Source organism: Bidens hawaiensis, unplaced genomic scaffold, assembly GCF_021521415.1.
Source record: "Bidens hawaiensis isolate Kalapana, Puna unplaced genomic scaffold, B.hawaiensis_p1.1 tig00015206_1, whole genome shotgun sequence".
NCBI lineage: Eukaryota > Viridiplantae > Streptophyta > Magnoliopsida > Asterales > Asteraceae > Bidens > Bidens hawaiensis.
In genome coordinates this window covers 101,557-173,049 of record NW_027492352.1, presented here as the reverse complement: position 1 = coordinate 173,049, position 71,493 = coordinate 101,557, and the positions used below count along the sequence as shown (strand labels likewise).

Sequence of the window (71,493 nt, the reverse complement as noted above, 5' to 3'; positions counted from 1 at the left end):
TTTTTATGATGGGATTCTAACTACCTACGTTTAATGTTAAGCATTTCATGGTTGTTTGTGTGACGGGTAGTTGGAAAACCATTTAATCAAGAGTGTAAGGGATGACAAACACCGAAAGAAAGTGTAGCATAGGTGTAATATATCCTCAACTACCCCACCATCTTCCACAAGACATGCTTAATGTGTTCTCGTAGCACAACTTGAAAAAATTGATCTCAAATGTGTGCTACACGAATGCACATATTGCTTGATTTGAATTCGGATTTGACGGATGTGCTAGCGTGGTCTATGGTTGTGGTTTGTAACATTCCCAAAATTTTGATCCAAATTTGACAACTTATAAAAGTTGAGGGATCAAAAATAATATCAAGACAAAACATGAGAAAATATTAAATAAGGAATTATAAGAAAATAAAAATATTTCCTAAGTTAAGTATTACTTACATGAAAGAAACTTCATCCCACATTGGAAGATGTAAGAAAGTGGAAGCATTCCACTAAGGTATAAATAAGAAAGATGGAATTCATCCCACATGAAAAGTGGTAAAGAAATGGAAGCTATTTATAAGGAAGAGATTTTCCATAGTAATATTCTTTCATGGATATCATGCACCAAGTAGCTCCTAGCGGAGGGTGCGTAGCACCCGACGCGCACGCGCTCGGGCGAGGACGATGGCGAAGGCGATGGGCACTTCGCACGCTCGCATCGCCGCTTTATTATTTTTGGACAACGAGAATTAGACCTGAAACGACAAGCTACAAAAGATGAAGGACTGAAAACGAAAAATAATATTCATGGTCGCCGTGATGAGTCATCAACACGTGTCGCACTCCGGCGACACGTGGCAACACACCATGACACGTGGTATAACGTGTCAGACCACGTGACAGACGTGTCAGGCCACGTGGCAACAAGTGGCATAACCTAAGAAAGCTAGGCATCTCGATACGCGATGAAGGAAGAAAGGAGCCCATCGCGTATCGCGATGGGATCCAAAATTGGCTATAAATAGGGCAGGCCACGGCTCATTTGCACACACAAATTTACTCTCTCTCTCTAGAATTTACACACTCACTCTACCTCGGTTTGCGTGCGGAACATCGTTTTGCGTGCCATCGACCCGACAATCATCACCTCGTAATCCATGCCAAATATCTGGTGTTTTCCTTGAAGTGCGTGCCATCCAAAAATAACCCGACGTTCCGCCTCAAAGTACATGCACAACCCGACGACCGAACATTGCCTCGATTTGCGTGCCAAGGAAGGTGGATCAAGAACGCCTCGATAAATGTGCGTATAGAGTAGAAGTGCTGCCCGTATAAACTTAGGAATATCTAAACTCCGAATACCGTGCGAGGTAAGGAGTTCTGCCTAAGTTATTATTTAATTATTATAAATGGCTTAGACCATAGTCGAGGGTATTGCCCGAACCTTGATTACGATTAAGAATAAAATAACTTTTCTTAAGCAAATGTTATAATTAAAATATAGTTTCTTCTTGATTAAGAAACGTAAGCAAGTTTATTCAATGGATATAATTGAATAGTATTTCTTTATTGTTAAGAAATATAATATTATAAAGTAATGTTTCTTCTTGAAGAAGAAACGTCATGTGTAAATGATAAACAAACAAAGGGACTAAAGGTTCAAATGTTTTGAATAAACAAATGCTTTTATGAAGGTTAAAGCTATACAAAACATACTAAAAGTCTAAAGCTAGATCAATGATCTAGTTATTTATACAAATGCTATTCTCATACTATAGGTCCAAGGTAACAAAATAAGAAGAAGAGAACAGAAACTAGGAATCAGTATCAGAAACTGATTATAAACAGACAAGGTGAATACGCCCCAAACCTTTTATAATGAGTCAGATTGTTTGCATAGGATTTACGAATCCTTAAAAACTTTGTGTACAATAATAAGAAACGGACTCTCTGATTAAGAGTATACATGTGTCTAGATCCAAATATACATGGTGACTCGACATTTACCCGAGGCCATGCATATCATCAACATGCCTCTGAAGGTCTACGGGACTGTTTAGAGAAATGTTATTGTGTATATAATTAATTGTACATGGTACTTAGGGTAATTTGATCCCAATATAGTTGAGTGCCTAATGAGTAGTCACAAAGGTATTATTGTTGGTTTCACAAAGGTATTAAAAAAGAGATTTTAGAGTCAGCGTTATTCACCAGCTTTATGCTGACATATTTTCCCACCCATGTTACAGGGAAACAAGAAAGGTTGGAGTTATAGTCATTAGATGCTATCTGGTGGCTCAGATATTTTATTTCAAAATATTATAAAAGAAATATGTTTTCGAAAGAAATGTATTTGAAACATTGAACGGGTATTTAAATCCGAGAGTTTAATAACTTTTCAACGTAATAATATTTTATTAAAGACTTCCGCTGAAATAAAACTCGCAACTCTGATTTATTTACAAAACAGATACCAACTTATGGTCACACGCCTAGGCCCTAAAGTGGGGTATGACATGGTTTGATAGAGGGGGACAACGAAGGATGGAGCTGGAGTTGTCGGAAGTGAAATACTTAGAAGAGAGGTAAAACGAGAGGTTACCAAGTACAAAAGGTGACTAGATAGGGTTAAGTTGTGCAAAGACAAAAAAAAACCGAAGAAAATGGATTGATATTTAGTATTTTTTTAATAAGGGCATGTTCATTTCACATTAATTTAAGTATTTAACGTAAACGTTTGCTATTTAGAACGGTCAAGCGTGTCATGACTCATGATGTCAAATAGAGGATCAACCCGGTAATTACTTAAAAAAACACTTAAATATATCATGTCTTTATTGACCTTTCATGCACTTTATTATATAATTTAGACGTTGAATGGTTGCACTAATGGACGACTAGTCGCACTTAATCGCTTTTTGGCAAACCATGCGGATAAGTCGTTTCCTTTCGTGTCAACATTGAGAAACTGCTTAAAGAAAACGCACTTCCGCTGGACACCAGAAGCGGAAGCAGCTTTTCAGGAGATTCGGTCACGCTTGATCGAACTCCCAACACTTACAGCACCACAAGCGGGAGAGGAGTTAATCCTATACCTTTCCGCAACAGATAGAGCAACCGGGGCAGTACTGCTAACAGAACGAAAAGGCATCCAGATGCCAATCTATTATGTTAGCCGTGTACTAACAGACGTAGAAACCCGGTACTCTACCCTCGAAAAATTAGTCTTAGCACTTATACACGCTTCACGCAGGTTAAGACGATATTTCCAGGGCCACCCAATCACCATTCTCACCAACTTCAAACTCTCAAACGTTCTAGGCAAACCCGAATTATCGGGACGTCTAGCCAAATGGGCAATTGAATTGGGAGAATATGCAATTAAGTACAAGCCAAGACCAGCCATAAAAGGCCAGGTCCTGGCCGATTTTATTGCAGAAGTCCCCGCTACGCGGGAGAAAGAGTGCCAGGAGGAGGCTCAACCCTCCCCATCACAGGACATCAACGATATCTGGCGACTCTATACTGATGGAGCAGCCAACAACGAGGGTTCAGGCGCAGGGTTAAAATTAACCAACCCAGCGGGCCAAGAATATACTTACGCTATTCGGTTGGATTTCCCAAGTACGAATAACGAAGCCGAATACGAAGCATTCTTGGCCGGATTGAGAATTGCGCGTAAAATGGGAGTGAAAAACTTGGAAGCCCACGTGGATTCCATGCTGGTGGCCAACCAAATAAATGGGACGTACACGGCTGTGAACGACACAATGGCCCTGTACCTCGCCCAGGCAAAAACCCTTATGCGTGATTTTAATGATTGTAAAGTCATACACGTTAAGCGCAGCGAAAACAAATCTGCGGATGCGTTAAGCAAGCTTGCATCACTAGCCTTCACCCACTTGGGAAAGGACATCCGCATTGAACTCCTCGAAGCACCATCAGTCCCGCACAAGGAAATTTGTGTCATCCAAACCGGTACAGAAACGTGGATGACACCAATAATAAATTACCTTGCAGCAGGAACACTACCAGAATCAAAAACACAGGCAAGAAAACTACGCTGTAAAGCACTAAATTATCAACTCATCAATGACAACCTTTACAGACGTAACTTTCTTGGCCCACTTTTAAGATGCGTGGACAACCAAGATGCTGACTACCTCTTAAGGGAAGTACACGAGGGCATCTGTGGAGTTCACGCAGGTCCCCGCGCTGTTGTGGCTAAGCTGAACAATGCGGGATACTTTTGGCCGGGGATGCATATGGATGCACTGGCATACACTAGAAAATGCAGGTCTTGCCAGCTTTACGCACCCAACACGCATCGCCCGAAGAACGAACTTGTTCCAGTCACTTCTTCGTGGCCATTTCAGAAGTGGGCCATCGATGTGACAGGCCCATTTCCCACAGCAGCAGGAAATGTTCAGTTCCTAGTGGTAGCCATCGATTACTTCACCAAGTGGATAGAAGCAAAACCTTTAGCCCAAACAACCGCAAAACATATCAAAAAATTTATTTGGGAATTTATTATTTGTCGTTTTGGACTTCCACAGAATCTGGTGAGCGATAACGGCACCAACTTTGCTGACAAGAAGCTACAGCAGTGGCTGAAAGAACTTCAAATCACCCACACCTTTACCTCAGTGGCACACCCGCAAGGTAATGGTGAGGTGGAAAGAGCAAACAAGAGCATCGTCGATGGCATAAAGAAAAGACTCTTGAAACACAGATCCGGCTGGGTGGACGAGCTCCCGCACGTCCTTTGGGCAAACAGAACGCTGAAAAAGGCCAGTACGGGGGAAACCCCGTTCAGTCTCACTTATGGCACTGAAGCCATGGTCCCAGTCGAAATTGGTTTACCCTCACCAAGGGTCTTGATCCAGCCAGAAGACAATGATGCGGAAAGACGGTTAGACCTTATGCTAACCGAGGAACGCAGAGACTTAGCCGCAGTGCATGAAGAAAATTACAAACGACAAATGCAAAAGTACTACAACACGCGGGTAAAACTCTGCAACTTCAATGAAGGAGACTACATACTGCGTAACAACGAGGCTTCAAACCAAGAGCGCCCAGGAAAGCTGGCCCCGGTCTGAGAGGGGCCATACATTATCAAAGAAGTCCTGGGAAAAGGCGCATACCGGCTTGAAAGGCTCGATGGCACTCCTATCCCAAGAACATGGAATGGAGCTCAATTACGCAAATGTTATATGTAGATCAATTCCAAACTTGTAAAGAAAAGGCCTAGAGCCACTTCTAATGGAAATGATTCTCCTTACACAATGTGTTGATAACCTTACCTTTAACTTATGAACTTCCCATGTGCCGGTATTCACCGCACCAATGCGTGAAGAAGTAAGTAGTTGCGTGTGGAAGGCGGCAAAACCCGCATAAACACAACGCTAAAAATGTTAAAAAGTTCTAAGGAAAACCTACACGCAGGTCAGTGGTAAGTAAAGTTTAGCCATCCTTGTAAGTGCAAGTGACGGTCTTACCCGCACAATCACAAACAAGGAAGCAAAACTTCAACCTATCATCTACCACGTTCAAAGGTTAACTTATTCTGAACACTTAGAAAATTTCAAGGAAAAGATGAGGAAAACTTCCACGCAGGATAAATGTAAGTTTAGCCATCCTACTAAGTGCAAGTGACGGTCCTACCCGCACAATCATGAAAGAGGAAGCAAAAATAAACTTATAATTTACCACGTCAAAAAGTTAACTTATCTAAGTACTAAAGAAATTGCTAAGTGTAAACATGCGTAAAATAAACAAAGAAAAGGACAAACACATTCTTTATTTCATAAACTTGAATATTACAAACATTGCTGGGTATATACCCGCATACAAAAGAAGTACAAGAGCAAATATCTACGCTAGTGGTGGAAAGGGATCTTTTGGATCATGCTTCAGGACCACTCCCACTTGGACCCGCACCATCGGCAGAGTGTGACGGTTCAAGGAAAGCTCTAAGGACAGCAAGCCCATCATCAGCAGCAGCAATTTCATTCACCTTCTCCACCACCGGATGCGGGAAGGCAGCATACTGGTTCACTGCTTGGTCATAAATAGTCTCGGTATCCGCATTATACAAAGGGAAGTTGGAAGGCGGGACGCCTTTCTCAGCAAACCCTAGACCAAGCAGGAAGCCGGTCCGTTCCCCATCCTCATGAGAAGCGTTGAGGGCTGCGCTCATAGCATCGTCGTAAGATGTCTCTGAAAAGACCCGATGCACAACCTACAAAAAATGTACAAGTATAAGAACTTCTATTCTACAAAGGAAAGCGTGACGACATAAAGCTAAAATACCTGAGGCAACGCTTCTCGAAGAAGCCATTCCTTGACAACCAGAGCTTGGGTGCAGGCGCGTTCAGCTTCGTTCTTATTAAGATTGGCGAGAAGCACATCCTTTGCAGCGGCCTCTTCAACGCCCTTAAGCTTCCGCTCGGTGTGCGCAAGCACACCCCTCTGGTCCAGGATCTCTTGAAGCTTCTTCGCATCCTCCATAGCCAAGGCATCATGAGCCTGTTGAAGAGCCTCTAACTTAGCTTTAAGTTCTTCATTCTCCAGGCGGAGAGGCTCAGCAACAGCTTCAGCCTTGGTGGCCCTCTCGGTTGCGTTCCTCGCAGTCTCCTTAGCTAGCCGAAGCTGTTCGTTAACAGCTTGGGCAGCCTTGGAGCGGGCCTCGAGTCGCGCTTGAACCTCAACCTCGAGGGCCTTGAAGGCCTTCTCCTTCTCCGCAGATGCTGCGGTTAGTTTTTGGTTCTCCTCCCGGAGAGCACGCGCCTGAGATACTTCTTTAACGCGAGCTGCTTTCAACTTGTCGTTTTCACGACAAAGCAGCTCGACGCGTGGCTGCATCCGGGCCAGGAGAACCCGAAGCTCGTTGGTTAGCCTACCCTCCTGGTAGCTAACCATGGCTTCCCCTAACGCACAATGGGGAGCAGCGTGGCGAGCCCAGTCCACACACTCCACAGGTGTGCGAAGGGTTGTTCCTCGGCGAATGTTCCATCTTGGAACATACACTTCATTGGAATCCGACACTGCAAAAGAAACAAAGCAGTTAGGAAAAGATGATAAAAATTGCATAAAGGACAAAAGAACCCTACGCACCTGTAGGGTCGATCACAGGCCGATAGCCACCGAACCCATCACCTGAACCTAAGGGAAATCCATCCAAAAGGTCAGGCAGATGGGAAGGTAACAAAGATCGGCGAGAAGCCCCGCGCGTACCTGAAGGTCCAGCCGTCGAGGCCGATGGCGGAGGCGGCATGGTTTCCGCCGCAGTCGATGGCGGAGGCATGGTGTCCGCCGCGGACGCCGCCGAGGAGTCAGCAGCAACAGTAACCGCCGGCTCGGCGAACGATGCTGTAAAAATTGCACTCACCGCCGGCGGTGACGGCATCTCGGCTGGAACAGTTGGCTCAAAGGATTGAGCAACTGGACCAGCGGAAGCAGGCGAAGGTGCCTGGGTCGACGCCTCAGGTAGGCTGACCGAGCCTACCGTCATTGGCGGAGAGGTACTCCCCTGCGCTCCACCCTGGAATGCGTCAACATCCACGCCTGCAGAAAGAAGACAAGTGTTAATAAATTTATGAAGTATGATAAATCTACAAAAAGAAGAATGTTTATACTTACGGGTTTTCTTGAGCCTGAACGTACGGACGGGCGGGGATGAACCCGATGGAGCCGGTCTCTTGATGCCGGTCACCGTCGTCGTCGGTTCTCCGGAGGTAACAGTCGTAGCCTCCGGAGCAGTGGTCTTCTCACCACCGGGGTTCCCCGCCACCTCTTCATTATCTGACTCGGTGTCAGATAGAAGCACCGGATCAGCTGTGGAGGCCACCTTCTCCTTCCCTTTCCCGCCGGCAGCCTTCTTCTTCCGCACTAGCGGAGGACCATCTGCGGATTCCTCAGAAGAAGACAGGATGTAAGGAATTCCAGCAGCGGGTACAGCATTGAGGGGTTGAGGATAGAATATCGCCTTACCTGGCCGCCGGTGGCTCAGGATCTCTTGGCCCGGCGGATAGACCTCCACAAACCGATCCGCCATTTGTTCCAGGATGGGCAACTCGTTCTCGTCTAGAGCACGAGTACCCATCCGCGCGGGATCGTCAGCTTCCCGCGGGTACAGGAGCGACTCCAAGTTGTTCCCCTCTGAAAGAAAATAAACAGTTAGAAGATAAACTCGTATAAGCAAAGAGAAACGGAGCATACCGTAAGGGATAGAGTTCGAACCGTATTCGAGGACGATTGGAACCTTTTGCGCGTCAGCCTCTTTCCACACTCGGCTCATCCCCAACATCACCATCCCGGACTCCGGAAACCGGAAAACCGGAGATTGGACCCGGGATATCCTCGAGAACCATTCCGCCTCCTGGTAGTTGGTGGCGTGAAGGCTCGGAATTGCTTGGCCATTTTTAAACTTCATGGCGATGGGGATGACGCGGGCAGAAATGTAGAAGAACTCCTGCTTCCACGAACGGAGACTGCGCTCGGTTGCACAAATCTTCAAACCCTTGATACGGGTTGTCAGTGTATACCACCCCTGGATGCACCTCCAAGTGTAGAAGGTCATCAGGCGGTCAACATGGGGCTCGAAGCCCAAAATCCGGCACACCCACTCGAAATGGCGAATCTTGGCGATCGCCATAGGGTGCAACTCGGTCAGATGAACACCGTGCCTCTCAAGGACACGGTAAACAAACTTTGTCAACGGGAACCTAAGATTCCCGTAGACAAAGAATGCTGCATAAACCCCGATCTTGCCTCTGGGGGCATCGTACACGGTCTGATGGGGTTCAGGAAACTCAGGCTCGAAAGGATCGAGCATGAACTTCCTAACAATGTACCGGTACTGATCGCCGGGCAGAGCACACTGGCACTCACCAGCAGTACTCTTGTCATCGGCCGAAGACTCAAGATCACGAGAAGACATTGTGCAGAAAAAAGAAAGCGATTTCGGGAAAATGCTAGCCTGAAAAGGGGAGTATTTGCCGGAAATCGCTAAAGAAGAAGAAGAGAAGGGTGAAAGTGTGGATTGCAAACAGCCCTCTCCCCCTTTATATACTAATCGCAATTAATGCGATGAATTTAATACGGAGGAGAGAGAAATCGAAGGTGCAATGAAACTATGACACGTGGCATAAAGCAGGCTGGCAACAGCTGTTGACAGGACGTGTGCCAGTAAATTCGCGGCCACGCGCCCAAAAAATCGCGCCCACGCGCCTGAAAAAGAGACTGGAATGACCATATAATGTCACGTCACCATAACTTCCTGCACGTCCTGACACAGTCAGAAGAAACCGTCGCACGACGTTTCAGACGTTTGGACTGTTCCTATCTTTCTACCAACTCTTCGAATTTTGAAATTCAAAATTCAAAAAAGATTCAAAAGTAAGCGGGAAAACACCCCTTACCTTGGCAAACAAGTAACCGTAAGACGGATGCAGGTACAGTGTTAAGGCAAAACCCTTCACATACCTAGCACCTGCAGGGAATTGAAACCAAGAAAACCTTGGCAACCAAGTAACCATAAGCCGGATGCGGGTACAGTGTTAAGGCAAAACCCTTCACATACCTAGCACCCGCAGGGAATTGAAGCCAAGAATACCTTGGCAACCAAGTAACTATAAGACAGGTGCGGGTACAGTGTTAAGGCAAAACCCTTCACATACCTAGCACCCGCAGAGAATTGAAACCAAGAAGGATCTTCTAGGCAATGCTTGCGGATAGAGGAATAACATCCCCGCATAACGGGAACGTCGAGAATTATATTGTTTGAAACTCCGTAATGGAATTGGTGGTCTTAGCATAATTGATCACTATGTTGAAAACCACCAGAATCTCATGGAGACTATATACAAGTGAGACTCAACGCTCCTGCCTTGCGAGAAGGTTACATACCTACCCGCATCATACCCAAAGATCAAGCAAAAAAATCGGGAATTTTTGCAAGTGACACTAGGAAACCCGCGGGAAGAATCCCCACGGAGAACCTTAAAACTAAAAAGCCTTTTCAAAACCCCTTGCTCAAAGTCCAAAAGTTCACCTCACTTTATTAAACATTCATGAGAAGAACATTGGACTGGGGGGACTTGAAGAGGTAGGTCCCAGCAGAGCCCAGTTGGTCCCGCAAGACTCACCTTGAACAGGGACGTCTGCGCAAAGGCCATCTGCTTCCGCAGGACCCACCATGCTCAGAGAACCTTACGCGCAGTATGCAAGCTGTACACGCAGGGAAAGCCTCCCAATGGTGAAGTACCCCGCCTGTTCCCGCAGTTGCGGATACAAGCCATCAGGGAAGGCTACCCGCAGACAGCAGGGCTACACGCACAAGACAATAGATACTTCAGTAGTCACATGAAGGAATGAGCAAGACGGGAACAATCCCGCCAAAATGAGCCAGTCCGTATGATTCTGAAAGATCTTCTGTACTATACCTACCAAGGTATGGATAGGACAGACAATCTGACCAGAACAGCCCATGAGCCAATCACAGGGTGACAGCTCACCGACAACAGTACGAGGAGGAGCACCCTCTAGTACTGTTTGTCACTATTAGCCGCTGCCTACTCACCAACCCTTACTGCAGGGCGTGCGCAGCCTACAGTTGGTGAAATAGTGTTACTGTTGGCCGTAACCTATTCACCAACCAGCATGGCCTGCGTATAATCCACAGTAGGTAGGACGTGCATAATCTACAGTTGGAGGAATAGTGCAGCCGACATAGTTACTGTTGGCCGTAACCTATCCACCAACCAGTATGGCCTGTGCATAGTCCACTGTTGGTAGAACAGGAATACTATTCAGCCGGCTGTACCTTCTAGGAAACCTACATTCGGCTATAAATACTCCAATATCTTGGAATGGTAAGATCATCTGCTATCCTGTTATCTAGCAATCTCTTAATATACACTTATATTCAGAGCAACCTAGTCTGATTCTCACGCCGGAGGGTGGTCACAAGGAGGAACCCCCCCCTTCTCAGTGACGAGCTTACGGTGTTTGTTTTGCAGGTCCCCTGAAGAACAACCGTCTCTGTTAGACCTCATTCTCGTGGGAAACATTACTTAACCCCCAGATTATCTATAATCTGCACCGGGTCACTTAGTGTTTCTTCAGTCAAAATACTAGTTAACAAAATACTTGAATAAATAACGAACCAAAAGTTAGATGACCGATAAATTAAACACGTAAATTTAATCTCTTTAGAAAGTCAAAATTTTAGTTAACTACTTATAAAATCTAAAATATATACCCATTTGTAATATCATATCTAGATAACAAACACATACAAAAGTATGTAAAATTATATTATTTAATTAATAATAATATTCAATTAAATATTATTGTTTCAAAACGTGTTGTTACGGACACGCAAACCGGCCCACGCCAGACCGTCCCAGGCCCATCACGTGAGAGGTAAATCAGCCTCGCTCAGCGGCAAGGCGATTGACGCTTAGGATCAGTTTCGAACCCACGACCTCTAGGTTAAATATTATGTTATACGGTAAGAAGGTTTTTGATGATGAATACTCCATGACATACATGTATCCTTTATTTAACGATACCCACATGACTCTATCATACACGCCAAAATCTTTAACGCATATTCAGTTAATTATTACATACATATCACCAACAAATAATAACTAACACGAAAACAAAATCTTCATCTAATTCACCCAATAAATCATACTTACTTTGGATAAATCATATAACTTATAGATTACGCAAACCCACACACACAAACTATGTTTTCAATATTACATCGTTAACTATGAAAAACCGCATTACACATATTTACAAATTATATTACACGTAACAAACAAGATGATTTTTATCCACCTACTCCCCTCATTTTCTCTTTCATGTCAAATCTTTCATGTCAAATCGACAAAGCTACTATTTATAAAGATATTATGAGGTTGCTAGTGTTTATCAATAAGACATATCAAGTGAGATTGAGTTGAGTAACCAACCATCTTATAAAAGGATTCCATAATAAGTCAAACCAACATAACCTCAAAAGTCAAAGCAATCACCATACAACAATCAAATCAAAACCCGGCCCAAAACATATGGTCCAGCCCATTAACCCACGAAGACGACGTCGAAGTAGTTTTTACGATCTTAGAGAGAGAAAGCTTTAAGAGAGAGAAACTCGAGCTCGAAGAAGAACAAATAATCAATCAATCGTATAATAATAATAACACACAAATCAATACCAATCAAACAATCAATCGCATGTATATTATTATCATCATACATGCATATCCTCTGGTGTATTAATTAGGGTTCCAATTTCAAAAACCATCCGTTCAATAAAATGTTATCGCGTTTTTATTCTTCTAGGGCTCAAGTCATCCGGTAATTGAAATTATTGCAAATTGGCGCCAAATTCATCAACCGAGGTGTTTGCCGTTCAGGTATTTGTTTCAGAAACCCTAGAATTGGACGAAATGTTGTGTGCAGGGTAAACCCTAGACTTGGTACCAGTTAGGGATTTGTTGTTAGGGTTTATTGTGTGATTGATTGTGTAATTGGAGTGTTGTATTGGTGTAATTTGATTGAATGCATGTGTGGAAGCTGATCAAATGAGAAAGTGAGTGGAACTAGGGTTGTTCTGTTTTTTGTTGTTTTTCAGGTGTGGTGTTTTGATGATGATATATGTTGTTTGAGCTTGTTGTTTAGTGTTAATCTTGTTTATAACGGTAAGTAGCTGTGATCGGGGAGTGTAGGAGTTTGCAGACTCGTTTGGCTTGTGGTTAATCACTGTTTAGTGGTTCTTAGGTTAGCGTTAAGAATGATTAGCCTGCGATTATGGTACTAATAATCACACGATCTTAAAAAAAATCCAAGTTTGTTTGCTTTGTTTATAATGGTGAGTAGCTGTGATCATGCACTTGTAGGAGTTTGCAGATTCATTTTGGCTTCTTGTCTGATATAACTTTCATTGGTTGTGATTAATCATTGTTTATTGTTTCTTTGGTTTGTGTAATGAATGATTAGTATGAGATTATGGTACTACTAATGACACGATCTAAAGAAAATCCAAGTTTGTTTGCTCTGTTTATTAACATTGTTTTATGCTTGAAATGTTTAGACCGTAGAAAGTTTCCAGGCACAAGTTTGTTATTTTTTTTACTTGTGCACTATCATTAGGTGATATATACCTTCTCTTCTTGCCCGTCTATCCCTAACCCGTAATGCATAAGTTGTTGACACGAATTCATTTTGCATACCATTATACATCTAGCTTTGATCTCTTTAGCTTTTGTATGCTTTGTAGTTTGTTGAGATGATATGGGCATATGTGAACATTGACGGGCTAGTAGAAACAATCATGAAGTTGGATTTTTCTTTCTTTTTTTTTTAACATCTTGACTTGGGGCATTATCCAATGAATGATACAAATGAGTGTATGTTATTCAAAACTTTTGAACGTTTATTTCTACATATATGCAATTTGAACAAGGAAATAGATTTGCTTGAATGCTCGACTATGAACAACTTGCTTTATTTGAACAAGGACATAGATTTGCTTGAGTCCTCGACCATGAACCAACTTGCTTTATTTGAACAAGGAAATAGATTTGCTCAGGTGCTCGACTATGAAACAACTTGCTTTATTTGAACAAAGAAATAGATTTGCTTGAGTCCTCGACGTTGAACCAACTTGCTTTATTTGAACAAAGAAATAGATTTGCTCGAGTGCTCGACCATGAACCAACTTGCTTTATTTGAACAAGGAAATAGATTTGCTCGAGTGCTCGACTATGAACCAACTTGCTTTATTCGAACAGAGTGCTCAACTATGAACCATTGATTTTAGATATTTGTTTTATTATTTCCCTTCTTGACATGTTCAAAGTTTTTTTATACCCTTAATCATTTTCTCTTTTTTGTGCATACACATAATATCTCTATAGCAATGGGAGAGGGAAACCTGTAGGTAATTATAGCGGGAATGCATGGTAGTCAAGTAGTCAATGCTGGGGTTGATTCCATGGGTGGAGTTATTGATGGTGGAGTTGAAGTTTCTTCTACACCATCTGCACAACAATCATCTTATCTTGAAAAAACTCAAACAGAACTCAGGTTTAATCCTTTTTTTATATTTGATGATTTCTGTTTAATTCTTCTTTTCTTTATTCAAATCAAGCTTATGCTTGATAATTTTTTGCAGGGAGACTTTCACTGCTGCTGAGAAGTTTAAAAGAGAATTAGAGTTTTTACAAAAAGTATTACAATTTAGTCATTTTAGTTTTTATTTAAAGGATTTGAACACTTTGTGTTTATTGATTAGCTGTTGATATTTGCAGGGTGGTGATCCGTTAGATTTAAAAGTTGAGAATGGAACCTCAGTCAGCTTGCAGTCCACATCCCTGCTTGATCAGCATCCAGAGCAATTTGTGACAAGGTTCGTATGTATTTTTCTAAAATATTACCTTAGAGGTGGCAATGTCGATTCATATACCTGTGCATGAGTCGGTTCAGCTTATGTTATATTTCAACAGGTCAAGTTGGTAGATGGACGGTTCACGAATGTAAATGAACAAGCATAACTAAACATAGACGAACTTAAAAACTTGGCTGAAATTTGACAATTAGTTAAAAAGTAATGTGAAAATTAATTTGTTGGGCCTAAAAAGTTATGAAAGCTAGACTAAGTTGTAACTGGCCAAGAAAATTTTAATACATTAACAAACGTAAGTGAACATACATAAACGAATTTAACTGAACGACTGTAAACGAATGTTCACGAACGAACACGAGATATGTTCATGTTTTTCGTTTATTAGTTAATTATTAAACAAGCAGAAAGGAACTTGCCGCCAAATGGTTCCCTTACTGATCACTGAACGTTTGGTTCATTTACGTTACACAGTCCTACAAGTAGGTGAAAAAAAATCTTTACAGGAGACGAATTAAATGGTTCGGCAGTCGTTCAAAGTGTATATCAATGCATTAAACCTCCTAAATGATTTTATTTAAGAAACTTGATTGTTAGTGAAACAATATGACTTTACAGTTACATTAAATACTGCTTTCTTCTTTTATTAAACAAAAGTTCAAAAATGCTGCCTGATCTGCTCATTTGTCACCTCTAAGTATCACATCATTGTTGTAAGTTTGCTTATACTTTTTTTTAATGGTATTTTAGTGAAGTAAAAGGCAGTTTTGCAATAACTGCTTCACCTCATGGAGATTCTGTTGAAAGTAGTGGAAGGCTCGGGGCTCCTTCAGTTGGTGAACCGAATAGTGCTGATAATCTTATGTTATTTGACCGTGAAAATAAGTTTCATGAAGTTGAAAAAAGACCCCTGCATCTTCATGTCAATAATACTGTATCTGATGTGGCATTAGACTTGCCCAAAAAGTCATATAAACGTAGGAATAGATCACGGTCAAACAGGGACGGGGGCCGGTCAAGTTCTACTGATGCGGGCCCTCGCAAAGGTCAACCCTTTTTGACTTCTCGTCATGCACCAAAGGATGCTAAGAGAGTGGAACATGATGATGATAGTCAGGAGCCAAAACATTTGTCAAATTCCAATTCGGTCCCTAAAAGTCCTGTAAAGTCAACTCAACTTGATATTCAAGAAACCTTAGGGCATGTAGAGCAGGAAACATGTACAAAGGGATTTGAATCGAAATCATCAGGCAGCAGAAGTATTCCGAGTTTAGATGACAAAAATGAGGATGAATCAGTGGCTGTTATGAAAAATGTTGATTCCAATGGGACTATGGAAGTTAATTTAGCATTAAACGAAGCACCGAGTATCGAGGGCAGTGATGTAAATACACTGAATAATGATAAGGCATTAAACACTATTAATAATACTTCCAATCCATGTTCTGCAAGCCACAATGACAATGGTTCTACAGTTAAGGAAGTTGAAGATTTAAAAGGATCTGAATCTGCTTTGCAACATGAGTCTGCTATATTAACCTCAACCAAGGAACACGAAGACTCAATTTTAGAAGAGGCTCGAATTATAGAGGTTTAGCCATTATGTATTTTACTTTGAAGTTAATGGTATTTATCTTTGCCATATGCACAACTCTTCTTATTTGTGATTGTTTTGCAAACAGGAAAAGCGTAAGAGGATTGCCGGATTATCTTTTAGGGTCTTTAAATCAGAGAGTCATCATATGTCGCATTGGCATTTTGTTCTTGAAGAAATGTCATGGCTGGCTAATGATTTTGCACAGGTTCGGTTAGTTTTTCAAATGAATTATTCAACTTATTAGCACTCTTCATTCCCTTTGAATTTTCACTTTCTATGTTTTTTCCTTTTACAGTATCTTACACTTGGTGATTTTTTATTTGTTATTTGTTCGTCATTCATAGGAGCGCCTTTGGAAAGCTACTGCAGCTGCTCAAATTTCTAGGAGAGCTGCTTATAGTTCACGAGTCAGAATTCAGCAACAAAGTTCACTTTGGCAGCAAAAACAAGTTGCTCATACCTTGGCAGAAGCTGTCATGGACTTCTGGCACACAGTGCAGGTGAATTTAATAAGTTATAATAAGATATTATAAACAGATAAATTTGTATTCCCTTGATGCGAAGATTGTTGTATCGGATATATATCTTTCTAATTTTACCTATTGCCTCATTAGCAGCCACTACAAGATATTGGCAAGATTGATTTTAGTGATTGCTTTTAAAGTTAAAAACATTAACAAAGCTGATTGATTCAGAAAACTCACTAACATCAATGCTTTCAGAAGAAAACTATTATCATCTCTGTCAGGAAATATTGTAATTTCAATGTTAAATGACCAAATTCACACACATATAATTATACTTATGTTATATGAATTAAGGGAATTGAATGCTAATAGCTTTATATGTGGCAGGTGAAATGCAATGGCTTGGAGTTTGAAGGCTCTAAAAAAGATACTAAATTTGGGCTTCACCAATACGGGCTGAGATTCTTAGAGTACAATAGCTCTCAGGCTCAGTACAGCTCAGCTCAAGCACCTATGACTCCTGATAGGATATCTGATCTTGGCACTATAGGCATTTCATGGGAGGATATTTTAACAGAAGTATGGACTGTCACTAAAATTGGCGGGTTGGGTATCGGGTCAAAATTGTTTCTGACATGTCAAAATGTTCGACCAAAATCATATATTGTACTACAAGTTTTATTTTTGTTTTATCAATATTTAGTGTCAGATGATTAACAAATGTCATGTTTCAGTAATAATATAATTTTTAATAAAATGATTTTGCAAACTTTTATGCATTGAAATATATTTTGGTCATTTTTCTTTTAGTTTCTTACTTCCTCTTTGTGTGCAGGAGGACCTGTTTTATACTGTACCACCTGGTGCAATTGAGGACTACAGAAAATCTATTGAATCCCATTTGCTACAACTTGAGGTAAATACATGACTCAAGAATGATATTATGAAAGTATGTTATGTCTGTTGTTACAAGGCTTGTTTGTGTGTAATTTTCTTTCATGCCATTTTTATCTTCTTTTTTTCTTTTGGTGTTTACTGTTTTTACTACTGAACAAAAATATGGCCACCTTTTTCTTTTTAGTTTAGTCTGATGATATATTTTTCTCTTCCTTAGAGAACTGGTAGTACCATGCTGGAGGAAGTGGATGTCAATGGATATGATGCTGTTCCAGGTATTATAAGACTCGGTGCAAGTTGAGTGGGTAGGGTTACGGGTCAAAATCCATGGGCTGGTTGACAGAACATTTTTTGTTCACTGTTTTTTGACTTTTCAAAAAAATAGCATGCAAAGTACGATTACAAAGCAATATTATTTCAATAACAATCAGATCTTTTGATTAAAATGATTTATGAAGTGTTACGCGTTAAAAGACACTTTGGGACGCTTTTCGACCAACAACCTATTTTTTAGTTCAACTATTTATTTAATATTACATAGGGTGTGCATAGGCCGGTTTGGGCCAGTTATGGGCTCAAACTGAACATAGGTGTATGTAGGAAACTCAAACCTTAGTCCAGCATATGATTTTGGTTCCATAGGACCCTTGCACAGCAAGCAGATGCAGCAATGTATTCAACTTCTGCAGTAGAAATTGACATTGTAGTCTGATTCTTGCACTGCCGGGACACTAGTTTGTTCCCTAGAATTTAACATAAAACCAAAAAATCAGTTTTGGTTTGGGTTCAGTTAGGTTTTTTTTATAATACCATTTGGGCTTGAGATGTTTAGGCCGAAAAATAATAGAGCCCAAAACAATTAATTTATCTATAAATTAAATTTTATGGGTTACACTATTTATTAAATTCTTATAAATTACTTAAAATTCAAAGTTAAGATTGGAAGTCCATATATTCGGTTCAGTTTTTCGGTTTTAGTTGCATGCAAAAACCAAAACCAAACCAAAAATTCTGTTATTATGAAAACAGAAAACCAAACCGTCGGCTTTTGTTTGGGTTCACTTATTTCAGTTATGGGTCTATTTTTTTTACTTTCATGCACACGATTTGACTCATTTAAGATAATATGTGACTTGATTTGATCAGTAGAAAGTTCTAACAATGTAGCCATTAATCACTAGATGATACACTTGAAGAGGATGAGGGAGAAACGAACCCGTATTATCTACCAGGAGCATTTGGAGGTAACAGGTCATCAGACCCCGCTCAAAAGAAAAAGAAACACTTCAGGTCATATGGGCAAAGATCATATGATACAGGGCACGGTTCTCCATTCATGCAATCCCATGAAAGAGCTATCGGGACTCAACCTTCAATATTAAGTGGGAAACGACCCACCACCAGTATAAATGTTTCAATTCCCACAAAACGAGTGCGTACCGCTTCCAGACCGAGGCTTACTGGACCCACGGGCTTCGTTCAGGCACCGAATGGACCCGATGCTTTAAGTGGTGATAACAATTCATTTCAGGATGAACAGAGTTCTTTACATGGTGGTTCCCACATGCTCAACAATATGGATGTGGAATCAGGTGGGGAGTATGAAAAGCAATCTAATTTTGACCCGACAGAAGTATCCAACCGACCTAAAAAGAAAAAGAAGACTAAACATCCTGTATGTAAATAACTAAGTATTTAATTTAGCTTCAAAATACAATTTAGTTTCTATTATCTGTCTTTTAGATTTTAATTTTATTATATGCTATTGCAGGGATCCATGTTTGGTCATCAATGGCAGCTAGATCCTGATTTTCAGAATGATCAGGTGATGTTGCATTACTTTCTTTCAACCTGTTTGACTTATTGGATTGGAGAAAAAACATAACCTAAATTAACTCAAAATGTTCATAAATGGATCAAATTTGTCACCTCTAAATTGTGGTCATACTGTGAATTACATTCAACCCAAAACGACTTTAATGCTCTTTTTATTCATTAGTAATTGATATTCATTCATGTTCTTTGGAATAATACAGAATAATCACTTGAAGAGAAGGCTGGATAATCGCCAACTTGATTCCAATGGAAACGGCGGTATGCTTTGTTGTTGTCATAATATGTTGCATCCCAGAATGTATAATTAATACATAAAACCTCCTACATCACTTTCTGCAAATGAGTTGGATTATATAGGGTGCAATTATTGTACGCTAATGTCTTAACGTACGGTAGGTACGCGATACGCTCAAAGTCAAAAAACAAAGGCAAAAACCTAAAACGCTCAGAAAACGCTCACAAAAACTTAAACGCTCAAAAACGGTCTTTGTAAAAAAAGTGAAAAATTGATCGATTAACCATTCAAAACTGTTTTTCTCGGTGAACCAATGATTAATTGGATATGTATTGACGATTCCGAGATGTTTGAATGTGATATCATGGATCGATTCGTTAAAAAAATGGATTCGCGTACGTATTGTACGTTAAGGCATTATTGTATTGGATCTTTTCCCGGATTTTATATATATATATATAGATAGATATATAGATAGATAGATAGATTTTGTAGTCATGTTACAGTTAACACACCTGAAGATGATTTGTTTAATCAACATATCATGAAAAATTTTAAGAATGTTATCAATCAGTGCACTATCATTCTGACTCCATTTTCATTTTTTTTAGTAGCTTCTCAGACAAGTAACATGTCCAATTCAAGTAAGTTCATGAAATTACTTGTTCGTGATCGTGGTAGGAAAGCTAAATCGCTTAAGGTACTATGAAGTGATTAGTTAACCTTCTAATAGTTCTCTGGCTTGGCTTCTTAATCTTTTATGTATTTATTTATTTATATAATCTCTGCAGACCCCTTCTGGACAGCAAGGTTCCGGAAGTTCATGGTCCTTATTTGAAGATCAGGTTATTTTCTTATTTATGTTATTGTGTTTTATATTGACAGATTGATTGTATCATATTGATATATAAGAACATTGTTTGTGATCTCAGGCCCTTGTTGTGCTGGTTCATGATATGGGTGCCAACTGGGAGCTCGTAAGTGATGCAATTAACAGCACTTTGCAGTTTAAGGTAACTACTGTGTTAAGTGTGTTCGTTCATGATTTCTTTTATATCTATTATATAATTTGCTAATATTTTGTTTTAATCAACGAGTGAAGTGCATTTATCGTAATTCTAAAGAATGCAAAGAGCGACACAAGTTATTATTGGATAGGAATAATGGTGATGGTGGTGATAGTGCTGAGGATTCAGGGTCCTCTCAGTCTTATCCATCTACTTTGCCTGGAATTCCAGAGGTAATATTTGTTTTTATACATGTTAGTAGACGGTCAATAAATGATTGATACGTCATTACATTAAATATTTTAAAAAGTGTGGTAAAGTGATCTAAGAGGTTGTATAGGTATTAAGAATACACTTTGGAGTATTTTCAAGGTTCGACCCGTTTGACACACTTGACCTGCTTCTTTGCTAGCAATTATTTTTGTTTGACCCTTTTGGCTTGCTTAAGATATGGGTGTGCGTGGGTCGGTTTTGAGCTTAAACCAAAACATGAAATTTTGGTTTTTGAAAACTGTTTGGTTTTACCATTTGGGCTTGAAAATTTTGGGCCTAAAAAGCTCAAAACAGTAAATTTGGGCCTGAAACCCAGGGCTTAGTTTTTGTTATTAATTGATTAATTGGTTATTAGACATTTAGACCTAATTATTGTGCTACTTCATTCATCAATGTCTTATAGATTACTTTTACTTAAAATCAGGTTTTTCGGTATGTTTTAGTTTGGTTTGGTTGTTTTACGGATTTTGGTTGATGCAAAACTGAAACAGAACTGAAAAAATGGTTTTTTAGAAAACTTTATCCAAACTGTCGGTTTCTTTTACCGGGTGGGTTTGGGTATTTTTGTTGGTTATGCTGATTGTTCTGTATATAAGTAACGGATCTTGATAGTTGCTTTTGTTTGTTTATTTATATGACGCAGGGAAGCGCAAGACAATTGTTTCAACGCTTGCAGGGACCAATAGAAGAGGATACACTCAAGTCTCATTTTGATAAGATTATTACGATTTGGCAAAAACAACATTATAAATATAAAAAACCACCAAAGGTGACTGTTTTCGACATTTTCTTGTTAATATACACTTATTAATTTAATACTTTAATGCATAATTTGAGTTTTGAACTGGTGTAACTTATTTGATTTCTATTTTTCTTGTTTTAGAAGGAAACTTACGACCCAAAGCAACGCCAGCCGGAGCATAATTCTCACACATTTGCTCTCTCTCAAGTCTGCCCTAATAACATCAGTGACAGACCCATTCTTACGTAAGCTCTCTGTTACAAGTTTAAATATTTAGTCTTCTGTGATTTAACATTTTTGCTGACAGTTATTTTATTAATTTTCATTGAAGGCCTCTTGATCTTTGTGAGGCAATTTCACCTAGCCAGGATCATGTTTCTGTTGGTTATCAAGGCACTCATGCTGGAGGGTTACCGGGCCCAAACCATGGTAATCTAGCATCAACGGTTTCTGGGCCTGGCCCTTCTTCCTCACTACCGGGCTCTTCTGCAATGGGCCATGGTGGTCACTTTGCCTCTGCGTCTACTCCACTTAGTCCTGCTCTTAGGTAATGTTGAATTATCCAAATTATATATGGTAATGGCAATATAGACCCGTTAATATAGCATGGTTTTTCTCTGATTTATAATTTAGGGAGGGAAGACACGGTATTCCTAGAGCGGCTCCCTCATCAATAGACGATCAACATAGAATCCAACATTTGAATCAAATGTCTGCAAGAAACATGCAACAGTCAGGTTTGCCACCTGGGCCCCAGTCAGGAACTCGCGTGTTACCCGGTGGGACCGGTATGGGTGTCATGAATGGGATAAACCGGGGCATGACAATGGCTAGACCCGCATATCAGGGAATTGCTTCTCCATCGATGTTGAGTCCTGGTGTGCCACCTGGCAGTATGCACCCAGGACCCACTCCTAGTCAAGGGAGCTTGGTCAGACCTCGTGATGCGTTGCATATGATGAGGGTAATTTTTATATATATTGCCCTTTTCTGTTTAAGCTATTTTTTATGTGACCCGTTTTTTGTTGCAGCCGAACCAGAATAGTGAGCTTGGAACAAGGTCTTTTCCAAATCAGAATAGCAATATTCAAACACCGGGTCATGCATACCCGCATCCAATGTCCCCACAACCGTCTCCACATATGCCACAACATCTTCAAGGACCGCCAACTCACCCAGCCCATGGAATGCGTTTGTTTAAAGAGAGACAGCTTCACCAACAACGTCTACTACAACAGCAATTTGCTACATCCAATCATGTGTCTCCACATTTGCATCAACAGCCGCAACAATCTCAACTTCCTGTTTCGGTTTCATCTCCTCAAAGCAGTACACAAATGCAACCGCCACGTGGGCCGGTGCGTAACCCTCAAACTGGAGTCAACCTAATGGTCAAACAGCCGCCACGTCAGCCACCACAACCGTTTCAACCACCTGCTAGGAAATCCCACCCTCAGCAGGCAGTTAAGGTTATGAATGGCTTCCCGGGCGAAGGCGGCGAGCAAAATGGCCAAGGGGTGGCGGCGGCATCTTTGAAGCAGTCAACACATGATTCCCGGTCAAGGTCAACTATCGGTCAAAGTCAACCACCAGCTGCTTCCACAAAGCAAAAGACTTCCCATGCTCCACCACTAGGTTCTATAACCACCAACCTCCGTCAGCCTCATCTGCCACAAAAGGTCGGGAGTCAAACTCAAGCAACCGCTGGTCAAAGAATGATACCAAACCGAAAAGAAAATGCTTCTGAACCAGCTCATGCAACTGAGCCAGATATGCTTTCACCTCAATCAAATACTGCTGGCGGTGATGAACATGCTGGATTGGAGGTTAACCATGACGATGGCGGTGTATAGTGGCAGAAGCAGCCGTCTACATAGCTAATATCTCTCACCTAGCCCGTTAATTTTTGACCCGCATGGAGGACTCTTTTTAACAGTTTTTGGGTGACTTGTCATTCACATGTAATAGGAATGTACAGGTTTGTTTCCTTTATTTTTCTGCAGCCAAATTTTGCATAGTATAAAGCTCTACAAAACTGAGGTTGCAATTTCAACCCATTTACTTATGAACGGGTTTATTAGAATTGTGGTATATTTTTTATTGGGTTATTTTGAGTATGATGAAAAAATATAGTAGCTATAAAAATGGGTTAAACTTATTTGGTTTTGAGCTGGTGTCTGCATCCGACATGGTAAATTTTAGAAAGATCAAAAGTGAACTAATAATAAAAGATTTAAGCAATAGTCAAGTTTAACAAGAAAACGGCGGATCCATTCCGATTCAATTTTACCAAACTTGTTTGCATGCACGTAGATCCAGGTTTAGCCGGTAACCAAGCCAAACATAACTTCTTGATGTAATTCATTGTTAAATACATAAAGATCGAGGGGATGATAGATTGGTCATTGGTTTCTTTGTATGTGCACTGGTCATTTGTTTCTTAGTATGTACACTTAGTCATGGCTGCTGTATTAACTATATTGGATTGGCTGGTTAAGTAATTGAACCCAAATACGACCTATATTTTTGTTCGTGTAAAAGATATCAACCCTAATGCTTGAGATGTACACATGTGAAACTAGTTGGGGGTTGTAGTAAATAGGTTGACGACTTGTTTAATTACATAAATAGATTAATTCAAACACGATTCATTTACTAAACAACTAGCTATGATACCTAAACTTATATTATGTTTGTTTCATTGAGGGAATTGCCATCCGTAGTAATTATTTTGGTATCATCTCTAGTCACTTAACAAATCTGTAACGAGCTATAGAGAATGGTGAGGAAAGTGTATATAGTTCATTGGTTTAAGGCAAAGAAAATAAACACGAGAACCCCGGCTGTGAGTGAACTCCCCTCTACTTCCAGGCAATAGGACTAAACCTAAAGTATCTTCTCTTCTCCGGTTTTAGCTTACGTTTGAGTTTCCTCTGACTACAAGGTAATTTTTCAGTTTATAGCGGTTCAGATAGATGTTAACCAATTCACCTTACATCCACTCCTTGGTATACACATAGATGCACGACTTAAATATTCTAGGGCCTGATGCACGACTCAACCGTAGACCCGTTCCCCCCCCCCCCCCCCCCCCCCCTTAGTCGTTGACTGAAGAGTAACATTTTAGAAATGCATCAAAGCCGAACACTTGATTTTCAAACATTTATTTATTGTTTTATAGTAAACGTTGTGTAAAACCCACGTAGTGAAATCTTGTATTAGACTGTATATGTGAGTTTGCAACATATGTATTTGTTCTTAAGTTCCATGTTTATAAACCATTAATTATATTATGAAAATTTGGTTTATATCATAAAACACCTTTTACAAGTCACATAAAATGTAGTCGTGTACTCGTTTTTAGGTGATCTAAACTAAAATTAGGCACGTTATTTTCCTTACATTGATGCTTTTGTACATCAAAGATTGTGTAGACATTGTTGATTTGAGAGTTCAAATAATGACTTGATTAACTCGCCCAAGCGTACTACAGTCAATTGTTGAACCTACCTATCGACCATGGTTCTTTTATTTTTGGCTCGAATGATTCATGGTTGAACCATCCCATCCTATCCCCTCCCCATCCCCATCCCATCAACTTTGGTTCTTAATGCTTATGGTCTCTATTCTTAACTTTTGACCTTGCTTAAATACACGTACTTGACACGTTTAATGCACTGTCCAACCATGAGATCGACCGTGATGCTTTCATCCTTTATTTTTTGCTAGATTGCTTCTACAGGCTAATTTGATTTGATAATCGGAGAATGTTGGATATGAATAATCACATTTATCATTTATATCATATGCTAATATATTCAATATCATGACAATAAGGAATTTATTTCACAATTTGTAACCACGTATGCCTTTACAAATCCAAATGCTGTGACATAACTCCCGCTTACCGAACAACTAGAACGTCCTAATTTAGTGACCATTGTCATTAGGTCTTGTCACAATTGTCTTTACTCTTTACCATATGATTAAACCATCATTATTTATCTTGGGGTTGGTGGCCCAGTAACAGAGACAAAATCTCTTAAACATCAAAAAGCTCTCAATTCGAGTCTCAAAAACTAAAAAGAATTTATCTTGAAAAAAAAAACAAGTTTGTATTAACAATTATTTTTCTACCATTGTGACAAAAAGTGAGCCGTCTTTAATCAAACAAACAAATATATATAATTCTTTTTTCAAACAAATAAAAGAAAGGGACCTCAAAGCACCCACAAGGCCGCAAAGGGTGCCAGAACCAGAGGTCCGGCTTATGTGTCTTGGAGGTGAACTGGTGGGTGGTGCCGTGGAGGGATGTCTTGGGGCCTTCGGGGGGGGGGGGGGAGTTTGTTGTTATAGACGAATTGGGTTTTTGAGAAAAAATTGAAATTTGATATGACGTTGACGTAGCGATTTGCAGAGGTCTAGCACCGTTGATGATTTTAGTTATATTTTTAAGGGGAGTTTGGCATAGCTTTTATTTTCTAGTTTATGCTTATATTTTAAAGTAGCTTATATCTTATTTTCTATTATTTGATAAGCTATTTTTAAGTGTTTGGATTAGCTTATATTCTACAAGTTGATTATACGTCTTAATAAGTTGTTAAAATCCACCATTCTTTGATTTGTTACTGTAATAAGTTGCTTCAATATTATTAATCCACGATCATTTGAGGGCAAATGAGTAACTTACCCCATTAAACAAATAAGCTTTTTCAAATAAGCTAAAAACACATTTAAGTAAGCTTCTTCAAATTAGCTTATATAAGCTTATAAGCATAAGCTAAAAAAACTAAACCAAACACAAAATTAAGCTTATTCTGTAAAAAAAAATGCTATAAGCTTTGATAAAAGCTAGAAACACCCCCTTAAACATTTTCATACCAACGTGTTATATGTGTTGCTAATTATTTACTCCCTTGGTCTCTCTTTAGTGTCATGGTTTGAAAAACACAAAGTTAAAGGTAGATTGAATGATTATTTTTGTTTATTTACCAAATGACAATAATGTACTTGAAAAATGGGTTCATCAATATTGTTTCTGGGTATACCAAAATTGTTTATTAATGCTAGTTGTTTAAGGATAAATTTGGAAATTGATTAATAAATTTTGAAATTAAACATTTGTAAATAGACAAATAGAACTTTTAATGAAATGTAGAAATACAAAGGGCCATTCGGTAATTACATCATTGATTATTATTATTATTATTATTATTAATTAATTGTAATTAAATATTCAAATACCTAAAAAACGTGTAACCGCTGTAACGGACTAATCCACCACCATGAGACTCGTTCCATACCATCATCTCTCATCACCTCTGCTTCAATTTCTGTTACAATAATCATTTCATTTCACTTCTTTTTCTTTTCTTCTCTCACATCTATTAATTAAATTAAACAATGCTTCACTTCTTCATCGCTTTAATAATCTAACATATTCTCATTCACTTGCAATTTTTCATTTAATAAAAAAAACGTTTCGAAAACCGTAATTTGTTATCAATGGAGGACAAACAAACAGCTTCCGATCGGATACGAGACCGGAACATTATGGACATGCTTCGAGACGATCAATCCTCCGGACCGAAGAAGAACTGGAAGGTCTTTCGCGACAAGCTCCGTTTAAAACGAACCGGACGAGCCTGGACGTCGTCCGTACCGGTTCCGGCATCAGACATTCCGATGAGTAATAATAATAATAAGAAGAAGAATCGTATGATGACGAAACGTGGATCCTGGAGGTACCAAGCCGATGACGTCACCGAGTCGGAAGGTGACGTCACTCAGAGCATCCGCTTACATCCGTTGGATCCGGAAACGGAAACCGGAGATGAGAATGAGAACAGCTCGTCGGCGGCGGCCGGTGACGGAGAGGTGATGTCGTTGATGAGTTTGTTGAGTACGGACGGGTCTAATTATCATGAGGATGAGGAGGAGGTACACGTGGCGGTGGAGGAGGTGGGACACGTGGCGGTGGAGGAAGAAGGAGGTGGTCACGTGTGCAGTGGGTGTAAGGGGAGGTTTAAGGGGACGGCGTTGGGTGCGTGTGGGCATACGTTTTGTAAGCAGTGTACGAAGGAGCATCATGTCTCCAAAGGTAACTGTCCTACTTGCAATGATTATATCTTAGAAATCCTTGATATCTTTTGATTGGTTTTTCATATATGTTATTTCTTATTTGATTTTGTAAAAGAATTGTACTAAATAATTTATTATATGATAATATGTTAAATATAGAGCACTACAGTTTTTTCGGGCAATCCTTCTGAATCTTTTCTTGTCTCTTGTTAAATTAGACTCGGGAACACAAGGGTAAAGTAAATCGTGTAGTGAATAGTGACATACTTGGCTTAGTTAAACTTTAGTGTTTTCGTTGTGTCAAGGTTTAGGATGAAACTTTCATGTTCACTTATACATAAAAGCTAAGGGATTTCGGAATCTTGATGGGTCAGGGTCGTAATTAGCAGGTCTGTTCAAAATATAAGTCTGATTTAAACATGTTAGGAGATTTGTTAGATATATATATATATTAATATATAGTCAAACTGACAAAAAAAAAAGTAAATGTGTATATCTGGGATCAACTTCAGGCAAAATAGAAAAGGAGAAACATGGAATTGGTTCACAATTGGTTCAAAGAGTCGACTTTTAGTGTGGTTCTATTTAAGGGTAGGGATAGCTCATGAGGTTCTGATAATTGGCCAGTTCACATTAGTTGCATAAGAGTTTCGATCGTCAAAATGTGACGGTTCAAAGGGTTATGACGTTTATGCTGGTTGTTACCTACAAACTAATGTGACAGTGTGACTCTTATTTGAAAGGTTCGAAAGGTCACCAAGACGCTTAATTACGATAGTGACCAAAAATGATATTAGTACACACCAAAACGTTTGTTTGCTAATTAATTATGTTGGTATCACCGTCTATGTAAGGTATACAGGTTGTTGCTTTGTTATACCAATTTAAAGTGTATTGTTCAAGTTGATACTAGGGTGAAATTTCTATCTAAGAGATAGATCACTTGTGATGTACTAAGTTAAGGTTTTGATTGTTATTTTCGGCATAGAGCTATTCTTTAGAACTTAAAACCAGACAAAAATTAGATTTTGGACCTTACTCCTCAGACATTCGAATTTAACTCTCTTGAATAGGCGGTTTGAGTTCTAGTTGAGTTTTTTAGCTTCCATTTCTTAGGATGTTTAACTCCTGTCAAAACTCTTCATTTAAGAAGACCATTTGGGCATCTTGTTGAAACATTGGTTCTACTTAGGGGCTGTTTGGTAGAGTCTGAATCTGAATCAATAAGAGGTAAATGTCTGAATCGCTCAGATTCAGAGCGTTTGGTTCAAACCTTGGGTCTGATTTGGTCAGATATTTTGCCTCTGAATGGTTCAGCGTGTAATGGAATCTGAATGAGAACAGATGGTTGCTGAATGGAATCAGGACCAAATTACCCACCCATAGTTCATCCCATAGTCACATAACGAATTTCGATCTGGAACCCAATACCAAATAGCGATTTCAATCAAGAAATTGGTGTTCCGTAATTTTAATTGATTCATACCGGATGCTATTAGGATCGTGAACGTAGTGACAAACTAGAGGTTCTCCAATGTTGATCCGGTGCCGGTGTCGGTAGTGTAGATCCGGTGCCGGTGTCGGCAGTGGAGATCCGGTGCCCGTGTCGGCGATCGTAGAACGTAGAGACAAACTTGAAGATTAATAAAGGTGTGGAGACATGGAGATGGAGGTTCTCCGGTGGAGATCCGGATACGGTTCTAGCGTCGGCGATGTTGAGATTTGATTTTGGCTGTTGGAGTAGGTGGTTGAAAAAATGAGATTTGAGGGTTGTTGAGTTTGCTGGTTGAAAAATGGAGTTATACAATAAAATCGATGTTGAGATTTGATTTTAGTATATACAATAAATAGTTAATTTCTAAATATTTTAAGTTCTAAATATATAATGGTTATAGATTTTAAATTCTAGTTTTTTGTGTAAACACTTGTAATTTTTTTCTTTAATGAATATAAATCCAGTTTGTTTAATATCTTTTAGATTTTTTGAATGAAATTAATAGCAAATTTACGTAAAGGGGTAAAATAGTAATTTTGCACAGTTATTCAGATGTCTAAACAAACAGATACATTTCATTCAGCTCTTATTGGTTCAGATCATTTTACTCATTCAGACCTCTTATCCATTCAACACTTACTCATTCAGATGTATGCCAAACAGCCCCTTAGTCTTATAGCCTTATAGGTGCACAACAATCAGTCTGAACTGGCTCTTGGCCCGTTCCAAGTGAATTAATGTTTTGGGCTTGCAGTAGTAATAACATGTTAAAGCTTGTTTGATTTTGTTTTAGATATTGATTATTTCTTGGGCCTTATGTTCATTTTTTCTACGCAGATATATTTACACTATAGTATAAATAGTTTCATACTTGCATTTGTAATTTTAACTTTTTCATTAGTGTAAATATTAGCCTAGATTAAGTGCGACTAATCCTTAAATCACGATCTGAATGTAAGTATCAAAACATATTACAGAAAGCTTGCGTTTCAAATGTGCAGACCGACAATGAACATTAATTCGAAAACTCACACGTACAAATTATACGATCATAGATTCACATGAAAAAATTATACAAATGAAGAGTCCGCAAATCCAGATCAACTGTTGAGCACAACACATTGTAATGAACCATATCAAGAATAAGAGTTTTCTTCCTGTCAATTTACAAATTACAAACACGATTTGGGAATAATTACAAACAAATTCTAAAAAAATCAAAGCATGCATTTAGATTTGAATCTATATTACCAGAATCATATACCTTGGTAGATCATTTTTGTGTTAGAAGAAAGCAGCAAGGAGGAAAAGGTAGTGGTGATGGTGACCTCACTGCCCGTAATTAAGGACTGGTTTTGGCAGATTGCAACTTAAAATAGAAAAACAAACATAGATGGCAATAATCATACTAAGCTGGGCTACAATCTTAAAAAAGAACTGACATAATGATGATTTTATTGATCTCAAAGAACATAACACAAACTTGGGATAGTTTCAAAAACTTATAACGGCAGAGAGATGTTAATTTCCCTAGAATTGCATAATTGTTGTTCAACATACTATAGCAAACACCACAAACGCAAGCTAAACTGAAAGCAATTTAAAAGCTCAAAAATCATTACCAAAAAAGAAGATCAATCCATAGCCGCACTTCACTTCAGACCTGCGAGAGACAAAACAAAATTGTTAATTTAAGCAACACATAACTAAGATTTTGTGAATTGAACATCATAAGTAACCATTACGTATTATTCAACTCAAATCCCAACTTGTAATAACCTTCAGATCAATTAGGCCAATCTAGAAACTTAGGATTCAATTCAATTCAATTTGGCACCGCCTAGACGACCGGAAATGACATTGACTACCATGTAACCGAAGGGCGATTATTGAGTAACACGGAGCACATCATACAACTTGTGAAGCATTTGCTACAACACAGTAATGCAAAGTTTCCCCGTAAATGTATATATATAAATAAATTTTGGGAGTATATATATGAAAACAAAATCATGCATTTGTAACTTTTAATATTAACTATGAAAGGCTAATGATGATTCAGGAAATTCGTGTTAATGTGAAATCATGCATTATCGATTGGTGTCAACATAAACTCACCTGTGGATTGTGTCGACAAGGAATCGTTGAGCTACTAGAATGATCTTGAGGGATATGCATATCAGGATTAATTTGTGATTTAAGGAAAGGGACATGTATTGCGTGTTGGATTTTCACATAATACCCTTTTAACCACTCATTGAATTAACAATCTATCAAATTTAAAATATCCTATTGATTTGACCGATCTATGGTTTAGATACGATCTTATTATCAAAAGTGTGTCTTCTCCTCTCTTTATAGATATACAAACATTCCATGTATACGTATATTTGTGTGTATTTATAAGCAAAAATCACGATAAGAATAAGAATAGTAATACCAAACAATCATTTAGGAACAATATATCGACAATTTTTTTCTCTAGCACAAATATTTTATAATTCGTCTTTGAAGGAAATCATGTGACATGTAGCACAGGTGTCATAAAACCGAATTCCTTGATTTCTGTTGTTTGAGTTATTTGAATTTGGGTTGTGCAACCCCCACCCCCATCTCCGGTCTCTCTCTCCTATTAAAACCCACGGCTCCAAGTTAAGAGTGAGGCCCATGTCATTAATGAATCATCCGTATTATGGTACCCATAGTAGAAAAAATAAAATAAAAATAAGAACATAAGCTTATGGCGGCTGATGGTTAGAATCTTATATTATTTTATAGTTTGATTTTTTATAATGTCAAATACAATTCGAAAGTTCGAATTGGGATAATCTAAAAGGTTAAAGAAACAAAAAAAAAAAAATTAAATCCACCAACTATAAACTTATTAGTTTATTATTGTCTGGGAAACAATGAGGGTTTACATCAAATGGATATTTGAAAAATGGCTCAACATTTTAGTTTGTTTTAAGCATCCACGAATGTTGAGACGACCCTAATACTAAGTGGCACATACATAAATGTAAAGGTAGTACGAGAACTATATAAACCTTGAGCATTTATACTAGAATTCCTATATCATCCACAACCTTATAACTTAAAGAAAGGTTTAAGGTTTTTCGGTTTTTGCACTTTAATTGATTCTTTAAAATATGATATAGGTATATGGATTAAATAGTGATTCCCTGTATACATGGATTATTATTCACTCCATATAACCATTTCATAGATTTTGTATGAATGAAAGAAAAAGAAAACATAATAATACTAATAAAAGAATCATTAGATATTACTTTAAGATAGATACGAGGAATTGGTGTAAGAAGTTTTAAAAGATGAGCAAAATTTAATAGATAACGTGTTTTTTAGTTAAATTATATAGACGAGTCTAATTACCACTTTTAAAAACAGTTTGCTAGTGTATAAAAAATTTGTTACACATCTTATCTTAAATATATATAAATGAAACATCCTTACATTCTCTCAAGATACCAGACTGTTATTTTTAAATAGAGGTTTCTAATGCATTTGACCCGGATTCACGGGTATGGATCTCACCAAACCCAAATAACCCTTAAACGAGTTATAAAATCTCATTAAATTAAAAATTAATTTCACCAAATATTTTATATGAACCTTTAAAATAGAGATATACAAAAATTAGTATCCAATTTTTTTAAAAAAAAATATTATTTATAATTAAGAAATTATAGTAAAAAAAATAAGCGGGTCATGAGTCTCATCAAACCCAAATAGTTTTTAAACCGGGTATAATATCTCAATGATTTGTGAAACTCTTTCATAATCAAATCTTAAGTATATTATTAACTTCTTTACAATAAATAAAATTAAAATCCAAAAAAATATATAAATATTATAAACGAATAATGTAAAACAATCCCGTAACATGAGAGATAAATACTAGTAGTTTATAAAATATTTGTTGCAAATATCTTATAAGATGAAAACATGTAAACAAGGTTGGAATTAGAGAATAATCAAATCTTAAACTCATCTTGCAGTCATATGATGGTATCCATCAATACTTTATATTTTCATTAGTGATCGCCTCTTCACATCTCACTAATATGATACACCACTCAAACTTCTCACTAACTACGGCAGTGATCATCTATATAAATTTCTCTCTGATCTTCGTAGGGATCAACACTCTCAAACATACATTAGTGTTTCAAATTAAATGTGTTTCTAAAGAGTATGAAATCACTTATAAAAATGACTTAAAAGTCTAATGTTTAAAATGTTTAAAAGTGTGTCAAACATAAAACAAGACTCTTAGATGTTTGTTTCTCAAAGGTAAAATATCTACACGTAGACGTGCACAAATCGGGTTCAACTGGAAAACCCGAACCGGTTCGAAACCGGTTTTTTCACACCGGGTTGTAAAATGGAACCGGTTCCAATCAAGAACCGGTTCGGTTCCCGACCCGAACCGATGCCCAGATATGCTAACTTTTAAGAACCGGGTAGGGTATGAACCGGAACCGGTTTACGTAAAAACCGGTTCCACCGGTTTTTTTTGAAATTAAAATATTGTAGCCGTTAGGAACCGGTACCAACGGCTATATAGCCGTTTTTGACCGTTGGAACCGGTTTTTTAACTACAAATAGGTTATTTTCTTACTATAAATAGCAAGGTTTGTTTGTGTACTTGTTAAACCAATTCCAAAACTATAAAACACACTCCAAACCACAATTAACCTTAAACCGACAACAAATGGCAACTAATGATGACGTTGTTATGGTGATCGAAACAACAAGATGCCCCAATGTTTGGGTTCATTACGATTTGTGTCTCATGACCGACTCACATGAGTTGGCACGTTGCAAATATTGCTCGAAGTTTCTTAAAGCAGGGTCCAACTCGACATTACGAAAACATACGAATAAGTATTGTCGAGAGAAAAGAAGGTTGGAAGCTAAAAAACGGAAGTGGGAGAGTCGTCCGGCTCTACAACCCAAAAATAAGTATTCCCGGATTAAAACGACGGACTTTGTTTTTTATGTTTTAGTTGTTATGTTTAGTATCGTTTATGTTTTAATAATGTTTGTAATAGTTATTTTTTAAATAAATAAAATGTTCGTCGTTATTAAAAAAGTAACAAAAATTAATCATGAGTAACAAAAGTAATTATAATAAAACAAATAAAAACTAAATATTAGTTGAACAAGTTACAAATAATTTTACCAAAACAAATAATTACAACTCTTCTTCGTCTTCATTCTCGTCTTCACCCTCGTCTTCGTTATTGGAAGAAACCCCGTCCTCCGCCTCCTCATCATGAATATGACGCTCTATTGGTATTTCGTCTTCAAAGTTCGCCTTGTGTTGTACACGATCCACCGCATCCAAATGGTCCTTTAGGCAAATGCAAACCTCTAGAGACTCGGGAGTTAGTTTTGTTCTTCGCATAGATAACACCCTCCCACTAAAAGAAAAAACCGATTCGGAAGCAACCGTTGAGGCTTGTACGGCAAGCAAATCACGAGCCATGACGGATAGAATGGGAAATTCGTTTTGTTTACCTTTCCACCAAGCCAACAAATCAATATTGCGAATTTCGTCGACCGTTGCGCCCTCAACATAGTTTGCTCCACTATATCGACCAAGTTCGCTACTTGGTGTGTTTCCTCTTTGCCTCTTAGATGCCGATTCACGAATCCCATTCATCAAGTTTATAAGTGGGTCATTGCACGGCCTACTAGTTGTTGTTTTTTTCACGAAAGACGATTTCGTGCTTGGACCATACATTTGAAAATAATGGTCATAAAGGTCTTGAAGGTTTTTGTTGAACTTGTCCTTCGCTTCCGTCGACAACTTCGGGTCAATCTCGTGCATACCTAAGTTGTCGAATATTTCCTCAATCGTTGTTTCAACCCCATTAACATTCCAATAGGGGTTTAATGCGGCGGCACAAGTAAAGACCGGCGGTATGTTTTCAAAATATTTTATGAACTTTTCTTTCATCACTGCAACAATATTTTCGAAGAGTTTGTTCTTCTCCGCAAAGCTTTTAAAAACACAAGACATATAGTACAATTCTTGCAAAACCCAACAACTAGTAGGGTAATAGACTCCCGATAATTTTGTTGTTGACTTTTTGAACACGTCAAGATACTCCAACAAATAACCGACTTGGACCCAAACACTTTCCGGAAACATATCGGCCTCGCGTTCTTCAACAAGATTGTTATGAAAACCTTGTAAAGTTTGGCGTTGGGCAAAAGCACACTTTAACATATGACAAGTTGAGTTCCAACGGGTTGGAATGTCCCAATTCGGCCCCAAATACTTTCTTTCAACCGACTTGCAATAGTTCTTATATTCAAGATGTCTTCTTTTACCACTTTTGAAGACATCTTGTAACATAAGTCTAAAGTATTTTAAATCATCACAAATGTTTTCATTGTCAAGACCTATTTGAACAACCAAGTTGATGATATGTGCAACACATCGGACATGAAAAAAATCCCCGAAACAAGGTGGTGAATATTTAATGATAAATTTTTCAGCCGCCTCAGTATTGTTTGAAGCGTTATCAAACGAAATCGAAAATATTTTATTTCTCAAGTTGTAAGTCGTTATAACTTCATCAAGTAATTCAAACAATTTTTCGGCGGTATGTGGGAACGGGAAGTTTTCAAAAGCGATGGTGCGTTTCATCAATTGCCATGTCACCGGATCAACCCAATGAGCGGTGACACATATGTATGATTCGGGCAACTCGTGTGGTGCCGACCAAACATCGGTAGTTAAACTAACCATGGCTTCTAAAGAATGAAAAGACTCGATTAACTCTTTTTTAGCACACTCCCACAACCTGATACAATGACGTCTTAAGGTAGTACGACTTACATGTGTGTATCTCGGTTGTAGAGTTTCGCGAATCAACGACGTCAACTCCGGGTCATCAAAGTGGTTAAACGGCAAACCTCGTTGAATAACGAACTTTGCCATTCTATCTTGAACTTGAGTCGTGTTGTAACGAAATAGTGTACCATCTTTACCCAAGTCAATTTGATCGGTCGTGCTAATCCCTTTCAACGCCTTGCAATATGGCTTCTCGATGTGCTTTCTCAAAGTAGAGTTGGAATCGTGCTATAAAAATTTAACCACATAGTTTGCAACGAGCCTTTTGATAATCTTCGTCATCCACAATCAAATCCCAATTCTTCCATATGTCTTGGTTGCGGTTATGGTTGACTACCGTAACAACCCTTGGGTCCTCCGTAACAGGAACGGGGGCAACAAAAGCACTCTTCTTAGCCTTCTTGTTAGTTTTTTTGATGGGTGCCATAATAATATTTAGTTGGATGGTCGGGTAAAGGAACGGGTTTGCTAAAGGAGTAGTATTTTAGTTTGTTTTTGAGTTTGGTGGTAAAACAAGTGGCGGAAACAAGTTATATATAGGTTTGGGCATCAAAAACCGGTTCCAACGGCTATATTACCGTTGGAACCGGTTCACCGTTGGAACCAGTTCCAACGGATCTATTGTCTCAAAAACCGGTTCCAACGGCTATATTACTGTTGGAACCGGTTCCAACGGCTAATTGGTGTCTAAAAAACCGGTTCCAACGGCTATATTACCGTTGGAACCGGTTCCAACGGCTAGTTTGACTTTTGTTTGACCCTTCAAAAAAAACCCGTCGGAACCGGTTTTTCCAGGTACGAACCGAACCGGTTCCAATTAAGAACCGGGTAGGAACCGGGTTGGAACTGATACTGACATACAAATAGGAGAACCGGGTACGATTTTCGGGTACAAAAATACCCAAACCGGGTATTGTACCAACCGGGTTGGAACTGGAACCGGTTCCGGTTCGGTTCCACCAGTTAGGTTCCGGAACCGGCTTTTTTGTGCACGTCTATCTGCACGTATGCAAATATTTGTATTTAAACATACAAATTTTGAAAAGTTTTCTTGTAGCATTAAAGAATCATTAACATTTATACCAACTTTTAAACCATTAAGTGATTGGTTTATTTAACAAACGTTTCATTTCACCTATTAAAAGTGTATATTTCAAAGATGTGTTTAGTACTTTATACTTTGGTTCAGGATTTGTAATTTGCAACATTTCCTCACAAACATGCATATAATAAACTGGACATCAAAATATTCTAAAATTTGGCACAACTTCAATTGGAGTCTTAAGATCACAAATCTTTAAACAGCAAAACAAAAACGCCAAATCAACACAAATGTATTGCAAAACTTGAAATACAAAAATAGGAAAATAAAAAAACAAAATTTCTAGCAAGAAACTAAATTTAAAACCTTTAGTAGGTAACAGGTGCAAGAATTTCAAGTTGGGAACCAAGTTTTTCTTCTGTGGCTTTCTCGGCCTTGGCCCTGAGTTTGTTAAGTTGCTTCTTTCTTTCATATACCACTTGAGCCTTCTCTTTCCTCTTCTTTTCAAGATCCTGCAAGTAATTAACAACAATGTAGTCAAAATAAGTAACAATAATATCATTTCAAGAGTGTCAAATACCGCCGACAGATGATATAGAAACACATGTATAGAATAATCTAGGTTGATAAACATAATACAAAAGCATTGGGGGTGTTTTGCACTTTCCAGCATCATTATACAGACATATAGTAATATGTTGGAAGAACTATCAACTTATAACAACAAATGAACTAAAAACAAGTATCACAAACAACAAAACAAACTATTTGATTTCTAGGTAAGATAAAATCAAATTTGATATTAAACAAGATCACCTGCTGTGCACCAACAATATATAAAAGTAAGGTAACTCGAAGATGAAACTGTATTTAATATCCACCATCAAACTGACGTAAACATATCAAATTCATAACATTGTTCGATTAGGAATTTGATAACACTAACGGACTAATAATTGCATTAAAAGTTATGCAGATATCTAAAAGGGGCAATTACTATATCAACATCTTTAGAGAAAAATAATCATTAAAAAAATTACCTGGATTGTCTCATAATGATTCCACCCAACTTCTGAAGAGAGACGACCAAGCAAGCAGTACTTGTGTCCAGCAGTTAACCTCAATACCCTAAAGTTGTATAAGCAGAAATCAATATCTTAACTCACATAACAAAAAAATATAACCGATTTTATAGATTTATAATAAAATATAAATATATAATTTCTGAAAAAATATAACAATAAATATAAAAAAGTAGCTTACTTGAGAGCATCAGGGATGACCATTCTCTTCTTCCTGTTGTAAGGAGTAGGGATACCTTCATAAACCTTCAACCTTGCGAGTGCAGCAGCTCCACGCTTGGTCTTGTGTGGTATCATTCTACATTCATAGTAAACTATAAACGATTAATAAGAAATCAACACAAAACCTCAAACAGTAAACAACTAAAAAGATACAATATAGACTGATGTATACTTAACAAACAGCTTAAATTTTTGAACTTTAAAGCTTTGAACTGTCGACAAAAAAAAGCAGATCAATAACCAAAGCCTGCTCAAAACAGCAATCAAACCTCTTGTACTTCTAATGTATCTAACTATTGTGTTACATATGAATCAAAGTCTAACTTTACAATTGCCATCAAACTAAAATCTTTACGAAAAGTGAAACTATTTTTTAAATAAAGCAATGTTAATGGTATATATTAGAGTTACTCTCAAGTCTCAACCTTTAATCCACTCAAGTCAAATCTTTCTAGCTCAAATTTCACAAAATCAACTAATTCAGCTAAAATTTTAGCATAGTAGTATAGTACACCTTAAACGAACATCATACACACACACTATAACTGGAAAAAATATTAAAAATAATTATAATTATAAATATAAAAAAATTAACTAAAAGAAAATAAACAAGCCGAGCTCGAGCTATAAAGATTGGGATCAAAACAAGCTGAGCTCAAGCTGTGTGTAAGTTAAGCAAGCCAAGCTCGTTGCACCCCTAGTTGCAAATTGCATAAAAGCAACATTAAGCTACTTACAAGCATGATTTCTATCACATCTCCCAAATTACAGAATCAAAGCAATGCATTATGCACATAACAAACTACAACAGCTAAATGAGTAATCATATCGTATAATAAACTACTTATTTCAAATAACTGTCACGTAATTAATAATTAACTATATATTAAATAAAATTAACTTTTACCCTCGAATAGTCCGCCATAAGATCTTAGAGGGAGCACGGAAATGAATGGGACCATGCGACGGCTTAGTGTTCATTCTCTTACGGAGAAACCGAAGATACTTCATCTTCTGACGAACAAGACCACCGGACAAACAGATGGCTTCAGTACGAACGACGGTGACTCGCTGCCCATTGGCTAAGATGGACGACAATCGGCCCAGCATGTGGTGCCGAGCATCAACCACCACCTCCTTCGAGCATACTCCCGATCCGTTTACCATTGTGCTAGCTACCACTAGGGTTTGATTTTGCTTCTGCAGCCGTCAATTTGCTGTTAACAAGAGATTGTTGTATATGAAGGTATGGAGGTTATTAGGGTTTAGTTATATGCCACGGTTGGACTCTGGTTTATAAAATTGTTAGGCCCAACCCTTTTAGCTTAGACTAACAATTGACCGGTTATTATCGGGTATCGTCGGATATTTGACCAGGTTTTTATCGGGTTTTGATCAGGTAGAGGTGAGTTCGGTTCCATGGACATATTTCTTGAGGACCCGAAATCCGGTTCGTACCCGTGGGTTGGGTCGGTACACCGAGTCGGTCTCAAACCGGGTTTTTTTTCACCTCTACAATTGACTCGTTATTAAATTGAACTAGGTAGATATAGTCACACGTTGTGTTTGGTTGATGTAATTGACGGTCAGATAGCTTATGAACTTGCGTACTGCGATTGTGATGTTATTGCGGTGGCGGTGACGAATGACGAACTAATGTGAATTATATATGTATTTGGTGATGACACTAGATTTTGTTGATGTTATTCACCAACATTGCTATCGTAATACATTCGATACTTATTAATTGATGTTAGCAATGATACAGAGGAGGTGGATAGCTCCCTACAAGCATTGAAAAATATGTAGGGTTCTTTTGTTTAAACTTTTTGTAATGACATTTTAAAATATAATGTTTTGTAATATTAATGGTATTAATATAATGTTTAAACGAAATTTCTATCACGTAACTAAAACTTTGATAGATTTACAAGAAAACAAGTATCTGCTGTTTCCGATGTCATATGTGACACCCTTAATTTTTATTGTACTTGAACAAGAGTTCGCTCATTGCTTTGGATTTGTGTTTGAACATGAGTGACAGCTGGCAACTTAAAAAATAACTAATCGTGTCATTTTTATAGTTAACACATGATCATTATGCGATACTACTATGAGAAGAGCATATGTATAATGATCACATGCAAAATGAGCTTTTTCCTGTATAAACATTTATTCCATCCAATAACAATATTCATTTTCAAATTATGAATTGTGAGAAAAAAAGAAAGAAAGTAGAATTAAACCCATATCGGTAATGGAAAAGTAGAGTTAAACCCATACCTAAAAACTCATCGGTTGAACAAAGAACATGTATCGGTAGTCGGTAGAGGCAACTTATACAATTAGGGATGAATCGTTGAGCATATAATATGATGCAACAGTGCTCGACGACCAGGGATGCATAGGTCGTTTTGATTCGTTGTCACCCTTTAGTAATTTGATTAGGTCACTGATTGGTTTCGAATATATATGATAGATTGAAATCTAAAAGACTAAAATTTGAAATTAGGTAAACAATTCAAGGGGCCGCGTGTGGTCTTTATACCCCGGGTATGAATTATGAAACCTGAAGTATATATTTTTTATAAAATTTAAAAATATTAACCGGTTATCAATGCTTTACTTGTTAAGCTCAAACCAAAACATATTAATACACATATCGGGTATGTTTGGCAAAACTAGCTGGTAGTTGTTAGCTGGAAGCTGGTGGCTAGTAGCTGTTAACTATAGCTATAGCCTTTTAGATTATTTAAGTGTTTGTCAGAGTAGCTGGAGCTTTAAATAAAATGTATAAAATGACCAAAATGGACATAACTAAAAAAACATAATACTAAATGTAGTCTCACACAAACACACACACACACACACATATATATATATGCGTGTGTGTGTGTGTGTGTATGTATGTATGTATGTATAAGTTCTGACAAATAAATAAAACATGGTCATTTTTAATTAAATAAAACATAGTCACTAACAAACAGTCAAGACCATAATATACTACTATTAACTCATTAATGTCGTGCATTCCATATCAAAGTAGCAATATTGTTGCGAACCTGCTTCATCTCATTCATTGTTCCTTCAAATAGACCATTCGCGTTTGTTTCATGATTACTAACCTCATCCAGTTCATCTCGTGTTATGTAGTTTGGATGTTGCTCCAATGTAGTAAACAAGATATCTTCTTGACAATTACGTATATAGTTATGCAGTGCAAATGTAGCCATGATAACATCAATTTGTGTGTGCACGCTATACTTGGGCATTGTACCAAGTATCTTAAATCGTTTCTTCAAAAATCCAAAGGACCTCTCAATATAACTGCGTAAAGATGAATGTGAACGGTTGAAAGCTTCTTGCATATTATTCAGGGGCTCTCTTTGAAATTGAGATTGATGATATCTTGTCTTTGAATATGGAACAAGGTATCCATTTCTGCCTGGATATCCTTTATCAACCAAATAATATCTACCTGATAAAGGAGTTAAAAAACAAAAGGCGTTAGAAATTTATTGAAGAGTAAAATGAAACAATTCCAAATATATATATATATGTAAACAGTTCCAAATATTTACCTTCAGGTGGGTGTGGGAAGTTGAATTTACTATTTTGGGTCGCGTTAATAAAAACATGTGTGTCATGTGTTGATCCCTCCCACCCGATTGATATGAATGTGAAACACATATCGAAATCACATGTTGCCATTACGTGAAACACTCTCTGGGATGCAGGCCCTGTATGTGTACCGTCAATACATCCAATACAATCCTAAATATAATTTGAAATTAGTTAAGTAAAAAAGTACACAAGCATGAATGACATTAATCAATTTAATACCTCGAAACACGGCATGTATTTGTTGTCGTTCAATATTTGAGGTGGTACAAATTGAAAAGTTGAATCTTTTGGTCTTATAATGTCGCGTGCTAGACCTTGAAAACCTTTATCTCTACCGGTTATTGCCTCTAAAACTTCATGAAATGCTCTGCTAATACTCTCCCCAGAACGTTAAAAACGCTCCCCAACATCTCTGTTAGATAAACCCAATGCCAATGTGTACAGAAATATCCCCACCTTCTCAAAATTTGACATTCTATCACTCGATTGCAATCCATAGTTTGATTCTAGCTCTCTACATAATTTCATAAACACGTTTGGATGCATTCTGAATGCATTTACACATCGTATAGGATTGCCATTTAAAACTTCCATTATCCAAGCCTGTCCCGTTTGTGATGATGTCATGCATGGTTCCTTGTATATATACTTATAAAAGTATGCAGCAACTAGATCACTTGTATAGGTTGAATCCAACAAAAAGTTATAACAATGCAATTTGTGCTTCTTCTTGCTTGTTTCATTATCCATAACAAACCTGGTAATAAATCAATATCAGCTTAACATATAAACACATAAATAGCTAAAAGATAAACTCATAAATAGATTAACATATAAAGACGTAAATAATATTCTTGCATAAATACAAATTAAAATAAAAGATATTAAATAACTTCCATAATCACGACAATAACACATCAAGGTAAAAAAAACAATAAATCAATCCAAGAGCAATAAAGTTCAAATAAATAGAAACAATAATGTCTTCATAACATGCCCTCGAAGAAAACTTTAGTCGGTGACCCTTTGCTTTCGTTGCAACCACGTTAACCTACTATGATCATGTCGCATGTTTATAAACATTTCTCTTTTCACGGGATCTTCAAATAAGTCCATTGCAAATAACCACAACTCCTCATCTTCTCTCATTAATCCTGCATCTACCATCTGGTTAAGCACACCTATAGCACATTCAATACTAAACTTAGTACTTTGACTAAGTTTGGAAGAATCTGATTCTAATATTTCTAGAGCACGTTGTTGATACATATTACTTTGAGTTAAATGGTCTTTAAGTATTGAAGCTCCCAATGAGTCTCTTCCTTTACGTTTCATCTTAACAGGTTTAGGCTTAGTGTTTACTTTAGTAGGCTTCTCAATTTTTTTTGCTACCTCACTTGGGCTTGATGTTGATGCATTAGGTTGACTTACATCATTCAAAAAGTCAGCGTAGAAATTGTTTCCTTGAGTTTCCAAATTTTCTAGATTAGAAAGTGTATCATTATTGTATACATGATAAGTATTTGCATCATCACCTCCCTCAACATTGTCATCCTCAAGGTTTTCAACATGCACCTCACTGAATGTCGTTGGATCCATAGAGGGTGCCACACAATTTTCCCCACTAGCAACTGCATCTCCAAATAACTGATCCCACTCTTCTTGTAGTTGTATAGATGGTTGATTATTTTGAATTGCTAGAACTTTCGAGTTTTCCTACACAATATAATGGTGACTATTTAGTTATCATTACAACTGGAATATTATACGGTATTTAAATTTTAAATGAGTTATATTTTTGTCACCTGAATTTTTAGTTTCCACCACTCATCAGAACAACTAAGTTGCTTGGTACTTTCATTCCAGCCTAAACCAGTCTCTCCGTTCTTAAGTGACTTCCAAAGGCTGTACTCTTTTCTCATATGGTCATATTTGTTCTTCATAGCTTTGTCACTGACAAATTTATGATTTATAACCTTTTCAAACTCTGGCTGAAGAGAAACTCATTTGAATGATGAAGTTCGACCATGCTTCGTTATATATTTGTTTAAGAACCGACATAATTCTAATACCATTTCTTTTGTCCAATTTTCTCTTTTCCCTTTCTCTTTTTTGGAATCCATCTAGTAACCGCGCATACATATACATACAATTTACAAATATAAAAAAATAATTAAAATCAGCTACAAACTATTCAACAAATAATGAACTAGAAAAGCAAACCTAATCAAAAAGTTTCCTGGTTATAAATTAAGTTCTAATCACTAAAGTATAATTTTTCATTAGGCAAGATGTTATAGGATGACCTATTTAACCTATCAAGCACTATATGTTTCTAACGGGCCGAAGCGGACTGCAGGTGCAGGTCTGCCACAGTTGTTAATTTATTAGAGGGGCAGACGATCTACTAATCGGTTTACATATTAATTTAATTACCTGTGATTATTGATTAAGATAATTTTGTTATAGTTTATTTATCAAATTATGTCAGTTGAATATAGAATACTAAAAATGGTTAGAAAATAAGACTGACAAAAAATTTTTTGAACGACTTTAAATTAGACTACTAAATATAGATGTTTATATATTTGCTGAACAATATCATTTATATATTGCCAAATCATTTTAATTGGTTATCTAAAAAGATGGTATCCTTTTTTGTGTTTTGATATTGCTTTAATTAGTTGCATTATGCATATGTGTTTACTGCATGATTACTTATGCAGTTATGCATGTTCAGAACACGGAGGTATGCCAACTATGCCTTTGGGATGATTAATGTTCATTACTGTTTCATTGAGAGTACATTTTGGGGCAATGCCGAGCATTTAAAGTGCACCATTTCTGCATTTGCTAACTTGATAATGGGGAAATCTCTTGGAAAGCGGACTGCAGGTGCAGGTCATTAAACGGGCAGGCCATGCTAATTTCGGACCAAAATTCAAAGGTTTGGCCAAAAGAGACATTTTGGACAGATTTGTTTTAACTATAAACGGGTCAGATTTGGCCTATTTAAAATGATAACTAACTAAAGGAACACCAAGGAAAACTAAATTTGAGATTATGATCTTCCATTACCACTACCATAGCTAATACATCTGAAGGATAAATTGCAGCCATGATAACTACTGACTAGCCCCTCATATTGTTAGTATTCAAAAAGAAAAAAAATCAGTAACTAACTAAAGGATAGGGGTGCAAACGAACTGAGGTGAGCCCGAGCTCAACTAGGCTCGAGCTCGGCTCGTTTAACTTGCACAGAGCTCGAGCTCGACTCGTTTCGAGCTCTATTTTCAAAGCTCGAGCTTGGCTCGGGCTCGGCTCATTTGCTATTTATCAATTATTTTTTTATATAATAATAATTATTTTATATATTTTTTTCTATTATAGTTTTATGTATAAAAGAATATATAATTTTATAATTTTTTATATAATAATAAACGAGCCGAGCCGCTCACGAACTACTCGAGATCGGCTTGTGTAAAACCTCGATCGAGCCCAAACTCGAGTCTAAAAGTAAGCTCGTTTAATATCCGATTTGTGACATAATTTGTACCATTATTTGATTAGTTGCATTAAATTAAAAGTGCAGCAACATCACTGATTTAATAAAATAATAAATATATAATTAATTTTGATTTATATTCATATTTATATTCTAAAAAAATAATAATTCTGTGATGATTGAAATCAGTTTGTGAAAAGTTTTACCACTTATAGAGCCCGAGCTCGAGTCTAAAAGTAAGCTCGTTTAATAAACAAGCCCGAGCTTCACTTATCGAGCTTGAGCCGGCTCACAAGCCTAAACGATTTTAAGTTAGTATTAAACAAATAATTAGTTCTCCCTATTTTCTTTAACAATTTATTATATTTTGGCCTATATACTACTGTTGATAGTCCCTAAAAATGAAGTTCATGGCATCAATTTCAGATTTCTAAATATATACATCAGTTTCATGATATATACATAAACATGATTATCAAGTAAAGAGCTTCAGGTTTCTAATACTTTTGTCAGATTTCTAATACTTTGAAGATCTAAATAATCAATTAAAATCAAATTCGTTGATGCACACAGTTACGTATCATCAATAATCATCAATCAAATCGTAAAAAACATATATCATGTGTAATCAATGAAATAAAAATTAAGTAATTATTGAAGATCAGATTCATACCTTTAACCTTGCTTGAAGAAACGTGAATCAGAGAAGAGAAGCTGTTAGTTTGGAACGTGAATCAGAGAAGAGAAGCTGTTAGTTTGGATTGATAATTGATAAGAATAAAATATATACTGGGAGGTTATTTAAGCAATTATAATCCTAAAAGCTTGTAGACTTTTTAAACGCTATTATCAGGAGCGTTTTAACATGGAGCTTTTTCTCCTAATATAAAAGCTTATAGCTCCTCTAACTAGACACTAACCAAACAAGACTTTTTATTGAATAGGAGCTTTATCTTAAAAGCTTGTTGCTATAAACTCCTAAAAGCTCTTTGCCAAACATACCCATCGTGTTAACATCTCCGAGTCGGATAATCATCTAGGATCATTGTTAAAAGTGTTAGTTTATATTTCCCAATGACCCCTACATTTTTAGAATGTTACAATTCAGTCCTCATCTTCAAATCACAGAAACAGATGCTGCAAAAATCGTTCGCTACGAAGCTGATGAACCAAACATCTTCAAAACTTCAATAGATCTGAAGAAGAAGAAGATGACGAATCGAAAGATAAACAACTTTCTCAGTAGATCCATCATATCACCAATATTGTTATTAATTACATTCTCACTTTCAAATTCAATTGCTCATTTCGCTCATGCTGCTTCTTCTTCATCGGTTCACACCAACAATTGGGCCGTACTGGTCTGCACCTCTCGCTTCTGGTTAGTTTAATTTCATCACTGTTTCCTGATTACGTGTTATCTTAGGGTTTGGTAATTGGTACTAATTAGGTTTAAAGTTTATATTAGGCGTGTATTTGACTGTGCTAGGGTTTGTGATTTATAGTATACCTGTAAGTTGTATTGTTACTATAATTAGATACTGCAACAGGTTTGGGTTCATATACATAGTTTTCTAAAAATAGGAAGGGTATCAGTCGGACTTCGATTGAACTCAAACTAGCGGCGTTAGAATCGTCTCGTAGAACTCTACGATATTAGATTTTAGGTTTTCGCTTTTAGAATTTTTGTGAAGATCATTGTGTTTTTTTTTTTCGTCATTGCACCTTTTTTCCTCGACATTGTGTTATATTTTGCTTGGCATTGTGTTATGTTTTACGATAATTGTGTCTTTGTACCCTTCCTAGATTTAGGAGAATTGTAGGATAACTTAGCCTGCTGCAACATTATACTTTGTGTTTGAAAATCAGATTGAATAGAAGGTTCCTTTTCGAATTTCAATCGAGAACTAGCTCTATTTCTGTTGATTATAGTGACAAAGTACTGATATCGCTTATTTTGATCCTAGTGTCACTTGCAAATTCAAGTAATAAGTTGACGGAACTATTATGAATTTGCATAGACTTCTAATTTTATATCTAGTTAAGGATAATAAGGCACATTTGAATACAAGGGCTAAATCAGGTGGCAAAACTAATATTTAGATCCTTTTAATGTATTTTTCTTTTGTAACTGTATTATTTCTAATTCATCATATATGAAAATAACCTTTCATATTTTGATATATACTTGTTCTTGATTTTGTTGGGCTTATTCTCAATTAATAAAGTAATAAGTAAATAAGAGCTACCCATGTGGCATGTGCAATGTGATTTTAGACTCTTCACATTCTTGCTCTAACAGAATGTTATTATTGTTTAGGTTCAATTATCGACATATGGCAAACACTTTATCCTTGTACAGATACGTGTTGTTCCTTTACAGTCTTATTTTTATGTTGAATACATTGTTCGCGGTCTATCGACTCTTCTATCCTAAAGATATTTAAATGCTTTTTCCTGTGTTGGTTTTTTTCTATGAATACCTGATGAGAGGATCATTCTTATGTTAGCTGATGACATGGCTTGTAATGCTCGCAACAAATACCCTGCACAAGTGTTTAATAATGAAAACCATAGGCTTAATTTGTATGGAGATAATGTTGAGGTGAGTTTTGCATCAATTTAAATTAACACCTTGTATCTTTTTTTGCTTAGCATAGTTTATAGGTAAACTTTGTATCTACATTAAAGTTCAGGTGGCAATTTTGTCCCATCAGTTATCAATGGGTTGATTTTGTTTTTGCTATATCTATAATGGGCCAAAAGGGAAAAATAAAAATATAACTATAAGGAAACATGTGAAATAAATGAGTCAAAAGTTCCTGAACTTATGTAAATTTTACATAAGTTCATGAACTTTAATTTTGCATAATTGCATCTCTTAACTTTTAAAACTTGACTGTACAATCCCTTTGTTTTTTCCCAAATAAGGCGTAGTTTTTTGCATCATCAAATACTTCAATATTCTAAAAAAATGATGTAAAGGTCTTTATTTACATGGTTAAGTCCCTAAAGGTGCTTATCTCTACTTCTAAAATTCCATAGACGTAAAACATAATGTTTAAGGACTTCTATGCAAATTATAGGTTTTTTTAATCAACCAGCCAGCATTTAATACATAACACCTTCTAAATTATTCATTCAAAGTTAGATTATTCTTGCAGGAATGTGATTTTATAATCATAACTAACACACTCATTGTTTTAAAAAATATAAAAATATCTTGACAAATGTTTTGGTCCAACCCTACAATTTGACTGGTACAAAAATATTACCCGTTTTGACCCATTATCAACCCTCCCAGCCCACCTGTTGCCACCTAGAAGAAGATATGCTGATTTTAGCACACCGTCATGTCAGGTAGACTATAGAGGTTATGAAGTGACTGTTGAAAACTTTTTGCGGGTTTTAACGGGCCGCCATGAAAATGCTGTACCAAGATCCAAACGTCTCTTGAGTGATGAAGGAAGCCACATACTACTATACATGACGGGACATGGTGGAGATGGGTTTTTGAAATTTCAGGACTCAGAAGAACTTCAGAGTCATGATTTGGCTGATGCAGTCAAACAGATGAAAGAAAAGCGTAGGTGAGATACCTGGTGTTTCTGTGTGAGTTTTGGAGATCAATATTTGGTATTGAATATATATAAACAGATAATTAACCATGGTAGGCTATAGAAATTTATGTTTGGACGTGCTTCTAAGCTACTATCAATCAGTATTGTGTCCATGTCATCATGCAGTTATGCTGTACCCATTTGAGTGTCATATCATTGCTTCCTATATGAGTTTTTGTTTCATGTTTAGGTTCAAGGAACTGTTGATTATGGTAGATACTTGTCAAGCTGCAACACTCTTTTCTCAGGTATGAGTTTTTTCTTATAGGCCTATTGGGTTTAGCTTCATAATATCAACATCCACCAACAGTAGAGTTATTTTATAGAAAGTACTAAAAGCTCCAATGTGTAACATAAAACATCATGCTTGGTTGTTAAATTTATTGACTTCTTTTTCCTGCATTCAACACTTGAGTGATACCAGTATGTATATTAATATTTATGGATGATGCTTGCATAGGCCACTCAGTTTACTAAACAAATTTAGAACAGTTTTAGAGGCTAATCAAGTATCAATATGGTTTTGTTTATGCTTATATTTGCAAAAACAAAAACTTGCCGGAAAACCATAAGATGACAAAATGCCCTTAAATTAGAAACTTATCACATCTAGACTCTAGAGTTGTAAGAAAGACACAAATGTTCCTGTGTTCACTCAAAAGATTCAACTCTAGATGGATTATGGAGTAGAAGTGCACGAACAGGCTAAAGCCCAAGCCTGGTTCATAAAAGCCATGTAAGGCCTGAAAGTACTAAATAGGCCCATAATTTTCCTTCAAAACTTGGTCTGGCCTGGGCTAAGCCCAAACAAAAGCCTAAGTCTAGGATTATCTTTTTTTAAAGCGCTGGTCCTTTTTGTCAATTAATTTTTTTTATTTAATTTGATTCTTATAAAAGATTTATGTAAACTGAAATGAAACAGAAAGAAAATCTTAAATCTTGAACATGATAATTTTTATAAGTTAGTTTTTGTATACATAACAGCTTTTTGTACGATGAAAACCACTTTGTTGTTGAACACCACTTTTAACGTTGCTAGTTGTTTATTTTTAGTTAAATTATATTGTGCCATTAAGATATTTTTCATAATGTATAGTGTATTATTTATAAGATTTATTTGAGGTCCTATTTCTTGACAACTTTGTGTTGTTTTACCTAATTAAAATTGATCTTATCATACCTGTGTTTTTACACTATTAAGGCACAAGCTTCTTTTGGGCCTTGTGCACTTCTACTTGGGTGGCCTTAATGAATACTTTTGAATACTTGTGTAGCAAATGTATACATTAAACCTAATATTAAAGATGCGACATATATGCTTAAAATGCAGGAAGTTCTTCAATCATGCTGTTATTAAATAAACATGCCACATTTCTTAATTACAAGCCAATTCTTATTTATCTGAATATTAATCACAGTGTGGATTGTTTCTTCTTTTTCAGCTCCAATCACCAGGTGTTTTGGCTATTGGAAGTAGCATGAAAGGAGAAAACTCATATTCGCATCACTTGGATTCTGATGTGAGTATGATCTCAAATTCTGAATGTTAATGTGTTAACAACTTGAACACCTTATAATTTGAATTAATTGATATACAACAAAGCTTCTATATATTTTATTTGTCACACTTGACCTCGTTGAGTTTGTTTTGATATAGGTTGGTGTCTCAGTTGTAGATCGATTCACGTTTCACACCTTAGCTTTCTTTGAGAGGCTAAATATGTATGACAATGCTTCATTAAGCAGGTATAAAAGCTAAAAAAGATATAAATTATTAAAGTTCTTTATGGTTCTCAGCCTATATTTATGTGTCCTTTTCTTTTGTTTTGCAGTCTTTTTAGCTCATTTAATCCAAATTTGTTGCTGTCAACTGCATATTATCGAACAGATCTGTACCAAGAACAAGTGGAGAAGGTATGACTGTTGTACATGTATCATTAAATTTAAATGAATAATGTTACTAAAAATTGGGAACTTGCAACCAGGAACTAATAGTTGGCTTTTAATTGTCTTAATAATCAGGTACCCGTGACAAATTTTTTTGGTTCAGTCATGAAAACAATCCACACAAGCTCTGGTTACAGAGTAATCTCAGGTAAAGACAGCATACGGGTCAAATCTGACGTGTCATCAGACCAATCTGCTGATGTGGACGATCAAAGAATAACAAGTTCAGATCCCGAGAAACAGGCCGTGAAAGCTGGAGGCTGTCCTCATGCGGATATATGGAATGCCATTGTTGAGAAGTTTGAAGGTATAAAAAATGTTGATCAAATTGTGAATTACGGGTTGGTTGGAATGTTGACCCTGGTGGCAGTTTCTACTTGGCAGTCATCATAAGGTGAGAAATAGATTCTTTATCAAGAACTGGGTAGGTTAGCTGGGTTGGGTAACAGTGGGTAAATCTTTGTATGTGTCAAAGCAGGGTGGGCCAGGTTTGGTTGGCCCTTAACACTTCTGTCTAATTTTACTATCACTTTATGCATCAAAAATACAAAAATGGGCAACGGGCCAGTATAGGGTCAGGCCAGTTAAGGTGGGTAACAGGCCAGAATAGGTTCGGGTGGAAATGTTTTGTTGCTCATGCAACTCAAAACATGTCGGTCGGTTTGGCAAATGTTTTCTATTTTCTACACACAATTTGATTGCAAAAACAATGTTACTACTGTAACAATCTAGTTTCTTATAATTAAATGATTTAGAAGGTTGCAAGTGTTAATATTATTTTTAAAATATCACTTTGCATGACTTCCAACAAGCTCAGGATAGGGATTAACCATAACCAAATCGTGCCCATTTATAAGTAAAAGAACTAAATGCCATTTTCATGTTTTTCTGGTTTACAACTTTTCGGTTCTCATGATTGTTGTTTTCTGTTTACGTTCCAGGTGACCCAAAAACCAGTTAAAGAGACAATTTGAGCTTCTTCTAGCAAGGTCTTACCCTCAGAAACATACGTTTAGAAAATACAGCCAAATCTTATAATCAAGACACTGGATCAGCCATCATTCATGGTTCAAAATCTGAGCTAGACTATGTACAAGTTAACATACAACTGAGTGGATCTTTCTTATATGTACATTTTACATTTGCTAACTTTGACTTTGACTTTGATGGTCTTGTCATAGTCCACTACTCCACTTTATATTCACAAATAAATATAAGATTCCAGTGAAGGAAGCATATGAGTATAAATGTATTTCAGACAGTCTTAGTAAGAAATAAACGTGTGAAGAGTGTGGGTACACATGACAACGATCCACTGGAACATACTAATAGCAAAATGACATGTCTATTATGGTCAAGTTACAATGTAAATGTCAAAAGACAAATAATACACTATTTTTGGGATAAGTGGCTGCTTAGATATGTCTAAATATCGATTATTCAATCTATAAGACTATAACATAAGATACGTGGGATGATTATTAAAAAACAATAAATTTCGTAGAAAAACCAAAGGTCCAAATAATCCATGTAGATGATGGTACTATAAGTACCGAAACATGGGTTGCCTTATCATCAACTCTACAGGTCACTTCCGAGCACATTTGGAATAGCCGACCAACCAAATTTAGAAAACAGAAGCACCGATAGCCTCACCACATGGAGAGAATTCTCACCATGACCACCTTTCGGTATCAGAATTAGTATCTATAAGATCACTGAAAATAAATGTGTGTGTGTGTGTGAGAGAGAGAGAGAGAGAGAGAGAGTGTATTTAGAGATTGAATGACCTGATTTGTGTGATATCAGTGGTTTACATATAAGATATTGTCAAATGTCATTTTTAAATAAGGACGCCCCCCCCCCCCCCACCCCACCCCGCGTGCACACCCACACACTAGGAAACAACTGTTACACAAGTAGGTCTTTTATTTTACATGATTGGTGATCACTTGAGCATCGTCAACCATGTAGGCAATGCTCGTGCGTGGACCTATTACAACCCGAGTTCTTATATCTCGGGGCCATCAGGTTTTGTCTAACCCGATTCTAGTTGCTTTAGTACCAAACTTCACAATTCTTATAAGAAAAATACTTACAACTTTTCGTTTTTCAAGATTCAACTAAACAAATTACATAAAATATGCCATAACATCGAAACATATTATACATGCACTTGCTTGTAACAATTTTCTTATAAACTTAGTTAGCACATTTAGTGCTTAGCTAGAATTTAAGTTGAACCGACTAGATCTGGCTGGAGACCGACCACGAACAATTTAAACATAACCGACTCATCTCCCGTCTTAATTTTAGAGTAAATTCAGCTTCAGTCCAGTCCCACTAAAACCCAAAATACAACACGTCTTGACATAAAAAAGTTATCGGTTTTGATGTAACGCGAAACCAACCTAACCCGAAAAGATCAAGACCTACCCACACATACTCGTGATCCGGTTTACACCAAACACCACGAGTTCAACAGTGAAAATGAATGTGCATTCATGGTTCCGACGCATCAAAACCGGATCTTCACCACCGGCAACCAGTCAAAACAACGAACAGCAGCTGTACGGAATCACCGACGACTTAATTAACCTCCTCAAATCCTTCACAATTGAAACGTTCAGAAACTTTAATCTCCAAGGTACTATTTACATAACTCGTACTATATCTTTCACATCGTATGCAATTGAATTGACATTAGGTATATTCAGATGAAGAAGAATCAGCCGTTGATGGAGCTGAATCAACGGATGGGATCGTGCAGAAGGATTTGTCTCCGTGGCAAGAGAAGCATGCTGTACTTGTGTTATCAAAAGTTAAGGTTAGGGCTTTTTATGCTGAAATTAGGGTTTTTAGGGTTTTGGTTTTGTGTAATAAGTTGTTTACTTGTTTTTATGCAATTGGAATAAGATGCTTTTGAAATTGTTTACATTTAGACCGTTAAACCCTGGTTATCGGTTTGGTTTAAAATGTTTTTAAAATTTGACGAAACCGGGAAAGCGATTGTTTTAGTGGTTAAATAATAACTAACTAGAGGACAATATGCATAAGTTTCTTCTCCCTTTAGGTTTTAGAAATAGTCAATGGCGGTTATGTCTTTTTGTAAGTAACGGATTAAAGTTGAAGCTTTCGTTGGTAGATTCTATGTTGTGGATCATCAATAGAAACTTTACTTTCTTCATTTCATGATGAATGTACTAATTTTGCTTTTGATTTTACAGGAATTATCACAACTTAGGTTTAGATTATGTCCCCGCTACTTGAAAGAACGGCAATTTTGGAGGATTTATTTTACACTTGTGAAGAATCATGTTGCAAAGTAAGATCTCTTTTCTATGCTTTTTTTTTTTTTTTTTTTTTTTTTTTTTGTATTCTATAGTATTTTAACATTGTTCTACTCATATAGTAAGTAAAGGGGAATTATAAGTGTGAATAGTTTTTCAAAACTTTTAACTTCATTCAGTTTAGCTGTTTAATATTTCCATTTTGATTCTCACATGTTTACATACTCTAAGAATAGTTATACATTCTGTATATAAATAATCTTAGTTCCTGCTTAAGGGTTAATTATTAAAGGATCACTTGACCTCCTAGCTATGCTAATATTTTTTAGGATAATATATACTGGTTCATTTATATGGTGTCATTTGAAAAGAACATGCGAGCATAGGCCCGTTTAGTGAGGAAAAAAGGAGGTTGTCAATTTGGGTTGTGTTTCATTTCTAACACGTCAACTGGTAAAATGAGAAAATTACTATGAAAATGAGTTTACATGTCTTCAAACTTTAAAGTGTGTTCTTAATGCATACACCCATCTAAGTTATGTATTAAAAAAACTAGATTATCATTGATACCAAACTCTAGAACTCCAACACATGTCCTAACACTTGCGAGAATCAAACCTATATAGCTTTAGGATGCGTTTGGTTCACGGATTGCTTTGGAATCGGAATTTGAAAGAAATTGGAATTTGAATTAGAATACAAGGGATTCCTTTGAAAATCATAATCTGTTTGGTAATGCTTTTGTGAATGAATTGGAATGAAAACAGTATGTGCAAAAGACAAGATTGCCCTTAAAACTAACAAATATATACAGACCCTACCCCACAAAAGTCATCCGCCTTTTCTCATATATGAAGCCGTCGGTGACCAGTGCAATTACCATGAGTATGGTTGCCTGCTTAAAACCTGGATCTGAGAAAACTCCGGTGAGGCGACCTCCAACCGTCCGCACAACACCAAAGTCGCCTTCCATGGTTTGATACCTGTCACATCCAAATCTGAAATGAAAACCATCACCGGCTACCACCGCCGACCAAAATCGATGAAGGAAACACAGGGGGTTACAGACTTGCGGTGGTTCCGATCGGGCCAGAGAAGAACGTGGTTCAGATCTCGTCGGAAATTACGTTGGTGGTGGCTGGCTGGCGGGTGTTTTGGTATCGTTATTGTCGGAAAAACGTAACTTACATCTCGCCGGAATTATGTTGGTGATGGTGGCCGGAATTACGTTAGTGGTGGTTGCTGGAGAAAAAATGTTGGTGATGGTGGATCGACTAGGGTTATTTTGGTAATGTAAGAAATATTCCTGAGATTTCCTACACTTTCCTTAGAAATATGGAAGGATTTTAAATTCTCCCAATTGAAGGATTTGATTGGAATTACTTTCAATTCCAGTTCTTACTCTTAGCCAACCAAACACAATAATGAATGGAATTTAAATTCCAATTCCCTTCAAATCCCACCAATTCCTTCCAACCAAACAGGCCCTTAGTGTCCTCCTGCTCAAGACACTAACCATAAAACCACCAAGAGCAGATAATGATATTCCAGGGTGGGTGTATACGGTAATCAAAAGATCAAGATCGAATGAGTTCTAAAAAATGCATTCTTGAGATTCGTTTCCACTCAGACTGGGAAATCATCATCTTTATCTCCATCTTCCGGACGTTTCTGGTTAGCATCTCGAGCAGGACACCAAAGCTATAGACATTTGATGTATGCGAGCGTTGGGAACCCCTGTTTGAGTTATGAAGCTTGGTATCAGGGAGATGTGTAAGATGGACAGTTCTCAGTGGGGACTAAGCCCACGACGGGGATGCCGGCATCCACATCAATAAGGTCTACGAGTATGTTGGTTGTTTTTTTTTGTTTCCGTGAGTCAACATTGCATGGTCTTTGATAGAGTGGATTTGGGCGAGTACTCTTGGAGTCTCTAGGTCTCTTATGAATATGATATCCAAGTCAAGTGGAGCTCTACTAACATGTTTATTGCGATTTCATGCATATATTTACAATCTACTTTCACTCACGTAATGAAATGAGTAAAACTATATATATTAAGGGTGGCAAACCCAACCCAAATGGATTGTTTTGGGTCAAGATGGATAAACTTAAAAAGTAAAATGGGTTAGGATGGATCATGAAAATTCTTCAAGTGGGTTAGGATGGGTTGAAAATATACAAGTGAGTTTCATTTATGGGTTAAAATGGGTCAAAACAAAATATCGAAGTTATCCAAAATTTATCTAATTCAAAATACCCAAATTATCACGTGCGAAACAAAACTCATCCGAAATCCAAAAAACAATCAAAACGAAACAAAAACCCCGAACCAACTAATGCCAAACAAAAAAACACAAAAAGCCGGAATGAAACCGAAAAACTGACCAAAACGAAACAAAAAAGCAAAATGCAACTGAAAAGTTAACCAAAACTAAACAAAAACACCGAATCGACCGAACCGAAACAAAACTGAATCGAAATAGAAAAACGAACAAAACGAAACAAAAAAACCGATATGAAACCGAAAAGTTGACCAAAACGAAACAAAAAAAACGAAATGCAAATGAAAAGCTGACCAAAACAAAACAAAAACACTGAACCGACCAAAACGAAACAATAAAACCGAAACGAAACTGAACTGAAATAGAAAAACGACCAAAACGAAACAAAAACACTGAACCAACCAGAACGAAACAAAAAAACCGAAACAAAACTTAACTGAAATAGAAAAATGACTGAAACGAAACAAAAAATCTGAATTGAAACTGAAAAACTGACCAAAAGGAAACATAAAAAAACTAAATGCAATTTAAAAACCGAATCAAAAACACTGAGCCGACCAAAATGAAACAAAAAACTGAAACGAAACTCAACCAAAATAGAAAAACAACCAAAACGATACAAAAAAACGATATGACACCGTAAAACTAACCAAAACGAAACAAAGAAAAGCGAAATGCAATCAAAAAGCTTACCAAGATGAAACAAAAAAACTGAACATAACCGACCAAAATAAAACAAAATGAATCGAAACGAAAAAAAAAAAAAACGAAATAAAACCGAAAAAACTGACTAAAGCAAAACAACACTGAAAGCGAAAAAACTGAGAAATCAAAACCGAAATCATTGAAACCCAGCAAATACCGAAACCGACCGAAATGAAAAAAACAAAACCGAACCGAAAAAAAAAACCCCGAAAACTCGAACCTGAACCGGTACAAAACGTTTTTTTTTTAGTAAACGAGGATGACGGGGGAAACATTTTAGTTATTTTACATTTTGTGTTTTTTATTTATATTTTGAGTTATTATATTTTTAATAGTTTTTTTGAATATTTTTTTGAGGGGTTTTTAAAACTCTTTGTATGTCAACCTTTAACTTGGGTCAAGATGGGTTAGCTTTACCCATCTTGACCCATATCCATCCTAACCCTCTATTTTAAAAATTCATTCTCACCCCATACCCATCCTGACCCATCACCCAAATCCAACCCAACCCACTCACATTGCCACCTCTAATATATATATATATATATATATATAGGGTAGGATTAATGTAAAAACAATAGTTTTGTGAGAAGCATAAGAATAGATGCACACCCTTGGATCTAAGATCTAGTGGTTGAGATTGGTAGTTTCTAAAAGTTGTATAGTTTCCTATTACATGTTATAGTGTCCTATTTGGGTGGTGTACTTTATTTTAAAGTCTTCTCACACTTCTCACAAAACAATTGTTTTTTATTTGAACCCTTTCCTATATATATGTGTGTGTGTGTGTGTATTGTAATAACTAATTCGTTATCATATTTAAAGTAATGAGGGGGTGATTGTTTTGGGTTAACATGGCTTAGCTCAACTCAACTTGTTTGAACTCTTACAAGAATTACACATCTTTTGACAGAAGTTTGTATTAAAAAATTGACATATTTTGACACCAAATTTATATTAAAGAAAATCATAAATTTAGGAGGGAAAAAAATTGGTCCGTTTAATACGATTCATCAAGTTTAGACTCAATACATAATTATCTTTTTTTACCCATCTAGTTTGTTACCTTCACATAAGTCAAGCTTGCTTTTAATAACAAGATGTTCACATACACACTATACAAATAGTGTGAAGACTACATACGTATCATGCAGAGGTCATTAAGCTAGGGCCGTCAAAATAAGCACTCATCTAGTTTTTAAATTTTCGTGTTTCTAGCACATATGATATATGTAATAACAAAATAAGGGTGGCTGAGTTTTTCTTCTTATAAAGTTCGGATTTTTAATTGGCCTACTTGTCTTGAGAAAGTCAAACGAGCGAGCTCACCTCTGCTTGAAGTATAAATGACCCAGCTAGACTTGGCTCGTTTATTTTGAGCAAGCTATCTGAACAACCCTACAAAGACTCCATATCCGATCTTAAAAACATTTTTGCTCCAACATAAGGAGTGTTAGAAATATTTTTGCTCCAACTTGAGGAGTGTTGGAAACAAACATTGTAATAATTGTCAAAGAGTAACTGTAGGATAGTGAAAATCTTAATCCATAACTGTAGATAGCAATTAGATTGAATGCCTTGCTTTGAAAATGTATACCTGTATGTATATATACAACCGATTCTATGATTGGATGGATATAAAGAATGCATGAGTTAGATGTATTTTTTTGTTATAGATTAACGTTTTTGCTATCTTGATCGTCAGGTATGAGTTACACGCCATACGATTAGAGAAACTTAAACAAATTGCAGTAGAAAACAAAAAAGACCCGAATACAAGTGCATACGAAGTTGAAATGCTAGAATCAAGAAAGCCAACAAATTTGGAACCTGCAACACCCCTTGAATAGATGGTGAATTGTTTTTGATTATCAAAGTGGAAAAATTACAAGGTAATTTTATTCATTTTACTATATTCTTTCTTGATACTTTTTGTAATTTTTAGAGGTTACAAAATTGGGCGACTGGGCGGTCTATAACTAGCTGGTCAAATTTTAATGTTTTAGCGCATGTCAAATTTCTTGGGAAAATTGGTTTTAAATAATCCAATCTATGGCCTATTGGTAAATATCCATCCCAACTTTACACTTGCCTGCTGGCAGTACCAACTACTTATGCATCTGTTTTTAACGGGTCGCGACTAACGGATGTTAACTCCGTTAGTTTTTGTCTGACGTGGCGATCCCAGCTGTCAAAAATCAGATTACGTGGACGTCTACGTGGCGGCTGACTGTGTATTTAAAATATATGTATATATAGAGAGATTTACTCTCTCTCCCCCCACCCCCCCACCCCCCCTCTCTCTCTCTATCTCTCTTCATCTTCATCCACCATCATCCTCCCCACCTGTCACCACCATTTGCCACGGGACCACCGCCATCGCACCCCTGTCACCACCATAAACCACTCCGATCATCTTCTCCGTTTCCGGCGAGACCACCATCAACCATCACCGCCCGGTCACCTGAACCACCACCGGACTACCTTCATATCTGCCAAAACCCTAATCCCCTGTCTTCAAACTAGCAGCTAGAGTTTTAAAGAAGCCGGAGATGACGGACACATAGAAATCGGAGATGGCAGCGAGCTTGACGCATCTGAAATTAGGGCATCAGGGATGAGTCGGATAATGACGACTGTGAATAAAGGGGTTATAGGGTTATAACAACACCAAGTGGATGTTGCGGTTTGATGTTAGAACAATAATCATTAACTGTTGAATGCATTAATTGTTGTTTAAACTGGGGTGATTTGTGTGCAGATTTGGGTGTAATTATTGAGTTTGAAGACAGGGGATTAGGGTTTTGGCAGATATGAAGGTAGTCCGGTGGTGGTTCAGGTGACCGAGCGGTGATGGTTGATGGTGGTCTCGCCGGAAACGGAGAAGATGATCGGAGTGGTTTATGGTGGTGACAGGGGTGCGATGGCGGTGGTCCGGGGGCAAATGGTGGTGACAGGTGGGGCCGGTGATGGTGGATGAAGATGAAGAGAGAGGGGGGGTGGGGGGAGAGAGTAAATCTCTCTATATATATACATATATTTTAAATACACAGTCAGCCGCCACGTAGACGTCCACGTAATCTGATTTTTGACAGCTGGGATCGCCACGTCAGAGAAAAACTAATGGAGTTAACATCCGTTAGTCGCGACCCGTTAAAAACAGATGCATAAGTAGTTGGTACTGCCAGCAGGCAAGTGTAAAGTTGGGATGGATATTTACCAATAGGCCATAGTTTGGATTATTTAAAACCAATTTCTTGGCTCAAAATGTTAAATCTTTTTAGTGGGTCTTAGACTCTTAGTTTCCTTTTTAGGTGTTTTGGTTTGCTCATTTGACTTGTTAAGATACTTGAAGTGCAAGGTGAATAAAAGCGATAGGGTCCCAAGCCGAGGCAAAAAGACCACAACGCAAAAGCGAATGCTTTTTGAATGCGTGGCGATCATATAAAAAAACATTTAGTTTTATACAAATCGCATTATACATATTAAACATGTAAAACATCAACATTTATATTCCAAAATACCAAAAGGAGCATAAAACAAGTTTTCAAGCACCTCACTACTTGCCCAAAATACCAAAAGTAGCATAAAAACAAGTTATTACCTACCAAATTACTTGGAAAAGTGTTTTAAAAAAACACTACTAAAAAGTGTTTCAACTTTGAAAAAGTTTATAGCTAAACGAAAAGTCTACCATTAGAAGATCTCTTTGCTATCATCATCATCTACATCAATACCGGATATCTCATCTTCTTCCACGCCATTGTCACGTACACTGATATCCACTTCTTCTATATCATCGTATTTGATGTACTTTACGAGATGGTGGTACTGTAGGTGTAGGGTTGTGAAATTAGATGGAGCAACATCCTTTCCTTCTGATATAATAGAATAAGTCGGTCCAGATGCCCGGTTCAGATGGTGCATGTGAAGATGAGATATTCGGTCTTGATGTTGATGACGATGATAGCAAAGAGAGCTTCTAATCTAGACTTTTCGTTTAGCTATAAACTTTCAAAAAGTTGAAGCACTTTTGAGTAGTGGAAACACTTCCGAGTAATTTGGTACTCGATAACTTTCTTTATGCTACTTTTGGTATTTTGGGATATATATGTTGATGTTTTAGATGTTTAACATATATTATAATGCGGTTTGTATATTATAAATAATTAAATGTTTTTTAAAATTATGGTCGCACCACTTCTCGCTTTTTTAATCCAAGATCTTTACTGAAGTTAATGTAAAAAAATCTAAAGCTCTTTATCTATTTCTCTCGGGTAGAGTTTGTTGTTTCTTGATTATATAATTAGAATCTGTGAAACAGGCTATCTTTTCAATATAATTGTAGTGTTGGCATATTATGGCTGGCCCAATAATGCGCAACTTTTGCTGCATAGAGTACAAGTCATCACAGCATACTTTTTATTTTATTTAAAAAAGCATTGACCTTTACTTATGATTTACATTTTAAGGGTTGTGGGTACTTCATGATACCAATAAAAACTGAAGTGATATTGCAAGTGGTTCACAAATGGACAAGTGTGGCACAGGGAATCTGTAAGTTATTGATCATGATATGCAACTGATTTAGAGTGCCTATTTTGATTCCCAAATATGGTTGACAAGCTACACTAGATTGCAGTTAAAGTTGTGAAATTTAGGGGTAAATCTTACCTTTTTTCACTGAAATTTGTAACTATATTTTGGCTGGATTATGTTCCTTTTCAGTTTTCACATGTTAATTTCATCATTAAAGTGTACATATTAGTTTGCAGCCAAGGATTTTAATCATTTACTGTCATATGCTAACTCGAGACACATATCTATAAGCGAGCCAGGAGTTGATTTGTCTTGTGCTCACTCGTATAAAAACTCGAGCTGAGTTGCTTGAGAAACTCATTCTTTGGGTCATATATTAAAACTTCGAGAACCAATTTAATCATGCATGCAGATTTTGATATGTTTTAAGATTTATTTTAAAGTTAAAAATACGACGTTTGTAGTACTTTTGCTTATATGTGATATTCACATGTATATCCAAAAGAAGATAAAACTAAAGACAAGGAAAAAAAGATAAATAAACCATTGTTTTTCATTCTCCCTTTTCCATTAAAACACTATGCCTGCGTGTCTATGTAATTGCCTCAGTTCTTAACATAATATTGATTTTGAAACAAGTGTTACCCTTCATATATCATGTATGAACTATAAAAAACATGTAGCATGTCAATAGATATCACTTAGAAATGAATAGATGTTTGCATCATCTGAAATAGTAGTGCCATGCATGTGAGCATAACATAAATATATTTGAATGCCCAAGGTGGTGAATACTGAGGATGTGAACTGAATCTTAATATCAACGGCACACTTATATATTTAAAGGTGGTGAACTGAATCTTAATATATTTAAAGGAAGTCAGAACTGAAGGACTCTGGACCTACTCTACACTGGTAACCCTAACCTACACTACAAGGAAAACTCTTTTTTTTTACAACAAATTGTTTACAATTGATTTTAGTAATCTTTTTTTTTACAAATATGAATCTAGTTTAGTAGTAGGGAGGAGCTCGGTACCGTATCAGTACCGAAAATACTTGGTACGGTACGGGTACCTAGTACCATACTGATCCCGAAACCATAAAATGTCGGTACCAAATTGGTATCGATGGTACCTGATTCAATACCCGTACCCAGTATCATTTGCTCATCCATATTTAGTATTTAACTTACTGAAAAACTTCATTTAATAAGGAGGTCTTGAGTTCAAGTCCCACAAAAAAAAAAAAAAAAAATAGGGTTTTAAGTTGAGACTGATGGGATGGAATGATGTATAAGCTTCCCTTCGTACACGTGCCAAGTTGCCAACCTATTACTCCACGATTCAGCACTCGAAGAATGGAGATTTCGGGCGGGCCAATGGCGCATCAGTGATCTAAATGTCGTTAAAAAATGTTTAACTTAGCTCACGTGGTAGAAATGTTTGTTTCTTAATGGGAGGTCATGGGTTCTAACTTTGTGATTAAACCTTTAAAAAAGTTTAGTAGTTATAGGAATTGTTTGTTTTTACATGAATTATGTGATTCTTATGGTTCTCCTCTTATTTGAACCTTTTCATGCACGTATATAAACCGGTCTCAATATTTTTAAGGAACCTAAAGTGATTGTAAAATCAAATTCTTAAGAAAACCTCATCCGGGTATACAAATTCTTTCAGCTCATTGTGAGTCTGAAAATGAATTCCTAACAGTTGAAGGCACTTTTACATATGAGGTTCCAAACTTAAGCTTATTTCAATCACGTGTGTGCGTGAAGTTGTAGGTAAAGAGAGCTACACTACCGTCACATGACGTATATATGTTAATTTGCATGTCTGTCTGTGTATGTTTATGTATAGAGGATTTCCTACAACGTTTGAATTGTTGACGATAGTATGTCGTTCTTCTCTTGAACTTTTTTTCTTTTTATCAAATAACTAGTTAACACATAAGGTACTTGGTCACCTGATGAAAACGTCACATATCTTTCCACATATTTTTTCAGTTTTTACTTGTCATATTCATTTTACGTGCATTTGTCACAAGAAGCGACATAGATAGTCACACGAATTGTCCCTCACTGTTGAGTGCACGTTACGTTCTCACGACCTGTTACATTTATTATCATTTTAAATTTTCTTACTCCTTAAAGAGTATTGTACATATATACATAGAATCTATATATAAAAATCAAATACATCAAACAATTTTTTAAAACTTCTCTTTATTAATTACCATAAACCTTTTCAGAATAACAAAATTACGAGTTTGTTGTTAAATGAGAAAAACATAAGGTACCCTAGCTATCAATCCATCATGGGTCATTATTACATGAAAGGACACCATTTAAATTAACATTTATTTATAACACAATCACATGTGACTTATTTTCACAGGTTTCATCTTGTTGAAGCAAGACAACGGTGAACCCCACTTCACCAGATTAATTATGGCAATACACGTACACCCCGACCCCCGTACAGTTGGACAAAATAAAAAAAAAACAGTATTTTAACTTTATATACAAGTACATTTATACATATGAAAAATACACGGGTTATGGTTTTCATACACATTAAAACAAAAAAGACACAGAAAAGTTGTCTTTATAGGGTGTATGAAACCACAACCCCTAAAATTTAGAGTTCGGTCCTGTTTATATGTGAAAAATAGGGCGGTGAGCTCAGACAAAGCTTTAAATTTAGGTTCAAAGTCGTTTAACTTAGACTCGATTAATGCTTTTAGCAAGTCAATCTTAAAATACAAATAAGCGGCTTGGCTTATTTAAAGCTCTGATTTTAATTAATTTTTTTGTTCAGTTAAAAATAAATATTTTATAATATTAATTAAACATATTTACAAGAGAAAAAACAAAATTACCTCTTGTAGCAGATGTACCAAAATCTAAGGACCTTTAAATCTGTACCCATAGGTGCAGAACTGCTCTTCACGTGAACTGTAAAGAAATCTTGAAACTTAGCATCCAATTCATGCATTTACTATTTTTATGTAATATATAAATAAAGTGTTATTTCAGTTTTAAAGATTTATATATTTTAGAAACAAGAGTGTAATCTGACTTAGCCGGTCGTGTAAAGTCATACCGCGATAGTTAAGATTTATAATCTTGTTTGAGACATCTAGTTCAAGTATTATAGCAAGTACGACGATGTACGAACGTCATCTTACTTAGCCAGTCGTGATAGTGATAGTTAAGATTTATAATCTTGTTTGAGAAATCTAAGACAAGTATTGTTATAAGTACGAATGGTCGTGTGACCGAATGAGTTGTGTCATGTAGTAGTTTACATATAGATTGTAGTAATTATAAATCTGGATAGTTGTACTCTTATGCAAAGTATAAGTGTGCCAAATTATACCAACTTGCAAAATTACAAGTGTTTTATGCATAAAATACAATGTTCTTCAAGCATGATTTGATAAAAAATATATGTAATTTTACACGTTTAGAGGAAGATGAATGGGATTGCGAAATTATATTCATTTAATGCGCAATATCTTTTATCACTTGTTTGGATCAAGAGTGGTCCAGACCGCCGTTGACCCGAATGATAACACATGAGACTTAAAAGCAATGTTGAAATTGAAATCTAAAGTCTTAAGGCAATTATTCATCACTTGCAAATGCAAAGATAGCTGAAACAATTAAACCTAAAAAAGTTAACATTTTTGTTCTTCCCAATCTACCCTACTAGGTCAGTTTGTTCCCTTTACATTACATTGAGAACCAAGGGTAAAAGCGGAAATTAATACACCAACGCCCGTTATTCCAAGCTTTCACAAATGTCATATGTTCATCTTGCTTAATGAGATACTACTTTTACCCATTCGTAACATCCTTCAATCGGCTTTTCATTCACAAAGTCGAAGTTGTACCTACATCAAAATAATGTTCTTCTATTAATATGTTAATCATTGCGAGAATCCTTTTAACATTTAGACTATTTATCGTAAAATTACTAAAATTGGATGTGTGATTTAATGTGTTTAAGATTTATTTGTTGATAATTAGATAACAAGAGCATTTTGTGTAAATGTATATATGCACGTTTTTATATTCTTTCTTAATTCGGAAGAAATAAGGTAAATTCAAAAAAAGAGTAAGGATAGACAAATAAGCCGGTTTTTTTTAACTATTTTAGATAAAGCACTGTGTACACGTGTTTATGTGTTTCTCACGTTTCTCAATATTGGTTTTCGAAACGAACATGCCCTTGTGTGTATATTATATATATGTATAATGTATGTATATATACATGGTCAAATGAAAAAAAAAAAAAAAAAACAGAAACACGGACAAGTAACAAAAGTGTCATGTGTCTTGTATTTATGTCTTCCATCCATCACACACGTGATTTTAAACCAATGTCCATTTTATCTTAAAAACTTGTTTACACAAGTCATGTGATTATGTTTAATCTCTAATAGGCCAAAGAATAAAACAAAGAAATAGACATGAAATTTGGGACAAAAAAGAGGAATCAACATGACCCGTATGAGTAATGAGCCCATTTACTTAAAATGAATCTAATTCATGATATCTTTAAAAGAACAAAAAAAATTTTAAAAAAATCATATTTGACGTATAAATACTAATTAAACAATCAAAAATTTTAAAAAAAAGTATGTCGAATCGATCCTTACCATTTTTGACCCATACAAAATTGATTGTGTTACCCTTTATGCGACCCTCTACCCGCCCATTTTTCCACATGAAGTTGGAATTAGCTAAAAAAGGTTCAAGTAACGTACTTGTCAGCAAACCGTATTTGCTGTTCTTGCTCATGAACAGCGAAGAACTCTTCAATCTCACGTGCCAAAGGCATGCTCCTTGCGATGATATTAAAAGCTTCTAGATTTCTATCCCTTGTGCTAGAACCGGGTGTGCTAATGACATTAAAGTCCTTTATTGAGTCACAAGGAGTGCTTTCTCGAGTGCTCCTGTTACAACAAAGTATCAGATTCTCGAACCAAGTATATGTGAAATGACCAAACTACCCTAGCTCAGTGTAATCACTAACTATGGGTGTTCATAAAACATCCAAATTGTACAAACCAAAGCAGATCAGCCGGCTCAGCCAGTTTGGAATTTATACGTTTCAGTTTTGTCGGTTTAACAGTTCAGCTGACGATTTGAAATTTGTAACGGACCATTTAACCTTATTATTTTGCTTATACTTTCCTTTTAAGAATATGCAACTTATGTATATGCTTTATATTCATAAACCATCTCGAGTCAAGTATTGTTTATGTGTAATCCATTTAGCTAACACCATCTCGTGAGGGGTACTTTTGTCTTTTTGGTCATCAAGCCTGACAAAAATACCCCTCACGTGGAGTACACAGTTAAACAGGATAATAGAATAAAATGACAAATTTTGGAATCCAAAATGTCTCTCAGACGAATAATAAAAATGGTTTAAAGTGGCATTTCAGTCAAACCACATGAACAAAAACAGTACGTAGCTCCAACCATTTTAATTTTTATTTTTGTTTAACAAAAACTAACAAGTTTATGACTTTTTTTTCTTAAAAATTCGAACCCATCCAACCCGACCGGTTTGATTTGTCGTATCTGAAACCATAAGTACTGGTTTAGCCTAGTCTTTTCATAGAAATCAGCCAAACCGAAATGTGGTCCTAAGCGCAGCCCATTATGATCTTAAATAGGACAATATTGCCTGATACCCAGGCAACAAGAAGTTGAGCAGATATGGAAAGAGAAAACAGATGATATTAAATGCGAGATTGTGGGGTAGATGATATCATAGTAACAACAGGTTATTATTTCATGCATTGTAAGATCTTATCACCTATACAAAACAAAGTTAGAAAACACTTTCTCATACCAATTATTTTAAAACTACCGACAATACTGCATATGTTTTTAATGTTTACCGACACTTATTTTCCCATTTGGACTAGAATCCTCATTGACCCATTTGTTTGAATCTTTGGTCAAATGTTATTAGCAGGGTAAATATTTAATAATTGTCATGTAGCCAAATGTAAGACAAACATTGTTAGATTTTGTCACCTTTTCTAGTTTTTTTTAATAACCAAAATGGCATGCAAAGTGTTGCCTACAGATCTAATTATTTAGCAGGGTAATAGACCATTAGTCATAGTTATCAAAGTCGGTAAGCGCACTCAAGGCGCATAGGCCTCGCCTAGGGCCTAGGCGCAAAAAAAAAGCAAGGGCCTGAGAAAAAAAAACGCAATAATAAAATATATAAAACTATTATTACTCCTAAATATAATAAAAATCAATACAATTAACAATTAAAACATTTAACCAATACAAGAAAAAAATAATAAAAAAAACTTCTAAAATAATGATATTTAAATTTGAATATCTCTCTCTCTCCCTGTATATATAGCTTAACTAGACTATACAAAACAAACTTAATACATAATCAAGAATTAGATGATGTTGGAGTAAATTACATAAGTTGACCCATTTTTTAGGTAATTCTTATCAATCAGTTATTGATTTAAAAAAAAGAAATATGAAAAAGGTTAAAAATTATCAGAAAAAATAAAAAAAAAACAAATAAAAAAAATAGGAAGTTTCTCCTGGATATGCGCCTTTAGCATTAAAAAGCAGTAAACCACCGCTTCGCCCAATAATTGTGCCCAGGCGTGCGCTTTTATCGCTTTTAATAACCATGCCATTAGTGACTAAGTTTTCAAACAAAGATCTTCTACAGTTACTAAAAAATGCTAGATGGCGTGCTTGTCAAAGGAAAGTGGTACCAGATATGATGGTGCTTCAAAAAGCATTTTCAACTGGTACCTATGTCAAGGCCGCTCAGCTCTAAAAACAAAGTAAGCGGCCCCTCAGATTTGAGATATTAAAACTCTTTTAAATTTAAAGGACTGAAAGTTTACATTTTACATCGGAGCCTCTTTTTAAAAATTAGTTTTCACTTAAAAACAGTTTCTTGTTTTTGTAATTTAGCTAAAACCAACGTTTATCTTCGAAATGCTTGTTTTATTTTACAGACAAGTTATTTTGAAATCATTTTCTAGATAATTTGTAAAATATTATTTGACCTATATATTTCTCTGTGAATGTGGAATAAAACAACTAAACAAAAGCATATGGTTCTTATCTAGACAACTTTTTGAAAATGAGTGAAGGAGCCAAAAAAAACTAGAATTGAAAGGACTCAAAAAGTTTAGATTGAAGCCTCTTTTCAAAAAAGGATTTTCATTTAATAATTAAATACCATTTTTTCCTATGTGGTATGGGTACTTATTTTATAGACTTTTTATTTCTTTCTTGATTAAGACAATATCACAAACTTAAATAAAACAAGCAAATTGTTTTGAACTAAAACAAACATATTATTATTATTATTTTGTAAGAAAGATCCGAAATTAATACTTTTATTACCCCCAAATTAAAACGATATAGCCATCCAAACAAAAGAAAAAACCTTTAATCAAAAAACCTATAAAGATTTTTTTACATGCATATAAACTTATAAAGTACATAAAAAAACTAGTGAGATAAAACCCACGCGTTGTGGCAGGCGCAAAACTTTCCGGTTTCTATTCACTCGCTATATATAATAAACAAAATATAATATCCAAATATATAGTCGTAATATAAACAAAAAGGGTATCGAAAATCGTCTCTTTATTTCTTTCTATTATGTAACATGCAAACTAGCACGCTACGACGAATACCAAACAAATGATAAGCCAAAAAAAATATAATGTCTTGGTTAATTAGTTAGGTTAATATGTGACTAATTAAAAGTAAGAATTTTTTTTATTAACACGCTATAGTTAATAAAAATAAAAACCCAAAAATATAATCGTAATATAACCAATAGTGTTATTATTGTTATTCACCGTAGACCCAAACTTTTGTAATTGTTATTATTATAACAGTATTGACGTCCAAGCCAAACTCTAAAAACAGCGTGGGGTCAAATTTAGAGAATGCGTGGCTTAACACATAAGAAATTCGTTTGAAAAAAAAATCAAATTATATAAAAAAATTTATATGCATAAATAACAAAACAATTATTACAAAATAAAGAGTAAAAAAACAATACCTTTCTCTTGCATCAAACTCCAAATCATTTTCTCCAAAACACCCTTCTTCCTCTGTTTCTTCACCATCTTTCATCTGATCCTCAACCGAACCCGATCCGACTGAATTCGGGTTAGGGTTTTGCTGTCTGCAGCAGGTTAACCGTCGTGAAATTGGCTTCTCCAGCTTCCGGCTGCGTAATTCGAGGTACGCGGGTGAATTGGAAGAAGCTTGAAGGTTCTGCAAGGCTAGGGTTTTGGTTTTGGCTCTGGTTCGAACACCGAGTGATGAAGCATGGGTAACATCCATCATGGGTCCGGTTAATTTGGGTTTCTTGATGTATTTGCCCATTGATTTGAGATTGAATGAGTCTGTTTTGTGAATTAATTAATTGATGATGCTCTGTTTGATGTTGATGAGTGATCACCGTGAAAGTCTTCAAATTCTTATTAAGGACATGGAAAAGATGGTGTGTTTCAGAGAGAGAGAGAGATTAACATCAACTTTGAGGGTATTTGTAGTAAAACTGTTTTCTTTCTTTTCTATTTATTTGCTCAAATGTTGTCAATGTATTACCTTTTAAATATAAATGTTCATTTAATAATACCGTGTTTTTCTGTATATTTGAAAATGTATTGTAGCATTTTATAAATATTTTAATTTTAGTTTTTTTTTTAAGTGATTGTGAGTGAATAAGTGAAAAAAAGTAACGATGAATATGTAAAAAAGTAGTATTTAATTAAAAAATATAGAGAAAATATAGTGATTTTTGATTTTAAGATAGTAGAAGGGATGTGAATGCTCTCACGTGTGAGGACAAATTAAAAGTTTTTATACCAATGATGAGTTTCCTCTTGAGGATGTTAGAGACTACTCGATGAATGGAGGTGATCGGGTAGGTTAATGGGTCCGTCAATGATCCAACTTAATTATTAAAAAAAAGAGAAAGATATGGTTTAATTTAATTTAATGTATCTGGTTAAATATTTACATTAATTTCTTTCGTGAAAAAAAAGAGAATCAAATTATTTATGTGTTGTTTGGTTAACTTATGATATTATTTGGTTTGCACACAAGAATATGCATTAATGAAATAATGACAAAAATACCCTATTTCAAACTAAAGAAAAATTATCAAAATAATAGAAAATGTAAATGGCAACGTTGATAAGGTGGTGCCGACAGTGGTAGTCAGATGGCAACATCAGCAATAATCTGATGACGGTGTTGAGAAAGTTTGATGAAAGATGAATACAATAAAAAAAATAGGGTGTGAATAAATGGTTTTGATATAATAAGATTCATTGTGTAATTGCATATTTTTTTTCAATTGACCAATCAAACCATTTCTTTGAATTCTCAAAATGATTCATTATATTCCGTTTATTATTTCTTCATACCAAATACTACCTTATACTTATTTTTTGCTTTCATGATACGTAATTGTTTTTCAACTACTATAGTTATTTTCTATAAAAATCTTGGCACTGTATATTATCTAACAACTTTTATGAATAATAAAAATAAATTAGCTATTGTTTCAACCATTATAACTTAACAATATAATTCGTTCAAGCCTTTGATAGGATTTTTGGATTTTGCTACAAATAACACCAAGACAATATATGCTTTGCA

The 71,493-nt window shown here is 36.3% G+C and overlaps 6 protein-coding genes and 1 pseudogene across 7 annotated transcripts; 4 read left to right on the top strand and 3 right to left on the bottom strand.

Moving 5' to 3' along the window:
* Positions 1-12,097: 12,097 nt before the first annotated feature.
* LOC143548644 (chromatin modification-related protein EAF1 A-like) lies at positions 12,098-23,529 on the top strand. Its single transcript, XM_077039750.1, has 22 exons — positions 12,098-12,422; positions 13,926-14,094; positions 14,183-14,237; positions 14,319-14,416; positions 15,161-16,001; positions 16,093-16,212; positions 16,352-16,507; positions 16,862-17,053; positions 17,310-17,390; positions 17,589-17,646; positions 18,553-19,046; positions 19,143-19,196; positions 19,408-19,465; positions 20,054-20,142; positions 20,234-20,287; positions 20,375-20,455; positions 20,545-20,682; positions 21,366-21,491; positions 21,606-21,709; positions 21,796-22,011; positions 22,098-22,428; positions 22,496-23,529. The coding sequence occupies exons 2-22, from the start codon at positions 13,964-13,966 to the stop codon at positions 23,315-23,317; spliced, it is 4,299 nt and encodes a 1,432-aa protein (XP_076895865.1). The 5' UTR covers positions 12,098-12,422; positions 13,926-13,963; the 3' UTR covers positions 23,318-23,529.
* Positions 23,530-26,969: 3,440 nt separating this feature from the next.
* Positions 26,970-27,617, top strand: LOC143548635 (uncharacterized). The gene has a single exon (XM_077039742.1). It carries the CDS (start codon positions 26,970-26,972, stop codon positions 27,615-27,617), a length of 648 nt encoding a protein of 215 aa, XP_076895857.1.
* A 9,659-nt stretch (positions 27,618-37,276) lies between these two features.
* Positions 37,277-39,510, bottom strand: LOC143548627 (large ribosomal subunit protein uL13w-like). The gene is made up of 4 exons (XM_077039734.1): positions 39,183-39,510; positions 38,235-38,351; positions 38,012-38,099; positions 37,277-37,483 (listed from the first exon to the last, which is right to left on the bottom strand). The coding sequence occupies exons 1-4, from the start codon at positions 39,440-39,442 to the stop codon at positions 37,340-37,342; spliced, it is 609 nt and encodes a 202-aa protein (XP_076895849.1). The 5' UTR covers positions 39,443-39,510; the 3' UTR covers positions 37,277-37,339.
* Positions 39,511-42,880: 3,370 nt separating this feature from the next.
* Positions 42,881-46,151, bottom strand: LOC143548626 (L10-interacting MYB domain-containing protein-like; annotated as a pseudogene). Its single transcript, XR_013137991.1, has 4 exons — positions 46,078-46,151; positions 43,705-44,022; positions 43,435-43,615; positions 42,881-43,362 (listed from the first exon to the last, which is right to left on the bottom strand). The product of XR_013137991.1 is annotated as a L10-interacting MYB domain-containing protein-like (transcript).
* A 1,732-nt stretch (positions 46,152-47,883) lies between these two features.
* Positions 47,884-52,150, top strand: LOC143548625 (uncharacterized). Its single transcript, XM_077039733.1, has 8 exons — positions 47,884-48,009; positions 48,765-48,994; positions 49,215-49,272; positions 50,467-50,544; positions 50,682-50,770; positions 50,857-50,938; positions 51,047-51,365; positions 51,913-52,150. The coding sequence occupies exons 1-7, from the start codon at positions 47,908-47,910 to the stop codon at positions 51,362-51,364; spliced, it is 957 nt and encodes a 318-aa protein (XP_076895848.1). The 5' UTR covers positions 47,884-47,907; the 3' UTR covers position 51,365; positions 51,913-52,150.
* A 1,283-nt stretch (positions 52,151-53,433) lies between these two features.
* LOC143548624 (uncharacterized) lies at positions 53,434-62,165 on the top strand. Its single transcript, XM_077039732.1, has 5 exons — positions 53,434-53,618; positions 53,689-53,798; positions 54,199-54,296; positions 58,957-59,143; positions 61,724-62,165. Exons 1-4 carry the CDS (start codon positions 53,462-53,464, stop codon positions 59,099-59,101), a joined length of 510 nt encoding a protein of 169 aa, XP_076895847.1. The 5' UTR covers positions 53,434-53,461; the 3' UTR covers positions 59,102-59,143; positions 61,724-62,165.
* A 3,123-nt stretch (positions 62,166-65,288) lies between these two features.
* LOC143548623 (cyclin-dependent kinase inhibitor 3-like) lies at positions 65,289-70,388 on the bottom strand. Its single transcript, XM_077039731.1, has 3 exons — positions 69,881-70,388; positions 66,564-66,752; positions 65,289-65,687 (listed from the first exon to the last, which is right to left on the bottom strand). The coding sequence occupies exons 1-3, from the start codon at positions 70,207-70,209 to the stop codon at positions 65,615-65,617; spliced, it is 591 nt and encodes a 196-aa protein (XP_076895846.1). The 5' UTR covers positions 70,210-70,388; the 3' UTR covers positions 65,289-65,614.
* Between the last annotated feature and the right edge of the window lie 1,105 nt (positions 70,389-71,493).

Excerpts from the sequence above, each read along its gene's own strand:
- LOC143548644 (XM_077039750.1), top strand. The coding sequence starts at position 13,964 with ATGCATGGTAGTCAAGTAGTCAATGCTGGGGTTGATTCCATGGGTGGA. Across the intron at positions 17,391-17,588 it reads CCCATTTGCTACAACTTGAG|AGAACTGGTAGTACCATGCT; the intron begins GTAAATACATGA and ends TCTCTTCCTTAG. Across the intron at positions 20,456-20,544 it reads ACAGCACTTTGCAGTTTAAG|TGCATTTATCGTAATTCTAA; the intron begins GTAACTACTGTG and ends CAACGAGTGAAG.
- LOC143548635 (XM_077039742.1), top strand. The coding sequence starts at position 26,970 with ATGGAGGACAAACAAACAGCTTCCGATCGGATACGAGACCGGAACATT.
- LOC143548627 (XM_077039734.1), bottom strand. The coding sequence starts at position 39,442 with ATGGTAAACGGATCGGGAGTATGCTCGAAGGAGGTGGTGGTTGATGCT. Across the intron at positions 38,352-39,182 it reads TTATGGCGGACTATTCGAGG|AATGATACCACACAAGACCA; the intron begins GTAAAAGTTAAT and ends CTATGAATGTAG. Across the intron at positions 38,100-38,234 it reads GTCATCCCTGATGCTCTCAA|GGTATTGAGGTTAACTGCTG; the intron begins GTAAGCTACTTT and ends ATACAACTTTAG.
- LOC143548625 (XM_077039733.1), top strand. The coding sequence starts at position 47,908 with ATGTTAGCTGATGACATGGCTTGTAATGCTCGCAACAAATACCCTGCA. Across the intron at positions 48,010-48,764 it reads TGTATGGAGATAATGTTGAG|GTAGACTATAGAGGTTATGA; the intron begins GTGAGTTTTGCA and ends CCGTCATGTCAG. Across the intron at positions 49,273-50,466 it reads CTGCAACACTCTTTTCTCAG|CTCCAATCACCAGGTGTTTT; the intron begins GTATGAGTTTTT and ends CTTCTTTTTCAG.
- LOC143548624 (XM_077039732.1), top strand. The coding sequence starts at position 53,462 with ATGAATGTGCATTCATGGTTCCGACGCATCAAAACCGGATCTTCACCA. Across the intron at positions 53,619-53,688 it reads CAGAAACTTTAATCTCCAAG|ATGAAGAAGAATCAGCCGTT; the intron begins GTACTATTTACA and ends AGGTATATTCAG. Across the intron at positions 53,799-54,198 it reads TTGTGTTATCAAAAGTTAAG|GAATTATCACAACTTAGGTT; the intron begins GTTAGGGCTTTT and ends TTGATTTTACAG.
- LOC143548623 (XM_077039731.1), bottom strand. The coding sequence starts at position 70,209 with ATGGGCAAATACATCAAGAAACCCAAATTAACCGGACCCATGATGGAT. Across the intron at positions 66,753-69,880 it reads GAGTTTGATGCAAGAGAAAG|GAGCACTCGAGAAAGCACTC; the intron begins GTATTGTTTTTT and ends TTGTTGTAACAG. Across the intron at positions 65,688-66,563 it reads CAAATACGGTTTGCTGACAA|GTACAACTTCGACTTTGTGA; the intron begins GTACGTTACTTG and ends ATTTTGATGTAG.